Source organism: Passer domesticus, chromosome 21, assembly GCF_036417665.1.
Source record: "Passer domesticus isolate bPasDom1 chromosome 21, bPasDom1.hap1, whole genome shotgun sequence".
In the NCBI taxonomy this organism is placed as follows: domain Eukaryota; kingdom Metazoa; phylum Chordata; class Aves; order Passeriformes; family Passeridae; genus Passer; species Passer domesticus.
The window spans coordinates 8226569-8294990 of NC_087494.1; the positions used below are offsets into that span (position 1 = coordinate 8226569).

General features: G+C 48.0%; 4 protein-coding genes and 4 long non-coding RNA genes across 13 annotated transcripts; 3 read left to right on the plus strand and 5 right to left on the minus strand.

The window, feature by feature from the left end:
* Nucleotides 1-692: 692 nt before the first annotated feature.
* LOC135284736 (uncharacterized) lies at nt 693-5758 on the plus strand. Its single transcript, XM_064396408.1, has 6 exons — nt 693-1844; nt 2349-2426; nt 2538-2630; nt 3282-3407; nt 3768-3918; nt 4059-5758. Exons 1-6 carry the CDS (start codon nt 1754-1756, stop codon nt 4420-4422), a joined length of 903 nt encoding a protein of 300 aa, XP_064252478.1. The 5' UTR covers nt 693-1753; the 3' UTR covers nt 4423-5758.
* Nucleotides 5759-13375: 7617 nt separating this feature from the next.
* Nucleotides 13376-16769, minus strand: LOC135284815 (zinc finger protein 541-like). Its single transcript, XM_064396560.1, has 4 exons — nt 16202-16769; nt 15779-15867; nt 15164-15250; nt 13376-13679 (listed from the first exon to the last, which is right to left on the minus strand). Exons 1-4 carry the CDS (start codon nt 16263-16265, stop codon nt 13671-13673), a joined length of 249 nt encoding a protein of 82 aa, XP_064252630.1. The 5' UTR covers nt 16266-16769; the 3' UTR covers nt 13376-13670.
* Nucleotides 16770-16876: 107 nt separating this feature from the next.
* On the minus strand, nt 16877-19086 carry LOC135284870 (uncharacterized). The gene is made up of 3 exons (XR_010349985.1): nt 18944-19086; nt 17669-17718; nt 16877-17508 (listed from the first exon to the last, which is right to left on the minus strand). It is a non-coding gene; the product is annotated as an uncharacterized LOC135284870 (long non-coding RNA).
* A 2654-nt stretch (nt 19087-21740) lies between these two features.
* On the plus strand, nt 21741-32620 carry LOC135284780 (uncharacterized). Of its 5 annotated transcripts, none has more exons than XR_010349937.1 (4): nt 21741-26385; nt 26747-26924; nt 28179-28266; nt 29671-32620. It is a non-coding gene; the product is annotated as an uncharacterized LOC135284780 (long non-coding RNA). The 5 variants fall into 5 exon arrangements; XR_010349936.1 differs by lacking the exon at nt 28179-28266 and having other exon boundaries at nt 21750-26385; nt 29671-29706; nt 32099-32620; XR_010349935.1 differs by lacking the exon at nt 28179-28266 and having other exon boundaries at nt 21752-25219; nt 26246-26385.
* A 538-nt stretch (nt 32621-33158) lies between these two features.
* On the minus strand, nt 33159-40402 carry LOC135284853 (serine/threonine-protein kinase PAK 3-like). The gene is made up of 7 exons (XM_064396612.1): nt 37568-40402; nt 36306-36418; nt 35667-35784; nt 34929-35028; nt 34231-34427; nt 33506-33643; nt 33159-33357 (listed from the first exon to the last, which is right to left on the minus strand). Exons 1-7 carry the CDS (start codon nt 37595-37597, stop codon nt 33268-33270), a joined length of 786 nt encoding a protein of 261 aa, XP_064252682.1. The 5' UTR covers nt 37598-40402; the 3' UTR covers nt 33159-33267.
* Nucleotides 40403-43316: 2914 nt separating this feature from the next.
* Nucleotides 43317-48085, plus strand: LOC135284845 (uncharacterized). Of its 2 annotated transcripts, none has more exons than XR_010349964.1 (3): nt 43317-43447; nt 44039-44953; nt 47182-48085. It is a non-coding gene; the product is annotated as an uncharacterized LOC135284845 (long non-coding RNA). The 2 variants fall into 2 exon arrangements; XR_010349965.1 differs by having other exon boundaries at nt 43323-43447; nt 44042-44953.
* Nucleotides 48086-48490: 405 nt separating this feature from the next.
* LOC135284846 (uncharacterized) lies at nt 48491-50166 on the minus strand. Its single transcript, XR_010349966.1, has 2 exons — nt 50106-50166; nt 48491-49795 (listed from the first exon to the last, which is right to left on the minus strand). It is a non-coding gene; the product is annotated as an uncharacterized LOC135284846 (long non-coding RNA).
* Nucleotides 50167-50413: 247 nt separating this feature from the next.
* On the minus strand, nt 50414-54535 carry LOC135284539 (maestro heat-like repeat family member 5). Its single transcript, XM_064396093.1, has 12 exons — nt 54470-54535; nt 53727-54050; nt 53394-53542; nt 53004-53151; nt 52601-52788; nt 52381-52518; nt 51988-52102; nt 51679-51816; nt 51302-51478; nt 51019-51174; nt 50759-50860; nt 50414-50527 (listed from the first exon to the last, which is right to left on the minus strand). Exons 1-12 carry the CDS (start codon nt 54533-54535, stop codon nt 50414-50416), a joined length of 1815 nt encoding a protein of 604 aa, XP_064252163.1.
* Nucleotides 54536-68422: the final 13887 nt, after the last annotated feature.

Sequence of the window (68422 nt, forward strand, 5' to 3'; positions counted from 1 at the left end):
CAACACACAAGGAGAAGCCCAGGGGCAGTTTTTGTATGCACTCCAGTAAAGCCCGAGGTGTTTTCCTGCTGCAGTGGTCGCTGCGAGCCAGCAGCAGCAGCTGGGGCTGAGGCCCGGCAAGCGGGGCCGGCACAGCCCCGCAGCCCCGTGCCCGCCCCTCAGGGCCCCGTGCGCAATGGCGGCAGCAGGGGACGAGGAGGCCGCGGGCTGCGGGCAGCGCTGCCGCCCCGCCGGGCCACACGCCGCGGGCGGCTTCAGCAGCAGCACAGGAGCTCTGGGGACACTGGTGCCGCAGCTGGTGACGGGCCGCCGAGCAGCACAATGGCGCGGAGCGCGGTAAGGGAGAGCCTGGGCATGTGGCCCCTTAAGGAACAAAGGAGGGCCGTGTTCATTGGTGCTTCCCCTCGGGCAGGAATGGAGGGCCCGAGATGGCGCTCAGACCCAAGGCCGAGGCAGCTGGGCAGCCTGCCTGGGTCCTACGTAGGAAGGAGATGTCACCAAGACATCCTCCAGCCTGCTCTGGCCCTCTGCTCATTATGGGCTGCGGCCTTCACAGTGGGCAGTGATGTGTGCTTGATTCCAGAGGATGCCATGGGCCGAGTTTCTGCAGCTTGTCAGCTGCATAGGACTCTTACGAGCCTTAGAGAGAGACCTGAGGGGTGGAAATCTGTCAGTGCCTCTTTGCTTGCAGCTGGAAACACCTGGGGCTTAAGTGGTGCTTCAGGGACAACTGTACCAAAGGTGCTCTAGAAGGCTGTCCAAGAGCTCCTGAGCGTAGGTTGCCTGGCACACATAAGTCATGCATATTTATTTGCCAGAAGAGCTGCTCAGCTAAAAGGCCAGCAGTGTTACCAGATATCTGCAGCAACCAAGACATTTGTGTGTGTCCCGTGGCGGTGCCTGATGGTGTCCGAGGACAAGGCAGAGGGAGCTCAGGGGCTCTGGATGACTGCTTGAGGGATCTGGGCCGCATGTGGTATTTTCTTCCGCCACGTGCAGTGAGCCAGACCCAGGAAGGCTCTAGAGGTGAATAGCTGGCAGCCTGGTGTTCCCAGCAACAGTGTGGGAGTTTGACCGTGGGTTACTCTACAGGACAGCAGGCCTGATGGTGGCACATGGGCTACATCTGCCTCAAAGGGAAAAAGGCTCTTGGCTCCAGAGTTAGCAGGGCTCCTTGAGAGAGCTTTAAGTAGCATTGGAAGTGGAAAAGGGAGTAAACCAGTTTGACGGGGAAGATGCGTGAGCACTGCACAGCCATGTTTGCGTGACAGTGGAGGATGGAAGCAGTGCTGCCATCAAAGGTCATGAAACTGTAGCAGAAGTCATGGGAAAAGCAGGTTTTTGCCACAATTCTTTCAGACAAAAATACTACCAAAGAAACACTCTTGAATTTGGGCTTTTTACAGCAGCCTTCATCCAGGTCTTCTTCTAGGGAATTTCTGAGCAATAAGACATGAGTGCCTCTGCATTCCCATGCACAATGCTGCCTCCAAAATACTCCAGCCCTTCTCCATTTGGCTCCTTCCATTCCTGTGCAGAATAAGGAAATTCAGTAGAGGGGAGGTGCAGGAATTCACAGGCAACGTGGCCGTACATTGGGGCCTTCACAGCCATCACTTTGTTATGAGGTCACAGAGCTCTGTTTGATGTCACGTTCCAGAGCCCCACTGTGCTCTTCAGTGCTTGCTCTGGGCAACACTGCAGCAGCAGCAGCAGCAGCAGCAGCAGCAGAGTGTTGCTAGCAGGGGGGATCATGGTCCTGAGCCGCTACCTCCTGCTGCTCTTTCTCGTGGCCCTGCCAGCCCAGAATGCCCAGAGTGCTCCAGCAGCTGGGCAGGGAGCAGGTAGGCAGGCAGGGGCCAGCACACAGCCCTGGCTGGCAGCAGCGGGGCCGGGAGCAGGGATGGCTGAGCCAGGAAGGCAGCACGGGGCAGGCAGAGGGGCAGAGGCTCCAGGGGAGGTGTGAGGGGCTGCAGCTGCTTTAGGGTGCAGCATGGAGAGAGCTTCCTAAGGAGCAAGGATGTGGGGAGGGTCGGGTCAGGCCCGGAAGCTCAGCACCAGTTCTCCATCACTCAGCAGTGGCTGTCCGTCCCTCCGCTCTGGTTGTCCAGCCTTCTGGCCCGGCTCCAGGGCTGACCCGCACACAGATTGTGTGGGCACGCCACGGCTTTTCCCTTCATGTGGGAGCTGCCAGCTCAGTGTCCCAAGGGCAGCCAGACCCCCCTGCAGCTGTGAGGATGCAGACCTGCCTGAGCGTGCCCTATCAGTGCCTCCCACATCCAGGCCTTGAGGTGTGCCCATGAGGGCAGTGCACGTGATGGTAACTTCTTGTGGGTGTTTGGTTGTAGTTGTGGACACAGAGAGTGCTCTTTCAGCCCCTGAGCGAGGGGCAGATACCGTGCTGACTCCGAGCTGGTACCTCAAGCGTGAGTAGTCAGTCTGTCCTGCCTTCACAAAAAGGAGCGCCCCTTTTCCCTGTTTTATTCACGAGAAAAATACCGTCATGGGTTAACGTGCTTTTGTAAATCTAACAATAGGGATGAACAATGACAAGGTTCCTGAAGAGTTCCCTGAAGGATTGCCGGATGTTCCAGAGGAGCTCCTGGCAGCCTTGCATGAAGCCCCATCTGGTTAGTATATCCCACTCTGTTAACCCTGGCAGCCGGCAAGCTGAGCTTTTGGTTCCTGTAGGCATGTGCTGTATCCTGGACAGGCAGAAGCACTCAGTCAGAGTCTTGCTGCAGGCCCACTCCATTTCACAGCTCCTGCAGGGAGCCCTAGAGATGGTCCAGCACAGCCTCTGCTCGCAGCTGTGCTTCCAGATGACTGCCAGGGGCTTCTCCAGCTGCTGCTGCAGTTGTAGCATTCCTGGCCAGGGCTGCTCTGTGCAGACATTGGCATCCAGATGTTGGGCAAAGGCCAGTGCTGAATTTGGGTTTGCCACATGCTCAGCACAGCATGGAGGCAGCAATGACATCAGAGCAAGCCTTGGCTGCCCCTTGCAAAGCTCAGGCTCAGGGACGGGTTGAAGCTGGAGTCCAAGGGTGAGGGGGAACCTGAAGGTACTCCTTCTGTGGGTCATTTGGTTGATTAAGTCTTGGCTGGTTTGGGTCTGCACTTCTTGTTGCACTGCAGAAAATCCAGCTGTCGATTCCTCCTGTCTTGGGGGGGACAGCGGCCTCGTCAGCGCCGCTTGCCGGAATGCCCAGGCCATGGTACCGTGCTTGTGCTGAGGGGCAGTGGCTTCTGCTTAATGTGTGCAATGTTTTTTTTTTCTGAAGAGACAGATTCTGAGACTGTACCGGAGACCTTAGCTGTGGAAGAAAGTGACATTGTGCCAGGCTCACATGAAAAAAGAGAACCAATAGAGGACACCAGGACACTTGCTGAGCCTGAGGAATATTCAGGTGAGTGCTTGCTAGATGCTGTCTTGGGCAAAGAGCAGCATTTCTGCTGTATCCCTGCAGTGCTCTCCATGGGTGAATTGCAGGTGCCCAGCACGCAGCCCGGGCCTGCAGCCCGGAGGAGTAGATGGGGCAGTGCTGCTCCCTGGCACACACTGGGCTCTTGTGCATGAGAGCTTGATGGGATCCCTCTTGGTCCCTGATGCTAAGACACCAGAGCCAGAGGAAGCCATCTCTGAAGACATCAGATGTCAGTTCTGATCCACTAGCAGTGCCAGTCCTTGGGCATCTGAAGCACACTGTGGGGTTATGTCTAGTGCAGAGCACAAACGCTGACTCTTGCATTGTCTCTTCTCCTGCCAGGGTCATCCGGTGGGCAAAAAGCCGAGACTGCTGGACACTGTGACCCGAGCAAGTACTACATCCTAGTAGGGACAGTAGCAGCCTCAGCTTTGCTTCTGCTTGGGGCAGTGTCTGGCTATCTAGTCATGCATCAGCTGCTGAGGAGAGACAGGTGAGTTATTAATTGCTGCCATTGGCAAGGAAGTCTTTGCAGCATGCAGGAGCGCCCAGGCTGCTCCTAGCAGGGCTCTGAGGAAACTGTGCTCCAAATTCCTATCTGTGAGGAGTCTTCTTGGAAATCTGTTTCTACAGGAGGAGCCAGGAGGACAAAGAGGCAACAGGACAGGACTGTGACTCTTCCTGGGAAAGCAGTGGTCAGCCTAGAGGTGAAGCAGAGTCAGGAGAAGGAGCGGGAAGCGGCGAGAGAGTCCAAGGCAACGGGTTCAGGGACAGCTGCCGCCTGTTTCCTGAGCTCTTTGCAGCAGAGCTCGCCCAGTTGTACAAGAACATGAGCGCAGACCCGTCACCTCTGCCCACCTGCTCCTTCTGTGCTCTGGCTGACAATGCCTCTTCACAGGACCACTGGATTTCCCTGGAGTCACCTCAGCCCACAGCATCCTCTTGCCCCTCCTACCAATACCAGCAGGACTACTATCTCTTAGAGGATGATGATTAGTGATAGTGATAGATGATTAGTGATAGTGATAGCCATAAATAGTGATAGTGGTAGTGATTCTTTTAGTGATAGTGATAGGGACACTTGATATTAGAGGGTGGTGGTTGTTTTAATGATAGTGATAGTTAATATTAGAGGATAGTGATGGTTTTAATGATAGCGTTAGTTAATATTAGGGGATAGTGATTGTTTCAATGATAGCGTTACTTGATATTAGAGGAGGGTGATTGTATTAGTGATAGTGATAGTCATAAATAGTGATAGTGGTAGTGATTCTTTTAGTGATAGTGATAGGGATACTTGATATTAGAGGGTGGTGGTTGTTTTAATGATAGTGATAGTTAATATTAGAGGATAGTGATTGTTTTAATGATAGCATTATTTGATATTAGAGGACAGTGATTGTATTAGCAATAGTGATAGTTAATATTGGAGGATGGTGATTTTTTTTGGTGATAGTGGTACATTTAGTGATAGTGATACTTGGTATTAGCAGACAATGATTGTTTTCTTGATCTTGATAAATAAATATTTTTCCAAAAGCAGTAAATTCTTGCCTGGTGCGGCTGTTTCTGTTGGGGCAGAATGCACAGAGCTGGGAGCAGGGCTGGGGCTGTGACAGGAGCTCTGAGAAACTTGCACTGCAGTGCAGGAGCTGCTTGTGCCACCTCAGCCTGCTTTCCCAGCAGTGGCCGTTCACAAAGCTTTCCTGCACCAGCACGGGGACACGCTGGCTAGCAGTGACATGCAGAAACTTCTCTGGGAGCTCATTTGGGATGCTGCCCTGAATCAGGAAGGTCTGGGTAGAGAGGGAAAGATGTTCTGCAAGGGATGGCTGTCCAGCAGTCAGCACATCAAGGAGACCTGAGGTGGTGACTTAGGTCGTGGCAGTCCCTCCCCGAAGAGCTTCAAGAGAGGAGCATCAAGGAGCAGAAAGCTGGAGCCGGGCTGTGTGAGAGAGGAAGGAATGTCCTATCAATCACAGGAGCCTTCTTAAAAATTAGATGGATAACAGCGACTATAATTATAATAAAAATTACAGTCTTGTCGCACGCAGTATGGGAAAAAAGCCCAGAGCTGGAATAGAACAGAGAACTTTTGTGGAGGATTTTGTGAACAGCTAGCTAGTTGACAAAGGTCACACTGATATAATACCCTTAATTAAGCAAGAAGGAGATGAGGATAGGAGTCAGCAGTCAGTGTCCAAACCTGGCAAGGGCATTGTGCCCTTGGTGCAACATCAGGATGGGGGAGAGGATGGTTAGTTAGAAATATGAAGAAAATATGTGGACAGCTGCAACATAGTAGCCACAAGAATGCTAAGGTAGGCGTAGTTAGCTGATAAGTAACTAACCAATAATGAGCTCGCCTTTTGCAATATGTTTTGGCCTCATTAGCACCAATATAAATGTATGTGCCTATCAATAAAGTTTTGAGATTTGCTGATCACTCATATTGAGTGCCGCATTTCTTCCGCCGATTACCTGAAATGGTGACCCCGGACGTGAAACCGGGAACGGCAACCACGGTGGATCAGTGAACGAGTTTGGGTCCTATAGCAGCAAGGACAGGGAATAAACAGCACTGAAAAAGCGAAAGGTGCCACGCCCTGAGTGACCTTATAGAAGAGCCTGGCCAATACGTGCTGCCGAGACCTTGAAGGGTTGCAAAAACGTCAACGTTCTCAAAAATGGAAATGGAAATGGAAATGGAAATGGAAATGGAAATGGAAATGGAAATGGAAATGGAAATGGAAATGCAAGCAGCATATGATTTATTTACTTGCTTTTTAAAAAGCATCAGGTTAAGGACATAGACTTGCAGAAAGAGCTCCCACAGTTGTTAGCTTACGGGTACGCACAAGGAGTTTCTCAAAATCCTTATACCGTACATGAATTAACAGAGTGGCATAAGTTCGGGACCAGGAGTGCGACAGGGGCCGCGGGAGAGCCCGGGGCAGACGCGGCGGCGAGAACGCGTGTGGCAGTGGTGGCATGCTCGGTGCCGGCGGCGGGCACGCGCACCGCTGGTCCAGTGACACGCACGGTGACAAAAACTCGCACGGCAGCTGTCCGTGGAGAAAGCGCACAGATCGCGAGGGAAGTGCCAGCCAGGGCCGGGCCAGACAAGGCGAGACGCGGGGGCCGAATACACGGCAGCGACAAGCACAGTGCCAGTGATAGCGGCGGCGGACGCGCACCAGTAACGCGAAACCCGAAAGCTGGAGCTGGGAGGGCTTTTTCACTTTTTGCAAGCGCACAAAAGCACCAGCGGTGTGGGACATGCTCCCGCTGGCTGTGGGTGTTGGCGCAGAGCCAGGGGGAACCAGCCCGAGCGGAGATCCAGGCAGAGCGGAGCCCAAAGGAGACCGGGGCTGCGCGGGTCCGGGAGAGGGCGTTCCTTTCCACACCCCCGAAGTGGCCCAGGCTGAAGCTGTGCCCAAGCAGGCGGAGACGGGCACGGGCAGACATTCCTCAAGGCACCGCCCTGTCACAGCTGCCTGGCAACCACAGCAGCCAGCCCATCGCAGCAATTCAAACAAGTGTCTGAGAAAAAACAGGTCAGGAATTTTCTTCAAGATCGGGATGGAAAACTTCCAAAAATTCACACAGTGCTTTATCCAGCTTTTTATAAAAAAAAAAAAAAAAAAAAAGGGCAACTCCACAGAAAATGCAGCAGATGTTATACGGGGCACTTCACCCAACTGTTCCACAGGCTTTACAGTTAGTTTACCGTTTTGGTTTTTTTTTGTAAATGTGTTTGCTTTTTTAAAAGTGGTAGAGTATTTGGGTTTGATGGCTTAAAGTTTGATGACTTCATTGCCTTTCCCTTACCTGAGGCAGGAACAACCTTTTAAGGGAACAGAATCTAAATAAACTTCCTAGTTTCTGTTTGGACTACATGTGAGAAGATTTAAACTGTAATATTTCTGTATACTATGGTCTTTATGGTCTTTGCTCTCTTCTATTCATTAAGAGATGGCATTAGATAAATGGATGTAAATGTGCTAATTGTTTTTGTACTGTCCTTATTTTAAGTGAAATTATTTGTGTTTGAAATTATCTGTCATCTTTCTCAGTTTTGTTTTAAAATATCTATGCAAACTGTCCAGCTTTACCAGCCTGTTATCCTTCAGTTAATGATTGTTGGCCATCAGTAAGAAATCTCAGTGTAACAAAATGCCACCTGGATTCATCAAAAAACCAAAAAAAACAACAAAAAAACAACAAAACAAAATTAAAAAAAAAAAAAAGGGGAACTGCTTTTATTATAAAAAATTATTCCCTGGGAAACAAAATGTCGTGTAAAGATGAAAGTATTAGTAAAGATTTAATTACTCAAGGTGTCTTGGAAGACAAAGCATTTGGGAAAGGTGAATCAGATCCTTTTGTGGGGTCATCAGTCGATTCCCCAATGATTCAAAGTTTTAAGAATTATTTATATTAAGTTTATAACCTTTGTTATTTTCGGGTTTTGTAAGTAATGCTGATAGATAGTGATTGTTGTTAATACTAGATGAATACTTTGGGAAGGTTGTCTTAACCCCTTCAAGCACTTCTTGTTAGGGAGTTTTCAGATTTTTGTGATGAGAGTTGTTGTTGGTGTGTTGTTGTGGTGTTTGCAGCCGGCTTTCATGTGTTTTTCTATTTTTTTTTTTTGTGTGATCACCTGCAAGACACTTGTCTCTTCAAGATCCTGTCTTTTTATTTCCTAACTATTTAGATGTTTCTGAGGGTTTTTATCCAAATTGCCAGTTTTGTGGTTCTTTTATTATTATTACAGAAATACTCCAGCAGAGAATTCAAGAAGTGTGCTGTGTTTAGAAAATCTCTGTCTTGACAGAAACTTCAGAAGGATTCAATTATTTGCTGGTTTGATTGGTTTGTAACCCTAAGGTTTCTTGTTTATAACAGCTGTTTTTAAAAGTCCTGTTTAAAAAATGTGTTAAGTGATACTCACCAATTAGAGTTCGGGCTCTGGCCAAGTTCTAACTCTATTTGGATAGAGTGACTGACAATCGACCCAGATGTTTTCTGCATCAAATAGTATTCAAGTCCTTTTGACTTGGCGATTTGACCATCTATGATGGCTGAGCCATTTTCAGAGGTGATTTGGAGAACCATGAATCCGGACATGATTTCTCCAATTCTCTGTCATTTTAAGGTTTATCAGCTGTCGCAGACTCTGGGATAAGAGTTCAGTGTTGTAGTGTTTGGTAATTTTCTGATCTTGTATGTGTTGTTGATGGTGTGTATTATCTGAATTTATTCCTAATTACTCTTATCTTAACATTTCTCTATGTAACATTGCAAAATGAAACCAGGACCCATTCTTCACCTCTAGGATTTTGTGAAAATTCTTCAGTCCTGCGGGGACGTGGGATTTGTTTGTGTTTTAACAGGTGCAAAGTCCAGATGGATTTCAATGAAGAATGTGAAACTCTATCAAGAGCAAGAGAAACGTTGACCATTCAACAAGCAAAGAAGACAGACAGATATTGGACTGTGTGACACAGGGCAGTGTCCGGAGACGAGACCTTAACCTCCCTATACAGCTGACAGTTTGGTGTGGAACTAAATACTTACTAGGTGCATTTACTCAGCAAAACAGAAAAACGGGGGAGGCGTGGGCCTTGGAATGGATATCTCCTCCACTTCAACAGCATAAAACCCTCCTTCAAAAAATTGAAATTTTGGCTGATTTCATCAAGAAGGGTCGTGAATGGACACCACAGATCATGGGAAAGGAGCCTGCTCAGACACGGGTACCAATGAAGAAAGATACATTGACCTGGTACCTGATAAACAGTATGGAATTACAAGAGGCACTGTTAGGAGCCGGAAGTGTGATTGCCACTGATGATATCCCCAATATACCGTTGAATTGGGTAGGGCAATGGGGTTGGACTCAATGCCCAAAAAGGTCACAGAAACCCCTGGCGGATGCCATAACAGCCTACACAGATGCAGGAAGAAAATCCAGAATTGCTGCAGTGACCTGGCAGGAAAAGGGACAATGGCACCATCAGATTCTCCAGGCCTCCGAATTGGATACTTTACAAACCATGGAGTTATTGGCTGTTGTTTGGGCCATGATGCATTTTTCTGGGCCCCTCAATATAGTGACAGATTCTTTGTACATTGCTGGAGTATGCGAGCGAATAGAAGATGCCTCTATAAAAGAGGTTCAAAACAGGAGGTTACATGAGCTGTTTATACAGTTACAGAGGGCAATTAAGCTGAGGAAGTATCCTTTCTCTGTCATTCATATCAGAAGTCATAAGTGGGATATTGGTCTAGGAAAGGGTAATTCCTGAGCAGATAAGCTAGTCTCAATCACACATGTGACTCCAATTCCCAGGCAGACTATGGCCAGAGGGGCACACTCCATGTTTCACCAAAATGCAAAAGGCCTCCATAGAGAATTTCAGATATCTATGGAAGAGGCACGGGCAATAGTCAAAGCCTGTCCCATATGTAGTCATCATAATGGAGGCTGCGGGTTAGGTCTAGGAGTTAACCCCAGAGGGCTGAATACAAATGAGACCTGGCAAATGGATGTCACACATGTTGCTGAATTTGGAAGGATAAAGTTTGTGCATGTTACTATAGACACCTATAGTCATTTTATATGGGCCGCAGCACAGACTGGTGAGAAAGCAGAGCATGTAGAGAGGCATCTCAGTAGCTGCTTTGCAGTAATGGGAGTGCCACGGCGTATTAAGACAGACAATGGGCCTGCCTACTGCAGCAAAAGAATAAAGCAATTTGTGCAAATGTGGGGGATAGAACACGTGACAGGCATCCCTAATTCCCCGACAGGACAAGTGATCGTAGAAAGAGCTAATGGTACCATGAAAAGATATCTAGGTAAATACAAAGATATTAGAGAGCCGCAAGAAAGATTGCTAAAGTGTCTATTTGTCTTAAAACACCTGTGTGTTTTTGGGGAAAGCAAAGTTCCTGCTGTAATTCATCATTATGTAACAGAGAAAGATAGTGTGAGGCAGGACGTATGGGTAAAATACAGAGATCCCAAGACAGGACAATGGCAAGGTCCTGCTAAGGTATTATACTGGGGCCGCGGGTATCTTTGTGTTTCTACCCCTACAGGATCCTTGTGGGTAGCTGCTAAATGGACCCCAGCAGCCGTGTTAGATGGAACCAGACCCCAGACAACTGAGCGAAGAGGACGGTCGGCGAGTGGAGGCAAAGCTGCTGATCACCATTCGACTGATACTTCTCAAGCTGAAAGGACACTGTAGCTTTGCCATTGACCGAGCAATTGATCGGTGTCAATCTCTGGACAGTATACTAAGCCTGATTCCGACACTTCATACATTTTATCATAGAAGGCATAAGAGATTAGCTTGTATTAAGTGTCAAAATACTCAGTGTGCTGCATGGATATTGCCTTTTTGCGGGGCTTGTCAGCAAACTAAGTGGGTGCTTCAGTCCCAGTTACCTGAGCTGTGGTGCAGAAGCTGTGCATTTTATTGGCAGTGGGATTCCTGGCAAGTAGAACTCCAGGCCTTTACAGGGTTACCTGGCTGCCAAGGGTTACAGTTGTATGAGTCCCCAGAACAGAAAATTCTCGCATGGTTTAGGTGGGAAACACAGCACTTTGCCAAACACGTTTACAGCAATCTCAAATGTGTATCTTACTGTGTAAGTGTGGTCGGGGTATTCTCCTCTCCCAGTTAGATATAGTAGGTCCGATTCTGGGGGATCAAGATCCCAACCAAGCGTAGGATGGTTGTTTAAGGGCTCTAAAAAGATTAAGTCTGGGCAGCTCGAGAAAGAAAAAGGGGAAAGGAGAGAAGAGACTTTCTTAACAGTTTGTGAGCAACCTGTTAATTTCCCAAATGTCTGGATGGTTCAAAACAGCGCCCGGGAAAATCAGGGTGATGTGGCAGACTTATGCTGCTGTTTTACTCATTTTTACCCTCTTAATAGACAGCCCAGACATTGCCAAAGGAGTGGGAACCCATCAAGCATGGGCTCCACCTCAGCCCAAGACTAATATTTGGATCACCATGGCAAATTTAACTAACCAGGAGGCTATTTGCTTGTCATTATCTTCTCCCAGCAATCCATTTACCACCTGTTTGGTTGGACTACCGGCAGATCCCTGGCCATGCCCATCAAAAATACCCACCTGCAAAACCAATGACGCCAGGGTCAGTGTAGATAACTGGGACCAATGGATTTCTCATTTTCCTATAGCACTGCAGGAACCCCAAGAATTGGAACTATTAGGCTCAGTGATGGCGGATGCATGCCTTAGGTTTAAGCATAAAAGTCAGCTGCCAGCCAAGAACTATTCTACTATTGTAACTTCTAGCATGGCCATTTACCGTAATGCAACAACCTGGTGCAATTATACCACAAAGAGGGTGTCAATCTCATCAAATGACCCTATTCAATTACCAGCAGGTTACTTTTTAATATGTGGGGACTGTGCTTGGCTTGGTGTCCCATCGATGCTGAGAGGGAGGCCATGTACAATTGGACGGTTGTCTCTACTCACACCCAATACGTCCATGATCTTAAATATGAGCCACCGCTATCATAGAATTAAAAGAATGGCCCATGCGTTTACTGCTGACTGCAAAGATGATGTAAAATTTTGGTCCCCAGGGGCCATAGTGGCAGCATCCTTTTTGGCTCCAGGGGTATCAGCAGCAGGTGCCCATGCCATTTTAAACAAGCTGCGATGCTGGCTTGCTAAACAAACTAATGCCACTTCTTTGGCACTTTCTAGCCTTTTGCTTGATGTTGATTCTATTTGCCATGCAACGCTTCAGAATAGAGCTGCAATTGACTTCCTTTTACTGGCACAAGGCCATGGTTGTGAAGAATTTGAGGGCATGCATTGCATGAACCTCTCTGATCATTCCCAGTCCATCCACTCCCAGCTCTCTGAGTTGCGAAGGTTAACTGGTAACTTATAGGTAGAATCGGGCTCCGGTATTGATGAATGGCTCAAATCTTTAGGCTTGGGATCATGGTTGCACTCTATTCTTAGAGTCATCATTATAGTAGGCATTATAGCTTTGTTAGTAGTGTTAGTTTTGCCTTGTTTTTTGCATGTGCTTACACAACATGGTTCAAAGAATGATACTTGCTGCATCTAATCAGACTATGCTTGTGCAACAGAAAAACAGGGGAAGTGTGGAAGATTTTGTGAACAGCTAGCCAGTTGACAAAGGTCACACTGATATAATACCGTTAGTTAAGCAAGAAGGAGATGAGGATAGGAGTCAGCAGTCAGTGTCCAAACCTGGCAAGGGCACTGTGCCCTTGGTGCAACATCAGGATGGGGGAGAGGATGGTTAGTTAGAAATATGAAGAAAATATGTGGACAGCTGCAACATAGTAGCCACAAGAATGCTAAGGTAGGCGTAGTTAGCTGATAAGTAACTAACCAATAATGAGCTCGCCTTTTGCAATATGTTTTGGCCTCATTAGCACCAATATAAATGTATGTGCCTATCAATAAAGTTTTGAGATTTGCTGATCACTCATACTGAGTGCCGCATTTCTTCCACCGATTACCACAGGCCTCAACCCACTACTTTTATCCCAGCAAGTACAGTGAGACAAGAGCACTCCTTTAGATCCAATGCATTGAATTCAGCAAAACCTCCCCAGCCACTCCCAGCTGAGATGTTCAGGAATCAAAGGAGGAAGCTCCACCATGATTTCATTGGCAGTAATGGGGACACGCCTCTGAAAGTGCTGCCAGCTGAGCCAGGGGCTGGGCCTGGGGGGGACTCCTGTGCCCCCATTGCCCTCTCAGGGCAAATGCCGTGCCTGCAACACCAAGGAAATGTAATGAACACTGCCTTGAGGATTTCATAGAGACAGAAAGGCAAAATGGAGCAAACTTTGGTTTAATGATAAAAACAGATTGTGTCTCAACAAAGACAAAATGTGAAAAGTTGAAGCATAGAAGCACCAAACCTGTTACATTTATTGCTAAATCTAACACTACTGATACATCTTGAATAATACTTATATATCTTAGCTAATAAACAGAGAGATTACTATCATGTAAACTAATAGAAGAATAAACAATCCTAAAAACTTGAAAAACAATCTTATTTCTATCTATCCTCTTGACGCCTAACTCTTGCTAGCCTGGGGCAAATGCAGGGCTAATTTGGCCTTTTCTTCTTGGGGAGAGGCTGTGCATCCTTGTGTGGGCAATGTCTTCTTCTGTGCTTGTTCCTCTCCTTGATTGTTTCAAACTCCCTGGAAGACAGGAAACAAACCATCCATTGTTAACTTCATACACACCATTAAGCCAAGCGCCGAGATCTCCCTTTTTGGATGAATTTCCATCTTTTCAGGCTGTGACACCTTTGTAAAGTGATCAGCACCATGAGTCTCATCTTTCTGGTTTCAACTCTTTGAAATGTCTTCCTCCTTTTGCTTCATCATAGGTTTAATTGGATCAGCAGCATCAAAGCAAGCTTTGATGCATGTGTTCCTGCTTCTATGAACTGTGTCTTGTTGGGGCATGGCAAGGTTTCACTGGGAATGCTGGGTTTGAACGAAGCTGTTTGGGTTCCAAGTGGGCTGTAAGCTTGAGCAGGGCTGCCAGGGGCGATCCTGCAAGTGGCCTCAGCTTGCCCTGTGGTGCCTTTGGAAAGGGTCAGCGTGCTTTAGGCCAAAGGGGCAGGTGGGAGCAGAAGGAGGAGGAGCTTGCGCACCGTTGGCACTGCCCGCACGGAAAGGGGCCTCCTGCCGCCTGGGGCGACTGGCGCGGTTGGCAGCAGGGACACTCCGCGCTGCCAGCCCGCTTGCAGCTTCTTTTCCCTGTCTCCCCAGTCTCCTTCCTGGGAGGGCTTTTCCTCCTCTTCCGTTTGCCCGCAGTCTGGGAATCAAAGAATCCTTATCAGTGCTTCCTTCCTCTCAGAAAGCTGGAATTCACAGCATCCACCCCAAAAATCTATCAGCCTAAGCAAATTCTTCCAAACCCCGAAGAGCTGAGAAAAGGGCTGGATATGGCAGTGGGCTGCGGCAGGCTGCCAGCCATGGAGGTTGGAGGAAAATACTCCCCTTCACTACAGCTCTAAGGGGGTGGGATAAACACGTGGCTATCTCTAGTTCTACATGTCTTATTTCTACCTCTCTGCCTAACATCTATTTATCTCTGGTTTTCCTCCCCACATGTCTAGGGCATGGCTTTGACATTCAGTCAAACTAGTGAAGACACATGATTACCTATATTCAGCTACCCAAAATGATCTCTCTCTCTCCCTCTCTCTGTGTCTCTCTGTGAAGAAAATTGCTCTTTGCTGGTAAGGAAAGTATTAAAGGTGCCATGGCACCGGCAGCTCCTTCTTGGGGATACACTGGGGTGCTACAAAAGATCTCTAAAATTTGGCAGCATCTCCATGAAGGCAGCCCAGATGGCTGATGTTAGCAAGCAGTGGGGAATGAAAGGTCTGATTGGAATCTGAGGGTGCCAGCCCTTGAGAAACTGATTTGTAGAGAGTCAAAGCCCATTTTGGTGGTGGTGCTGCTTTGTTGGGTCAAAGTTGTGCTCCAGAATTCCGTATTTTAGGGTAGCAGCACAAGAAAGCCCCGGGCAGCACCTGCTGCGCCTCTCCCAGTGCGTGGGACCAAGGGAGCTTGGCAAAGCGGCGTCTGGCGTGGCTTGCCAGCAGGGCTTGTGCCCTTCTGCCCGTTTCTTGACCCTGCTGGCATGTCTGGATTTTCTTCCCACTCACCTGAGCAAGAGTGCTGCTGGCAAGTTTCTGCTCTTTTTTCCAGCAGTAGTAATACTCCACACACTGTGCCACGGTCTTACTTGGGATCTGTTGTGAAAAGCAAAAGAAGGAGTCTGAAATGGCCATCCTGTAGGGTGCATTGGAGAACAATGAGATTACAGAGTAAAGTAGGAATTAAAGTCACGGAGAAAATTGAGGAGGGTGTAAAATGAAATCAATATGCAGGAGTCAGAGAGGCATTATGCAATGTAATAAACCGAGTATTGTGCTACGTGGTAACGCATGTAATGCACAGATCAACACCAAGTCCCTCTAGCAGAGTTCTTCTTTGCCCCGTTCACTGCAGTTATCCCAGCACAAGGTGTTGTGGAAGCAGCAGCACACCTGGGAGACAGGTTTAACAGAACAGAGCTTTGTCTTCCAAAACAGCCTGGAGAGAAGGGCTGCAGAGGAAGGATCACCATTTTCACACAGGCCTTCCATGTCCTGTTCTGTGACTACTTTAACAGTTCTGGTACTTGAGAAAAGAGGGACATAGGTGCAGTATTTGGTACCACAATAGTCAACTTGTCCTTCTGATGATCTGCCAAGGTGTGGAATGTCCTGTGGCTTTACCTGCTTCTGGATGAGATGGAAATCCTTGCCGTAGGTGTGGAAAGCCTTTTGGAAGGCCTCCTTCTCCTCAGGTGTCCATCTATCAGAGCCTGGCAAGAAAAAGCAGCAGCTGAATTGATCCCTCTAGCCACTTGAAGCAGATCCCACTGGCTGCCGAAAGCAAGCTGGTGCCAGCCGTCATTCACGTGTGTGCATGTCTGCTCCCTCAGAAGGTGATGAAGACAAGAGCAGGCATTCCCCAGGGAAAAAAGCATGGAAAACGAGTCAAGCTGAAGGAGTAGATGCTGGTGCTTTCCCTGCCCCCAGAGAAGGCGAGATTGTGTGCTGGTTTTAAGCACAACTAATTTAAGCAGAAATGCTTGACACAGCCATTAAGGGCACGGCAGCATGTGTCAGTGAAGGAAGAAGCTGGGCTTAGGTTACCTGCGTAATGATAATCAGCCAAGGGATGGCCTTGAGCTGTTGGAGGACCCCCTGAGAGCAACATCTCCAGAGCCTCCTGCAAGATGCAAAGGAAAAAGGCTTGAGCTGCCCCACAACACAAAAAAGGAGCCAAACCCCACCCATGCTGCCCTGCAGCCGCTTTGCGTCTTCAGCTGAGGATTCAGGCCACTGGATCTCATATGGGTCAAAGATTGTGCTTTGCTCCCAGTCCCTCATTTTTGCTGCCCAGCCCTTGGCTCCTGCTCCCAAGGGTAGCATTTTCCTCTCCAACTCCATGATTTTGCTCCTCCTGCACCCTGAATTGCCTCAGCTGACTGCGGCTTCTGGGAATTGCCCCTCAAAATGTCTTAAAGAACACAGATCTCCAGGAGGTTTTCAAGGCAGCAGGCTGCAGGACCCTGCGGCGCTGCCTCCAGGAGAGATCTTGTCCCTGCTGGAGCCATTTGGGCTCAGCCCTGCCGCAGCTGGACGAGACACAGCAGGCAGCGAGTGCTCTGCTGCTTGTGAACTCCCTTCTTCAAGGAGCAGCCAGGAAAGGCTGTCCCGCTGCCCGGACCTTATCAATTCCCTGCCCACTCTTGCCCGCGCCCAAACAGCCGCTTCCTACCGGAACGCTGCCGCGAGCCTGGTGCAGGCAGTGCAGGGCGAGCTCCAGCTGAGCTGCTGCCCCGGGGAGGCCACGGGAGCTGGCCATGTCCAACAGTTCTCTGACTGCAAGCACAACAAAAACCCACCCAAAGTCAGCCTTGAGCCAACAAAGGGGAATGCTTGCCATACAAGGCAGGAGGAAAGCACAAGAGCTAAAGCCTGCAGCTTGGAGAGCACGAAAAGGAGAGCAAAGCAAGGGGAAGCTGAAGCAAGGGCCCACCTAGTGCTGCCTCTCCCTTCCAAGCAGCTTTTGGCATAAGGAGTGGGGGCCAATCTCCCCTCTTCCAGTGGCAGATGCCCCTGACCCATTTGGAGAGCAGCACAGTTGCTCTTTTTCCTGCTCTGCTGCAAAAGCAGAGCATTCTCCTTGCCCCTACCACTTCCACAAGGGAAGATGGGCATGACAAGGAGAGAAGCAGAGCCTGCCAAAAGCTGCCATTTTACCCAAAAACCAGCATTTTACATGCCCGACTATCTCAGGAGTGGAAGGACAGCTACCACTGTCCGGTTTATCCAGGTCAGGGTCGTCTTCCTCCAAGGGCTTCCAGACCAGGGTTGCAGGCTCTTCAGCCTCACTTGGCGGCCCGGTCTGCAGCTCGGGGAGCTCGGCCTGAAAGTCACTGCCAACATTGATGTGTCTAGAGGAAGAAGGAGTAGGACGTAAGAAAGGCAAGTGGTCAAGAGACACCTGGTGTGCAGCCACGGCCTTGGACCAATCCCACCCTGACTCTGAAAGAGCAGTTGTCCTGCTCGCCATTCCTCAAGTTTGCTGTCCTTTAACCCTAGGCCAAAACTCACGGCTCAGTGTGGGCTCTCGCTTTCCTTTTCATTGTGCCTCTCCTTTCCACCTGAAAGAGATCAAAACAACGCTCCAGATAAAACTCATTCTGCCAAGATGTGTCGGTAGCCTGCTTTTCATCCTCATCATCACTGAAAACCCCAAGCTCCTCTGTCCCAGCTCCCCTCCATTAGGTGTCATTGCTGTGTTTTTCACTTGGAATTTCTGAGGCAGGTCCCTCTAGCATTCTGCAGCTTCCTGAAGAAGGAAAGCTGAAAGGCAGGCACTAGAGTGCCGTGAGTCTTGGGGCCAGTGAGAAGAGCCAAGAGGATGCATGGAAGATGCACTACTGCAGGCTTGGGTTGGATGGAAGGAAAAGGTTCTTCAGCCAGAGGGGGCTTGGGCACTGGAACTGCCTCCCCAGGGAAGGGCTCCCAGCACCAAGGCTGAGAGAGCTCCAAAAGTCTTTGGACACTGCTCTTGGGCACAGGCTGGGATTCTTAAGGCTGTCCTGAGCAGACCCAGGTGCTGGGCTCCATGATCTTTGGGAGTCCCTTCCAGCCCAGAAAATGCTGTGATACTGTGATTGTGTTCCTGAGAAGCACCACTCAAGAGGACATTTCACAGCTGCCTCTGACCGTGAGGCAGAGCCAGCCCTACACACATTGAACAACACAGACAAATCTATAGCAATATCTCTCTGGAAAAGAGATGCAAGGCAGGTGGAAAAAAATCAAAAAAGCTATGAAAATAGAATATTGTTCCAGTGTCTGTAAGTGATGTAAGTATGTGAGTACATAAGAATTGCTGCAACCAGATCATTTTGGAGGATGAAAGCCAGTACTGCAGGACAAGCCCAGCAAACTGCTTCCATGCTCTGATGGGCAGGCATCCCAGAGGAGAAGTCCCATCCTTCTGGTTTTTGAAGCTTTGCAGGAGGTGTGACCAGAGTGAGGGTGTAACAGGATTAGTGGACACTGAACCCCTGACCTCCCCCGGAATGACCAAGTGGTTTTGGGGTTACCACAACGTAAATGGGTGCTAAGAACTTCTAATCAGGTGATCAGTGGACGAGAATCTACAAGTGCACCGTGACAGCTCCCTACATCCTCTATGGAAAGGTCTGTATTTCCCCTGGAGGCAGCATTATTCCTGGAGAAGTTGCACCCTGCTTTCATGTGCAACCTCGTCTGGGGAAAGTGACCACACACCATATCTCTGGTGGTTGGTGGCAGAGCCAGCTTGAGCCTCCTGCTGTTCTGTGAGTGCTTTGGGGCCCACGGGTATTTTCTTACCTTGCACAGTGCCAAAGTGCTGTGGGGATGCCTGGCGGCAGACGAGGAGATGAGGATGTCGCTGCAGAGGCCAGCTGTGGCGCTGAGTGCAGAAGGTGGCTACTGAGGGACAGCCAGGAGCAGATGCTGCAGCTGCTGCTCCAGCTGCTCCACCAGTGTTCCACCAACGGCCGCAGGAGCAGCAGACAAGGGCAGTTGCTACGGACACAGCCCAACATTCCATGCAGAACCCCAGGGGAGCCATGGGACAGAAACAGGGATAGGCCACCTTTGCCCCTTCTACTTCTTCTGCTGAGAGTTTGCTCTGAGGAGCTCCCATTGAGGCTTTTCTCCTCAGTCCTCTGGACGGGGAAAAGCAGAGCAGGGACAGCTCTGGCTCTCCTCTGTGCTTCTCTGTAAGGTGCCTGCAGCTGAACAGGCAGAGGAGGCTGGCACTGTCCAAGGGCCCATTCCACATTTCCTGCACTGCAGAACCACAAGGACTCCTGCTGCTGCCTCTCCTCTGGCTCTGAGAGGAGCTGGAGCTTGCAAATCGTTCCATGCAGAACCAAGCGCAGAGCTTTCTCTCCAAGTGGCGGCATTCATCCTGCCCCCTTTCTCAATTGTCTGGTGCCCAATAATGTCACTTGATGTTTTCCCTCCTTTGGCCTGCTGAGCTGGTCTCTCACCTCAACACTCCATCCCTGAAACTTGGAGAAACGGGATGTTTCTCAGGGCAGCTGATGCGGACACACACACTGGGGCAGTGCACCAGCATTGCTGTAGTCAACAGGTCATGCAGAATTTCTAGGTCTCTCTTCCAGCTCCCTTGAAGAAGGGAGAATGTTCATCTCTACTACTCTGGCATTCCTCTAAGGAAGGAACACCAAGAGAATTTCTTTTCCACACTAATGACCTTCAGCTTTGTTTGACTACTTAGGTGCCAGATATGGCAAAACCCAGCCACTTGTACTGCTTCCCTGCCTAAGGTTTAAGCAAAAGCAAATCTTGCTTCCTTCCCAGCCTGCATGTTACACCTACGCCAGCCACCAGCTGGGAAAACACCTGGAACAAGGCCCACTGCAAGGCAGATACTTTGTAGGCTCCAGATCCCACCTGCACTGGCTCCAGCAGGCAAGGGCAAGCTTTGGTCGCTTCCCAGAAGCAGCCTGGCCATTCCCCCCTGCCTCGCCCCCTGCCATCCTCCACAGCCCCTGCTGCCAAAGCCTTGCTAGGCAGAGCCATTTGCTGGGCTCGGTAAAAGAGTGACTTGGATTCTTCTTTGGCGCAAATACCAAAGCTGTGAGAAGTGAGAGGATCAGGTTCACAGCCGCTCTGCTTTAGCTGAGGACATTACTGGAGGCTCAGCGCCTGGTCCTTTAAATAGAAACTGAATCTGAACTCCTGGTGTCTTTGTGGTGCATGTGGATGTTTCTTTTCTAGAATCAGAGAGGTTAGAAAAGTCCTCCAAGGTGCTCAAGTCCATCTGTCCCCCAAAACGAAACAAAGTTATGTTGCTGGGCAACAAAAAGGCCTCAACCCACTACTTTTATCCCAGCAAGTACAGTGAGACAAGAGCACTCCTTTAGATCCAATGCATTGAATTCAGCAAAGCCTCCCCAGCCACTCCCAGCTGAGATGTTCAGGAATCAAAGGAGGAAGCTCCACCATGATTTCATTGGCAGTAATGGGGACACGCCTCTGGAAGTGCTGCCAGCTGAGCCAGGGGCTGGGCCTGGGGGGGACTCCTGTGCCCCCATTGCCCTCTCAGGGCAAATGTCGTGTTTCCAACACCAAGGAAATGTAACGAACACTGCCTCAGGGATTTCATACAGACAAAAAGGCAAAATGGAACAAACTTTGGTTTAATGATAAAGACAGATCATGTCTCAACAAAGACAAAATGAGAAAGGATGGAGCATAGTGAACACGTAACCTCTTACATGTAATGATAAATAACATACTATTAATCTACTAGTAATTTAACACAACTTATCATCTAATAGTACTAATACATCTTTTATATTATTAATGTATCTGAACTAATTAATTGAGAAATTCCTACCACGTAAATTTAATGGACGAATAAAGAATCCTAAAATCTTAAAAAGCTATCTTATTTCTTTCTAATCCTCTTGAGGCCTAACTCTTGCTAGTCCTGGACAAGTGCAGGGCTAATTTGGCCTTTTCTTCTTGGGGAGAGGCTGTGCATCCTTGCGTGGGTGATGTCTTCTCCTATGCTTGTTCCTCTCCTTGATGGTTTCAAACTCCCTGGAAGACAGGAAACAAACCATCCATTGTTAACTTCATACACACCATGAAGCCAGGCGCCGAGATCTCCCTTTTTGGATGAATTTCCATCTTTTCAGGCTGTGACATCTTTGTAAAGTGATCAGCACTGTGAGTCTGATCTTTCTGGTTGCAATTGCTTGAAATGTCTTCCTCCTTTTGCTTCATCATAGGTTTAATTGGATCAGCAGCACCAAAGCAAGCTTTGATGCATGTGTTCCTGCTTGTACAAACTGTGTCTTGTTGGGGCATGGCAAGGTTTCACTGGGAATGCTGGGTTTGAACGAAGCTGTTTGGGTTTCAAGTGGGCTGTAAGCTTGAGCAGGGCTGCCAGGGGCGATCCTGCAAGTGGCCTCAGCTTGCCCTGTGGTGCCTTTGGAAAGGGTCAGCGTGCTCTAGGCCAAAGGGGCAGGTGGGAGCAGAAGGAGGAGGAGCTTGCGCACCGTTGGCACTGCCCGCACGGAAAGGGGCCTCCTGCCGCCTGGGGCGACTGGCGCGGTTGGCAGCAGGGACACTCCGCGCTGCCAGCCCGCTTGCAGCTTCTTTTCCCTGTCTCCCCAGTCTCCTTCCTGGGAGGGCTTTTCCTCCTCTTCCGTTTGCCCGCAGTCTGGGAATCAAAGAATCCTTATCAGTGCTTCCTTCCTCTCAGAAAGCTGGAATTCGCAGTGTCCACCCCAAATGTCTTTTGGCCTAAGCAAATTCTTCCAAACCCCGAAGAGCTGAGAAAAGGGCTGGATATGGCAGGGGGCTGCGGCAGGCTGCCAACGATGGAGGTTGGAGGAAAATACTCCCCTTTACCACAGCTCTAAGGGGTGGGATAAATACGTGGCTATCTCTAGTTCCTCATGTCTTATTTCTACCTCTCTGCCTAACATCTATTTATCTCTGGTTTTCCTCCCCACATGTCTAGGGCATGGCTTTGACATTCAGTCAAACTAGTGAAGACACATGATTACCCATTTTCTGCTACCCAAAATAATCTCTCTCTCTCCCTCTCTCTGTCTCTCTCTGTGAAGAAAATTGCTCTTTGCTGCTAAGGAAAGTATTAAAGGTGCCATGGCACCGGCAGCTCCTTCTTGGGGTACGCTGTGGTGCTGCAAAAGATCTCTAAAATTCGGCAGCATCTCCATGAAGGCAGCCTGGATGGCTGATGTTAGCAAGCAGTGGGGAATGAAAGGTCTGATTGGAATCTGAGGGTGCCAGCCCTTGAGATACTGATTTGTAAAGAGTCAAAGCCCATTTTGGTGGTGGTGCTGCTTTGTTGGGTCAAAGTTGTGCTCCAGAATTCCGTATTTTAGGCTAGCAGCATAACGAAGCCTTGGGCAGCATCTGCTGCACCTTTCCCAGTACATGGGACTGTGATTGGTGTTACCAGTCACAGCTAGAAGATCTGCCTTCTGATTCCCCAGTGGGAGACAAGCCAAACCAACTTGCAGAGCAAGCCAAATAATTGTTGATTAGACACTTCTTTTAGCATGGAGTGTTCTGCCCTTTTAGCTGTCCTGGTAATATAGGCCTAATCAGTTACTAGATTAAAAGGTTGTTGTAATTTTTTAAATGCTCTGACATCAGCAGCCAACTCAGGAATTTGGGGGGTTCCTTCAATGACTTGAACATCCTACTCCCACTTCTGAGTGTTTGGATCCTTCCAAGTGATAACCGATTTGTGTGATTTTCCAGAGCGATCTGTAAAAACTGTGAGGGCTTTAAGAGGAACCTTACCTTTTAGAGAATTTGGGACTAGATGGAATGTTTCTTTTAGTAGCTTGTGTTTTGGATAATGAATAGACACTTGTCCGGGATAGCTGTCTAAATCAAACTGAAGGTATCCATTTGTCTGTAATAGCGATTCTAATTTGTGTAGTTGAAATGCTGGATAAATGTATGTTGGGTCACACGCTGCAGGGGTTCGGAGGTGGTTCCTGTCTTTAATGATTAACTGAGCTAAAAGCTCTTGAGGGATTGTAATAGTTTTTTTGGTGTGGCAAAAATACCCATTCTACAATTAACAATTTTTCTGTAGAAGACGGGTCCCACTGAAAAAGCAGTGCCTGGAAATGTGGGGATTTACCAAGACTAGCAATCTGGGAGGTTAGAGAGCGGTCAACGCGGTGTGCTTTTCGAGATGAGATAGCAGGTGCTACCTTTTGCAGCGCGTCGTGGGCATCTGGAGTTAAGATGAGCTGGGAAGTCAGGTCATGGCTCCCCTTCAGTAGGCTGAACAAAGGGCACAGCTCTTCTCTCGTGAGTCCAAGCAGTGGTCGGATCCAGGTGATGGAGCCACACAACTGTTGTATGTCCCTTAGCATTTGAGCCTTATCTTTGATGGAGATATTTTGGGGAATAATGGCTCACCCGCTGATAAGGAATCCAAGGTACTTCCACAGGGAGGTCTACTGGGTTTTTCAGGAGCAATATCAAAACCTGCATCTTCAACTGCTGTCATAGTCTTTCTGATCACTGGGTTAAGGTAAGTCTTTTCTTGGGAGCAAATTAAAATGTCGTCCATATAATGCCGAAATATAGCTTCAGGGAAGGTTTTCCTGATTGGAGATAGAATCCCAGCCACAAACATTTGACATAAAACAGGGGAAGTTTTCATTCCCTGTGGCAATGTGACCTAATGATATCTTTTAAAGGGTTCTTGACAGTTGATTGGTATCGAAAATGCGAATTTGGGAGTGCGGGACAGAGAGGGATGTTGAATAAACAGTCTTTGATATCAAGGATTGTGAGCTGCCAGTCCCTGGGAAGTACAGAAGGTGAGGGGAGCCCTGGTTGCAAGGAGCCCATGTCTTCTAAAACATCATTTACTTTCCAAAAGTCTTGTAATAACCTCCATCTGTCTTTGCCAGGTTTTTTATAAAAAGACATGGGTCAGGAGCTAGTTGATGGTACAATGTGTCCTTTTAATAATTGTTCCTGTACTGGGGCATGGAGCACTTCTAATTTGCCATTTGGAAGGCCCAATGATCCACCCACACAGGATCATACCCACAGGGAGGGATCATACCTTTTCCCACAGATGGACAACAGCCATATTGAGTGGTTTAGTTTTAATTTCTTTTTAATTCCCAAAGTTTCATTTTTTTCAACATTGTAATACAGCATCTCTATTCAAATCATTATACTCACCTTGGTTAATTAAATATTTATTAATTTATTTTGCCCCCATAATATCAGACAAAAGCATAGGACAAAAGCATAGGAAGAACAACAAGCAATTACAGAAATACAGTATCTTCCCTGAAAATCCCTTGGAAACCATGTTAAAACAATGGGAAGAACATCAACTTACTAAAGATAAAGACCCACAGCTCAAGATTGTGCATTGCATGTTAGAATGGCCAAAGAAGAAATTAAAACAAGGTCTTCGCTGGCTGAAGCATGGGTCTACCAGGATGTGGATTTGCGAAGTACTTTACAATTACGCCCAAAATAAATTAAATGCAGACTGGAATTGCAGTATGTGGAGGTCTGGTTTAAATATTGGAACAGCGAAAAGGAAGTAGAAACAGATAAACCAAATTCTCTCTGTAATGATCAATGATAAAGACACAAGGAGGAAAACCAATCAACCAAGGTGGGACTCATTAAATTTCCTCCCCCCTACTGCACCTCCCAACGAACCAGCTGCAACTGCAGCTGAGTCATTGGAGGCTTCATTGAGTCATGTAACTGAGAGGGCTGAAGAAATTGAAAGTAGCAGTGGGACATCAGAAGAAACATATATTCTATCATTCTCCTCCAGGCAAATTACAAATTCAGCCATGCAGGAAGTTCCATCCAATCAAGAAGGTCCAGCCTTCTTCACTTGAAGGAGAACCCTGGTAGTACAAAAATGTTCCTCCTGCTCCAGCAGTAAAGATAAAACAAAGGTGGCATCCCTCAGAGAGGTCCCAATGGAGGGTGCACAAGGTGGAATAGGATATGTAAATGCACCCCTCACCTCTTCAGAAGTGAGGCATTTTAAAAAGGAAATGGAGATATTATTCAGTGACCCAGTAGGTATGTCAGAAAAAGTTTACCAGTTCTTAGGCCCTAGGATTTACCCTAGGGGAAAATGAAATTCAATAATGCAAACCCTTTTCTCTCCAGAGAAGAGAAAAGTTATTTAGACTGCAGGGATCAATATATTGGACAGAGAACATAATTTAGGAACAACTGGAGAGAAGAAATTACCATTAACAGATCCAGAATGGAACCCTAACTCAGATGAGGGAAGAAAAAGTATAGCAGAATACAGAACCCGAATTGTAAGGGGAATAAAAGAGGCAGTCCCCAGAGTTAATAACATGAAGAAAGCCTTTGGTAGCAAACAATAAAAACATGAGAGCCCAACTGACTGTATAACTCGCTTAAATAATAACATCCAATTATATTTAGAAAGAGATTTAGGTAGTGAAGGAGGGAAGACAATGTTCTAGGTCCACTTTGGGTTACATTCTTGGCCTGACATAAAACAGAAATTAGAGAAATTAGATGGATGGCCAGAAAGAAGTTTAGATGAGTTATTAGCTGAAGCACAGTAAGTTTATGCCAGGTGAAATGAAGAGAAAATGAAGACTAAAGCTAAGATGATGGCTGCTGTCCAAATTCCTAAACCAATTAGGCAGGATGGGGAGAATATTCAATTGAAGAAACCTATTTGCTTTTATTGTAAGAAAGAAGACCATATGCAATCCTGCTGTTTTAAGACATTGAGGGACTTAAGAGATTCTCCAAGTGGAGAATCAACCCTCAGAGAACTGAGGGGGTCAGGGGCTCTTCTTCTTGGGGCACAAAAACCATCTTCAAGAGCCCTTGATAAAATCAAGGATAGGACCCCTAGAACAATTAATGGAATTATTAGTAGACACAGGAGCAGAGACAACTTGTTTAACTGAAAAACCAAATGCATGTGCCATAAGCAAAGACACTTTCAATATTTGTGCTGCTAAAGGGGAATCCTTCCCCATTCCCATCATTAAGAATGTCACTATAAAGGGTAATGGACTAACCAGAAAGGGAGATTTGTTTTTCTACCTCCAACAGGTAACAACTTACTTGGCCAGGATCTCCAGATACCTTTGAAAGTTGGAGTAGTTCCACAAGAAGGAAGGATGAAGGTCATTTTGTTTACTTTATCCACACAAGATGAAAACTGATTAATCCTACAGTGTAAGCCCAACCAGGTAACTGGGATAAAATGAACATTACACCCATTGTAATTAATCTCCTTCCAGATATTAAACCAGCAAAAGTACCCTGGCACCCCCTTACAAAGACCAAATGGTATTGGCTAAAACCCATAATAACTGAACTGTGACATTATAATATACTAGAGCCATGTACTTCCCCATACAACACCCCATTCTTGCTATTAAAAAGCCTGACAATAGCTACAGGCTAGTTCAAGACCTACGTGAAGTACATAAAAGAGTGCAAGCTGTGTGCTCATTAGTACAAAATCCTTACACCTTGTTAAGTTATCACCTATGCACTCTTGGTTCTCAGTAACTGACCTGAAGAATGCATTTTGGTCATGCCCTGTAGATTCTCCTTCTAGACACCTGTTTGCTTCCACCTGGGAAGATCCAGACACTGGAAGGAAACAGCAGCTGACCAGGACCTGGTGACTGCAAGGGTACATGGAGTCTCCCACACTCTTCGGTCAAGCCTTGGAGAGCCTGTTCATTTCCTTTTCTCCACCCTCAGGAATACAAGTAACACAGTATGTAGATGACATACTACTCTCCAGAGAGCAAGAATCCACTGTAAAATTAGGCACCATTCAGTTACTGAACCTTCTAGGAGAGAATGGACTAATAGTATCTAAATCCAAATTACAATTTGTTAAACCAAAGTAAAATATTTCGGACATGTAATTGGTCATGGTACCAGAAAATTGAGTACTGAAAGGATAGAAGGGATTTTAAATTTACAACCTCCCCAAACAAAGAGCGAGGTTAGACAATTATTAGGCTTAATGAGGTACTGTAGAATATGGATTGATGAATACACACAAAGTGTCACAATTTTATATGAAAAATTAACTACATCAGAACCTATTAATTGGACCCAAGAGGATAATAAAAACTTAGAAAATTTAAAGCAAAAGATGATTCAGACCCCAGTTCTCTTTCTTCCTTCACTAGAAGAAGATTTTCACCACTATATTAACATAGAGAAAGGAATTCCTTATGAGGTCTTGGCCCAAGAGTGGTCAGGAATCCATAAACCTGTAGCCTACTTGTCCATATTGTTGGTCCCTGTGTCCCAAGGATGGCAAACATGCATCCAACCAATCACTGCAGCAGCCATCCTAGTAACAGCCAGCCAAAAACTTACATTTGAGAGAAATCTGACAGAATACATACCACACTCCACCCAAACCATTCTTAAACAACGAGCAGCCGAATGGCTAACAGACTCTCATATTATACAATATGGGAGCACCCTCATCCATTCCACAACTGTAACCCTGAAAACAACCACCCACACCAATCCTGCACAGTTCCTATGTGGAATTCCCCAAAAACAAGATCTCATGCACAACTGCAGAGTTTTTATAAACCTGCAAACAAAAATTCAAGAAGACCTCCTAGAGAGCCCATTAGATGAAGGAGAAATCCTGTTCATCGACGGATCATCTAGAGTAGTAAATGGAAAGAGGTGCTCTGGATACTCCATCAGAGATGGAATAGAACTGTACAGGTTAGAAAAGGAAAACTACCACCTTCCTGGTCTACCCAGGTATGTGAATTAGATGCTTTGGAAAAAGCATTGCACAGACTAGACAGAGCTATTGGAACCATTTATACGGACTCTAAATATGCATATGGAGTAGTCCACACGTTTGGGAAAAGCTGGGCTGAAAGAGGGTTTCCCACATCTAAGGCCAAAGACATTTTACACAAAGAACTTATATTAAAAATTTTAGAGGCACTTAAGTTACCGAAAGAAATTGCAATGGTACGTGTTCCAGGTCATCAAAAGGGAACTCTGGAGAAACCAGAGGAAACATCCTAGCAGACCATGCTGCAAAGGAGGCTGCTTTTGAGGGGGAATTAAAGGTATACAGATTTTATCCAAGAGACACACCCGAGAGTACACCAGACAACACCCTTCCTATCCCTATTTTTAAAGACAATGAAAAACAGAAACTCATATCACTAGCTGGAAAGGAAGATTCTGAGGGACGGTGGCATCTTCCTGATGGCCATCAAATGTTAAATAAAGAGCTCACTCGAGAAATTTTACAGAACTTCCACCAATCCACGCACTGGGGATCTAAAGCTTTAGCAGATCACTTTCTTCAGAATTTTGGATGTCGGGGAATTGATGAATTAGCTAATCAAATTACCACAGGTTGTATAATTTGCCAAAAAGTCAATAGAAAATTAACGAGGAGAACGAGACCTGGAAGAATTGAAATTGCAATTAGACCCTTCCAAAGTATTCAAATTGATTTCACAGAAATGCCCCATGCCCAAAGATGGAAGTATTTCTTACTGATTGTAGATCACCTTACCAATGGGGTTGAAGCATTTCCACTGTTAATGCCACTGCTCAAACAGTAAGAAAGGTAATCCTAGAAGAGATAGTCGCAAGATATGGAATTATAAATAACATTGATTCAGACCAAGGTACACATTTTACATCATTAGTATTGCAACAGTTGGCTCAACAATTAGGAATAACTTGGAAATTACATACCCCTGGCACCCTCAAAGTTCGGGAGGGGTAGAACGCATGAATCAGACTATTAGAACAACCTGGACCAAACTGATGTTAGAAATGAAGTGGACTTGGATAAAGTGCCTACCCCTTGCCCTTCTCAGAATCCAGAGCTAACCCAGAGCTGACTTAGGTTGTTCCCCATATGAAATGTTATACAGGCTTCCCTATTTAGCCACCCCGCATCAAGTAACTGCCAAAGAGTGAGGAAATATAAATGTGCAAAGGGATATTCAAATGATTGCCCAGAATCTAAAAGACTTAAAGCAGAGAGGTCTTGTACCCCAGAACATTCCTTTAGACTTCTATTTACATAAGATATGCCCCAGAGAGTAGGTACTTATTAAATGCTGGAAGGAACAATCCCTGACTCCATCAGGGGAAGGTCCTTTCCAAGTTCAACTGACCACAGAGACAGCCATCCGAGCACAGGAAAAAGGGTGCACTTCCGTCAGCCGAGTAAAAGGTCCAGTAACACCACCGCAAGATAACGAGAAACCTCCATGAACTACTCTCTACAACAGTCCTCCCCGGTGTTATTCCTGAAATTATTATATCAATTGTTATTCTCTCACTGTTTTACAGTAGAGAATCTAATGGTTCTTGTACTTACTATTTAACAAGTTATTATGAATTTTCAATTTCATTTCTCCACCAGTGAAGAGTATCATTTCCCTGAGAAATGACCCTTCCTCTCCAATAACTATGTCTTTTTTTTTTTTTTTTTTAAATTTCCTTAGGAGAAACAACATGAATAGAACCAAGGCCAGTTCCAGGTAGGACTTGCCTGCATTTAGGTCCCTTCCTGCATCCAGGTACACTCCCATGAAAACCAAGGGGTCTGAACCCAGTAGGAAAACCAGAGAGGTTGAATGGTCTGCACCACCTATCAAAGAGTACCACAGCACTTCAATCTTCCCATTGACCCCTGAGCGAGGGAAGGGAAGGTGCGCCCTACTCCTCATACTCTCCCTCTGGATCCTGTAGATCCCCCTTGTCAGAGCCTGCGTCTGCTGCCACCAATGCTAACATACAGTGTACCTGACCAAAGGAAACTCCTACCTCATAAAACACTCATTCCAGGCACATTCTTATGTAAATCCCTTTTGTTATAATATGATGACACTGAGTAGATACTGACAATCGGACAAAAACCAATGGATTGGTAGAAATATTGGAAATGCAAACCAGAAAAGGAATGGAGAGTGTCCTGATGAAGAGATTTGGCTATATGTCAAATTTAATTATATAACGAAAAAGAAGGATTTGTTAAAAAGGAAAACTTATGATGTTGATTTGATTCGAGAAATTGTAATAACTGAAAGGGGGAAACAAAAGGGGGACAATCCATTAGCTACCGATAAAAACTTATTTATTGTTTTAGCAGAACAAATTAGTAAAAATCAAAATATAACCAATTGTTGGGTTTGTGGAGGCACCTTCAAATCAGAAGCCTGGCCTCAGCAAGGAGTCAGTATTGGACCCCTCAAATGACTTAAACTAAATTATTTCCCCTCCCAAACTCCAAGAGATCAAGACAATTGGCTATTGAGGGACACAGTTCTTGGAGAAGAATGCATCTGGAGAAAAGGAAAAAGATACACTGAGGAAGTTGTAGAAACTACCTGTAAAAGATATTTACTAACTGAGGATCACGTGGATGTATCAGTGGTGGATACTGAACGAACCAGATACCTTTTGGTCAAAGAAGAAAATCAGAAACAAGAACTGCATATTACATCCCAATGAACAACTTTATCAGTGCTGGGACCCTAAAAGTCAGCCTTTATTCAGTATTACCCCAAGTTTCTAAGTATTGGACCTCCACTTTTATCACGCTTTCACATTTTTGGGAGGCCCCCCAAGGTTTATACTGGAATTGTGGGCAAAGAGCATATTCTAAACTCCCTTCGTACTGGTGTGGCAATTGTACCTTAGGAGCAATACGACCTAGCCCCTTTCTACTATCAGAAGCAGCTGGAAACCAGCTCGGAGTTCCCCTAGATGATAAATTAAAGAGACAAAAAAGATGTGAAATAGGGGGAATGTAACAATGGGGTAAGGAAGAGTGGCCACCAGAGAGAATTTTAGAAACTTACGGACCTGCCACTTGGGATCAGGAGGGGAGCTGGGGCTATCAAACTCCCATTTACATGCTAAATCACATTACTGGACTACAAGCCCTGATTCACGTCATATCTAATCAGGCCAAGAGTGCAATTGATTTTTTCAACGCCCAACAGAAGCAAATGAAAACAGCTGTATATCAAAACTCTTTAGCCCTAGATTATTAGCCAAAGAGGGTGGAATATGCAGCAATTTCAACACATCAGACTATTGTCTGCATATTGATGACCATGGTGAAACTATTACTAAAATTACCCAAAACATCAGAAAGCTTACACATGTTCCAGTCCAGTTTTCACCTGATTAGTGGAAAAATATGTTCTCTAGGGAGTGGTAGAAGAAAGCCTTAATTATTTTTCGAGTTTCCTTAGTTAGCCTTCTCTTTCTCCCGTGCTTAATCCCATGTTTCATTCATCTAATTACCTCAGTAGTACAAAGCATGTTCGCTAGTCAAAATCTTCAAACGAGCCAACATTCTATGCCTACTGTCAAGAAAATCATAAATCTCAATCCAATCAAAAGAGATAGGAAAACGGGTAAAAAGGCCCAGCAAGTTTAGATTAATTTTAAACAATTAAACACTATCAACAAAGAACTTTTACATTTATGTAAATGCAAAAGCCAATGACTAACATAAGAGAAAGAGGGAGGAACTGTCATTTATAAAATCCCTTACATGGCTTTTGCATTTGTGACTGGTTTATATTTGTAACTGTTAATTAGCTTTTGCATTTATAACTGTTTAAAGTTACTAGTTTGATCAAATAAAAGTGTTCAAATTAATGAAGTAAATAATATAAAATCATTATCAAGTTATACTAGCTATTCAGTAGATCCCAACTGAATGTTTAACAGTCCTGTTAAAATAGGTAGCAAAATAAGAACTATATTATTTTTATAATCCTTTGTTCTTAACCTAATTACATTATTTGTAAATTTAATTATCTCTTTTTAGTAGCCTTATACTTTCAAAGTTCCCAGTGCAGTTTCCTCTCACCAACAGCATGCAGCATTTTACAGACAATTTCTAGCCCACTCCAGGTTGAACTGGTAACTTGATGCCACAGCAATGGTGCATACTAATGAGAGAGCTTCCCATCAAAAACCTCAGAGATATCATCCCACCCCAGTGACAGCACACTCTGGGAAAGAAGATCTTACCCCATCATCTACTAGCACCAATCACCTGAGACTATGGGGGCAGGACTGCAAGTACAGACTGAGAGGACCGAGAACATCAAAGGGGCAGCCTGGCCTGAAGAGCTGTCTTTGCTGTCTTTTACTGTTCCTGGGACTGTGACTTAGCTACAGCAGGGGACCCCACACTGCAGATTTCAGTCAATATCTCTTTTTAGAGACCTTATTCCAGATTTGAGGGCAGACTAAGTGCATTCACTGCAATGCCCTCGGGTTCTTGCCTTGGGGCCAGACGCCAGTTCAGCTAGAGGTTTCCTCAATCCTTGGGCCTGGGACTTTATGCTTTTTTCTTTCTTTCCTTTCTTCTTTTTCCTTACCTCCCTTTTTGTTTTTCCCCTTTAAATAAACACCCTATTTTTGTTCAAATCGCCAAAGCTGTATCTTTTTACCACATTCAGTAAATTTTCAGACTTCATGCCAGCTCCTCGGAGCAAAGCATGAAGATTACTCCACCAAGGCAAGTATGTGTAGTACTCCCTTGTGTTGGCATCAGTTCCCGTGGCAGAACATGCCTTCCCACTGGACACTCACCTGCACCTGAGCCTGTGGAGAAGCCCGGCTCCCTCCCCCTCTGCCCACAGCAACACAGACTCTCCCAACCTTTCCCAAGAGCTGCAACACAACCACAGGCACAGCAGCATCCCCAGCAGTGACACCACTGCTCTGCTCCATTCTGCCCTGCTCTGCTCCTCTAGTCACAGCTGCAAGCCTGTATCTCCACAAGAGGCTGTGGCCTGGAGGCGAGGAAGGAAAAAGATCTTTGTTCACAAACAAACCATGCCACAAACCCCATCCATGGGTCTTCCCACATAGCAGAAACACCTGACCATTCAGAAGCAAATTTAGAGCTTATTCACAGGGTGAGAACAAAAGGAAGCTTCCAACACAAAGGGTTTATTTATTTATTATAGTATTTATTCTGACTATCACTCATAACAAACTACAAACTACGAGCTATAAACTACAAACTACAAACTTCAAACAACAAACAACAACAAAGGCCTCCTCCAGGGCTAGTATCTCCTGTCGGCCATGAACTCCTGCGTGGCCATGATCAGAGGCGTCAGGGAGGAGGCTGGCTTGGCTGATGTTACAAATGGATGCTGCCCAAAGAGAAAAAGAAGCAATGAGCTTCTACTTTCCCCACAGGCTGAAGCAGGCTTTCTCTGGCTAGCAGAAAGATACAGAAAGGAGGGCATTCTGTGCACCTCTCTCTCCACATCCAGGACCTGCAGCCGCTTTGCCTGTTACCTGCAGAAGTTCCTGGGCAGACCAGCGCCTGTCCTCGTCCCTCTCCAGGCAGCAGTGCAGAAAGTCTCGCAGCCACGCCGACTGCTGCCTGGGCTTCTGCAGCTTCGGGGGGGCCCCGGTGCTTATCAGCTGTTGAACCTAGAGAAGAAGGAAATGCCACACTCTACCTGTCTCCTTCGCACCCCAAACTGCTCACACAGAGCCCATTGGACAAGCTCCACTCTGCAGTGGCACTTTACTCCCTGCCACAGGGTGGCAGATACCTTTCCTACCCCTACTAAAACAACCCAAAGCCAGAGGCAGCCATAGCCAGTCCAGTAGGCAAAGGCTCTTGCCTTGACCACTCATTTCACTGGATGATGGAATCAGCAGCAGCTCCATCAGCTAAAGCACACTTTGCTTCTCTGAGCACTGACACAGCCTCTACAAGTGACATGGAAGAGTGACTTTCATCTCACTCTTCTATTTCCAAGGATTATTCCATAAAATGCAGCTCAGCACTGCTCACTGCTCCCTTAGGCAAAGCTTCTGCCAAGCAAAAGGCATCCTGATTTTTAGGTCCTGTTCATGCACAAAAATGGCAAGGGGATGATCTGGCCAAGAAGCACGAGAGACTGTGCAGCCTGGAACCTATCATTTTCAGGTGTTGGCAAGCTTCCCAGGCAGAAGAATGGGAGCAGATTTTGTTAGGGTGACAGCAGTGTCTGAGAGCAGCTGCAGCGTACCGTGCGGGAGGTTTTCATCAGGTACGGAGGCGCTCCGTCCACCATCTCGATCCCCACGATGCCAAAGGACCAGATGTCCACTTTGGGGCCATAGGGCTTCCTGGTGAAAATTTCTGGCGCCATCCAGTAAGTTGTTCCAACAGCTGATCTCCGTTTGTTCTGCTCGGTGGTGAGCTGAGCAGCAAGGCCATAATCAGCTGAGGAGGAAAAACCACTCTGATCAAGCCAGCGTGAATTAGGAAAGCAAACAAAAGAAATCCCCATTGTACCAATGTCCAAGAAGGCAGTGTGGAACCCAGCTGTAAAGAGGCCATACCTCAGGCCTGCAGCCAAGGAAATACGGAATTGGCCACTTAGCAAAACCCCCCAGTTTCAGGCAGTGGATTTTAGTCCCCTGAAGCTATTAGACTGTAACTGCCTTGCTTGGGAAGGGACACACACAACCCAAAGCCACCCCTGAGCCCTTCTTCCCAGCAACACTTCCCTGCACCTTGTGGCTGTGCTCTGTGCTTGCAGCAGGGCAGCCTGCACAGCCACAGGCACCACTGCAGGGAACTGGAGCCACCCAAAGGCAACCCCACACCGCAGCCCGCCACGGGTGAGCCTGGCCACAGGCACCACTGCAGGGAACTGGCAGCCACCCAAAGGCAGCCCCACACCGCAGCCTGCCACGGCTGAGCCTGGCCAGCAACACCCACCCAACTTGACTGATCCATCCAAGCCCAGGAGAATGTTGTGGCTTTTGATATCTCGGTGGATCACTTGCTTGGAGTGCAGGAAATCCAGGCCTTGCAGGCACTGAGAGAGGAAAAAGAAACACGAGCCTAAGTGGACTTCATCCCACAGGCAGAAAAGTGGCACATCTGCAACACTGACTTCCTGGGGGATGGTGAGCCATGGCAGGACAGGCTGCTGGCAAGGGCAGGAGCCTGCTGCTCCACCACGAGAACAGCAGTGCCTTTCTAAGTGAGGGTATGTTTGCTTCTGAAAGAGAAAGGGCAATTGTTCCTCTGGCCAGTGCCCTGCAAACACAGGCTGAAGGAGCCCTGCTGCAGTGGCTGTGCTCTCTGCAGCCAGACAGCAGTGGATGCTTTTGCAAACACCGCTTTGGGTGCAAGGCTCTCCTTTGAGGCTGAGCTCTGGGAAAGTCCTGTGAGTATCTCTTCGTCTTTGCCCCTTGCTTCACTTTGCACCACCAGCACCTTTGCCCTTACAGGGAAGGAATGCAGCACACACAGGCTCCAGGCAAGTGTTTAGAGAGGCAAAGACAAACACACCAGAAGAAGGGCAGGGACACTGGCAGGCACTTCAGATGCTCTTGCTACTGCCAAGGACATAAGAGAAAGGCTTGGAAGATGAAATCTCTCCTCTCCTTATCACCCATTTGGAAGGACCATCCCAACCAAGCCATGGGAAGCACAAGTGCCATCCCTTACCTCCTGAGAGACAGCTGCTATCTCTCCTTCTGCCATGCGAGTCTCCCTGATGACATCATGTAAAGAACCTCCGTCCATGTATTCCATCACCAGCCAGAGTTCCTCATCCACCAGGTAGCTGAAAGGAGCAAACAGCCTGGAGATGAACGCACGCACTTACACAACCTGATGGATTCTTGTTTCTGTGTCTCTCTCAGAGGAACACAGGAGGAAGTGAGTAGTCATTCCCGACGCTCTGCAGGGCTTGAACTCTGAGCAGTCTAAAAGACAGCTCGGTATCCACACCAATGCAACAGGCCAAGGGAAATACAATAGACAGTGCTTTGTCAGCACTTCAGACACAGGGAAAAAATCAAATCCCAAACCCAACAAAAAAAATGTGGAGAGAGGACAGGAACTTGGAGGCTGTTGGCTCAGTAAGACAGGGCCCAGTCCTGTCTTTGAAAGTGCCCTTCACACTAGGTATGCCAGGAAAGATGAATGCAGGCCCAATGCAATCTCCTCCCAAGACGCTGTAGATCAGCCCAAGAACAGGAATTAACAGCTCCATCCTCTTTTGCCAGCGACCAAAGGAGTGGTTGCACCTCTGGCTTGCAGGATGAGAATGACCTTTCATGGCAGGACAGCAGAACCACTCACCTGTCTACATAGTTCACAAGGTTGGCATTCTTACTGCCACGCATTACCTGGATTTCATTCAGGCACAGCTCACTGCTGCTCTCTTGCAGGAGACTAATTTTCTTGATGGCCACCTAAAACAACATGGAAAGCCATGAACCAAAGAAGTCTGTGGCACAGGAGCACAAAGGGAACATGAAGACAGTGATTATGGGATGACAGTAGCCCCAGCTGGGCTGGGACAAACTGCCTTGTGACTGGACATCAGACCCCATGCTTGGGCACCTCCCAGGACAGAGAGACAGATATCCTTTGCCTTGTAAACCTGGGAGAAACATGGTCTAAGCTCTCCACCTCAAAGCTCTAACAACACTCACTGTGCCCACTGTCTTCCCCAGGACCTTCCTTTATCATCCCCATTGTCATTGACACACCTCTTGCAAGCAGGAATCGATTCTGTGCCAGTAGAAATGGAACAAAACTGCTGGGAAACCTTGGGCACTTCTAGGGGGCTTGATCATTACTCCAGCAACCACTAGCATTCTCCATTGCACAACTACAAAGCAAACTCTTACAGACATGACTGATAAAATGCTGTTTGTCCTAAAATCATCCTCAGGGTTATTCCCCATAAGAAACACAACCCTACATATTTCACGGAAAAAATGCTGTGATGATGAAAACATCATTAAGGACACCTCCAAAAAAGACAATCCAAGCACTTCCTCACTTCAGGAATTTGCATTTCGTTCCACTAAAATACTTTAATTCACACCACTGATATTTGCAATTACTGCCTGACTGTAAAAAGAAATAACCCATGCCTTGATCCTCTAGGGATGCACACCAGGCTCTGAGCAGGACTCAGGCCCTTGAGACACTCCTTGCAGACCTTGCTCTCTCTAAGCACAGATCCCAAGGGCAGCACTGCAGGTGGCTGCAGAACTGCCAGCATGATTTCCATGTATTGGCTAACAGCCAGAAATGAGAATTCAGGAACGCTGCAGCCCCAAAGAGCAGTGCCATGCTCTGAGACACCACCTGGGCACGTAGACCCAGCCCTGTGTCCTCCTCTGAACGATACCGCTTGGCCTCCTTGCATCCCCTGGGGCAGCTGAGAAGGACAAAATCTGTCCCCACTGTATCTGGCAGGCAGACACTGCTCTGCACTCCATTTGCCTTTGCAGCAAAGCTCCACTGGTGAGCCAAAGCTCAGCCACAGCTCACAGCAGAGGGGAGGGCACTCGAGAGCTGCAGAAGCTGCGGCACTGCTTGAGGCTTACCTCTTCTCCTGTGGCAGTCTCCACTGCCATGCACACAGTGCCGAAACCCCTAGAAACAAAACAGCAGCAGAGAAAGAACAAGTCCTTTAGTCCCTGCTAGTGCAAAACACTGCAGTCCAACAGGAACAAAGTCCTGGAGCAAAGAGTAAATGGAACATGACAGATTCTTCTCTGGGTCTTTTCTCCCTTTTCTCTTTCTCTAGCTGTGCATGTGTCGGATTTTTCCAGGAATATGCCCGTTGGGTCTTCTTACACCTCTCCTTGGAGTCTGTCTGCCAAACTCAAGCACTACCACTCAGGCTTTTCTGAGAAGCCTGAAGCCATTAACAGCCATTGGAGGAAAGCCTCTAGACACAGATCCCTTCTCCAGCTTGCAAGGAAAGTAGTGTCCAGCCACAGCCATAGCAGGCAAAGGCTTCCATTGCTGCACACAAATGGAGAAATCCTCAAAACACAGGGTCCTTAGGCAGCTGTGTTCTGGGTCCAGAGCCATTGGCAGCTGCTTCTCTTCGATGCAACAGACACTGGAAGGACTCCACTTTTCTGGCGACTTCTTGTACATTTGGCTTCTGTTCTGGGGTGACGTTATGATGCTTGTTTCCCCAGTCACTTGTTCTGTTTATGCTGGATGTTATATTCTGTGCCTCCAAGACGGGATCAGACAGTAGGGGCCGGGAGAAGAGGGAGCACAGAGTTTTGTTATCAGCTGCACTCTCCCCCGCAGTCTGCTGGAACACAGAACTCCAGTGTTGTGGTCTGGGCACAGATGGGGCCACACACCACACTCCTTTTGCTTTTTAGTTAGTTTAGCTAGCTAAGGTAGTCTGAGTTTCGCCTTTAGTGTTTTTCTTTCCCTTTTCTTGGAGCCATTCGAACCTGCTCAGACTGGGACCCAGCAAAACACTGAGAGCTCACACTTTGTAGCCCACCAGGGCCTACTCTGCAGCCTTTCCCAGCACTGGAGAATGACAACCCCCAGGAGAGACTTTCTGAACTTGCCATCTCTTCAGAGCAGCAAATGAGTTTTGTCATCCGGTATTGTTCATTTTGTGTGCTGGGGAGTGATTTCCCTGTTAAATAAACAATTTCTTTCCACTTCTGTCCGAGGAAATTATTCCCAAACTGGCTGGGGGCAGTGGCCATGTGGGTTTGCTTTTAGGAGGGGCCCTTTCTGGAGGTTTCCTCCAAAATTCGCCCTAAACCAGAACACCTGGTACAGAGAAAATGTTGCAAATCAATCCCATCTACAGTCAGCAGAGCTGGCTTTCAATGGGAATAGCTTGGTGGATTCTTTGCAGCAAACGCCTAAACCCCACAGGATCCACGAGGAGTCTGCCATCAGGCAGATGATGCCTTTTCCTCTAGAGTGCATTGCCACTGGGCATGCCCCTGAAACTTTGCCTTTTGCCACCGCAGCCACAAAAGAGAGCTGCTTCTTTCATTTCTGCTTTTGGCTTCTAGACTAGGTGGTGGTCATCCTGACTACTGAATTTTATTTGCAGCAAAATATTGGAAAGAAATGTTACTGAGAGCTGTTCCCTGACAGCTGTCAGCTGCTAGCTTGACCTTTGAGACAATGAAGTTTCTCCTCCTTTCATTCCCACGTATTCTGTATTCTTTTGAGACACTCAAAAATTATTTCTCCTATGAAAAGCGGCAAACAGGTGCAAACACACTTGAGGGACAGGAGAGCTGCCAGGTGCTGCTCTTTGCCGCAGACAAGACATTGCCAGCATCCAGGTGTCTTGGCTGTGCCTTCACAACACAGCTATAAATGCTGGCCAGCATTGAGAGATCACCTGGCATCATCTTAACGCAGTGTCTGAACAACTTTGGAACTTGCCTGATGTCACTCTGGGGAGATGGGACACGAGCAAAACACACTGCCCCTCTCTTTGAAGAAGGAACTGTGGCTGCACTCACCCTTTGCCAAGAGTTTCCAGTTCTGTGTATTTAGCCTCAGGATCTCCCTCGCTCACCAGCATCTCTGTAAAAATCCCAAGGACAGATGCTCACTTCAAAAGAGATCCCACCCTTCATCAGATCACAAAGGCAGCCCCACTCTTCGGGACACTGGGCCCTCTCAACTCAGTCAGTCGGGAAACAACAACACCACTGCACCAGCACCACCTCAAAAACAGCAGCAGCAAGACAAGCAGCCCTGCAGCACAGATGGCCAGCACTAAACTAAAAGCCTAAAGTAAAATCTAAGCACACAGAGAAACAGTCAGAGGAGACAGGGATCAGAAAACTCTAACCAAGAGAAGTGATTGTTGTCTATAAACATTAAGGGCAGCAGGAAAAACAAAACCTTCCTGTTCTTGGCAATGAACACTCTGCGACATTCAACACAAGCTTTCATCCTTGCAAACATCAAAGGCATCTTGGGTTCTGGAATCAATTTTTGTCATCAGCTGCCCTCTCCAGAACAGGAAGAATATTGCAAAGTGCTTCCAGCAGAGCCCAGATCTCCAGCTTTAAGCAGGACTTTGCCTAAACAATGCCCTTCAGCCTTTCAGGAGCAGCAGCTCATGTTATAAGCTACTGTGATGGCCTTAGGAATGAGGTCCCTCAGCCTTTAGGACAGACTGAGTGCTGAAGATGACCTTGGCCGTGCCCACAGCAGCTGGGCCCCGCAGGAGCTCCTTGAGGCCTACTCATTCGCGAGGTCACGGCCTCCTGCTCAGCCAGAAACAATCTCTGCTTGGCCTTTTGCCTACAGGGAAGCTCAGGCAAAGCCAAACCAGGCCGAGCTGCTCTCAGAGGCAGGAGCAACACCCCGCTGATCCCTCACCACCTCAGAGCACAACAACAGATCCTGTGTGGAGGAGGCCTCAGGACCTGGCACTCAGCTGAGCAGGAGGTGGGACAGCTCATGCCGGCACATGCGCACACAAGGCACTGCTCCGGCACACAAGGATCACAAAGGACCTACTCAGCATGGCCAAGCACTTGTCCTCTGTCCTCTCTCGCTGCTGCTCTCTGCTGCCAGACGAGCTGGTCGTGCTCCAGGTGCACGAGCTGCTCGTGCTTGAGCTTCCAGCCTGGGCACTGGAGCCTTCTCCCGAGCCTTCAGCTGCAGCTCGTGCAGGTGCCAGGACAGAGGAGATGGAGCTCTGGGACAAGAAATGAATTTGGGTCACAAATGAGCCTGGCAGAGATGCCCCCATTCCATTTCAAATGCAAGCCCCTAGGAAGATGCTGCTGGCCACACCCAGGGCTCTTCACCTCTCAGCTTGTGCAGCCCGCTTCAACAGCTCAAGGCACAAAATCCAAAGGCTGCTTTTACATGACGGACAAAATGACACCAAAGACGCTGCTACCCAAAGCGGGCACTTACTGGTGTTGTTTGCTCCGGCCATGGGCTGACCGCAGGGCCAGGTTCATCGGCACCTTCCTCCTCTTCAGCCTCTTCCTCAGGTACAGAGGCAGCTAGAGCAGGTGCTGACGCTGCCCTTGTGCTCTGTGGACAGACAGCAGCATGAGGGATAGGAAAGAACCTGTCATTCACCACCTTACCTATATTCAGCTACAGGCCCTGCTGCAGCTCAGCTCTTCCTTTAGCTACTGACTTTAGCTGCTCTGTGGGGAGGGCCAGGTCCCTGCTGGGGACAGTGCCTCCTCGTATCCTGCAAGCTTGTGAACTGCATCTTTGCACTGCTCTCCTCACAGGGGACAGGGAGCCTGCACAGCCACTGGCCACCAAGGACCTCACTTGTACCCCAGGAGCATCCAAAGACATCCTAATGCTACCTCTTGTCTCTTACTAAGACAAATTCACAGCCCCTTTCAGAACAGTAGGAAGCTGCTGCATAAACAATCCAAGTTCCACTCTGCTTTTCCAAGCTCCACTGACTGGGGGAAGGGCCGGAAAGATTCCAGCCTCCAGCATCTTCAGCCAGGCACAGGAGGTGCTGTCTGATCAGAAACTTGCAGCTATGCTTTGCTCCAGCCACAGCACGACCCAGAGCTGCTACTTACTGATGCTGGATGCTCAGGCCCTGCAGTGGCAGCAGGCGCAGTTTGGGGAGCATCTTCCTCCCCTCTGGCCTCTTCTGCAGGAAGACACGCAGCCAGAGGATCCTCCGAGGTTGGTGTTGGGCTCTGCAGACAGACAGCAGCGTGAGGGACAAGTGACCTTTTCTATGTTCAGCTCTAGACCCAGATGCACTAAGGAGAAATCATCTGCAGAGAAATGGGTTTCTAAGTTGTTCCCACTGAAGTAAAATGGGACAATTAGAGGGGACTGCACTCTCTTGTGCAGGGGAAATTCCGTCATGGCTTAAAGCACCAAGCAACCCCACTTCCAGCTGCTTAAAAGCTCTGAAAAGGAATTGGAGAAAACAGCCTGGGCTCCTCCTGCTGCTGCTGCTCTTGCTGCAAAGGGTCTGGACTGTAGTTTCATTCATCCAACCAGGCTGGCACTGGACTGCAACACACCCAGCTCACAGCTTGCTCCACAATTGTCAAATGCTACCAAGGCCAGAGACTTCTTTCCCACTCACCCAAAGACCGGATTCTCTCCAGGCACGGGTGATGTGACCTGCAACACACAAGGGAAAAACAACCAGATGCTGGAAGAAAACTGCCTGTGCTGGGCAAGCCCACAAAAAGTCAACCCAAAGACAGAGCATTCTGCTTTCACTACATCACTCCAGCTGCAACCCCTGTGTCACACAGCAAGCAAGTCAACAGCACAAAATATTGCCTGGTGTCTACCTTCTATCCTCTGTGGCCACTCAACCCACAGAAACTTGAGACTCAGAAAGGCCCAGTGGTTCTGTAACAATCACTGCTTCTGCCCCACCCCACCCAGCAGGAGCTACAGCTCCTCCCTTTCCTTGTGCTTCAGTTTTCTCAAGAGATTGCATGCAGCAATTGCCATGAGCTCACTGAAAACCTTTCCCCGGAGAAGCTTCACCCAAGTGCCCCTTAGCCAGGGTGGCAATTCTATCGTGACACAGCACAGGAACAGCTCCAGGGTTCGGGAGCATACAAGAACTCCTCTGAAATGTCTATCTCAGAGGCCTTTTCCAAGCTGATTCTGTGACTTCATCACAGAACAAATGGCTCTTTTAGTGTGCAGGAAATGTCAAGGTCCACAGGCACATGCTGGGATGAGGGAATGCAGACAAGAAGACTTGAACTGAGGGACATTCCCTCAGTCCTGGAGAGCAGTGCACAGCTTTTACAAGGACTCCTGACAAGCTCTCCCACTCTTCCTATCTTGGAAGTTGTCTTCCTTGAGCCAGTAAACTGAGGAGACTAAACTCCATATCCACAGGCTGTGCCACAGGAGGAGTGAAGCCCCTGCAGGCCACATTACAAATGCTACCCACTCCCCACTGGCTAGAGACACCCCCTTCTTGGCTGGAGCTGTTGACAGCGGCTTTACCCAACCAAAGGCCTCTTTGTGGCATTTTGGTTTCCATATGCTGCAACATCTACTTACGTGCCAGGTGGGTGAGAAAGTACCCAGAATAAGCCACGGAAAAAGCTGCGCAAACTGCAGCACACACTCCCTCCATGGCTTGAGCAGCGCTGCTCAAGTCTGTACCAGACAACGCCTGTGGGAAAAACCAAAAATATTCCGAGTCCTGCTGGCAGAGACCTCGTCGATCAGCAGGTTCCGCCTGCAGTGAGCGTGCCACAGAGCTGCTCTGCACACTGAGCCCTTCCGGGCCTCAGCACAGCAACTTTGCCTTGACAACGCCGGGATGCGGCCGCTGACATCACAATAGCAGCCGCCCTAGGCTGGATTGTGAATTCATGCATAGAACCAGACCTGCTCTACACCTAATGCCAAAAAAATCCTGCAAAGTTTTCCTCTGCTACGAAGCAACACAAAAAGCCCTCCTAGTCCATCACCTGTTGCTCAAGGCATGTAAGAGTAGAAACACATTTAGCCCCTAGAGCCCACACTGAGAAGCTGAGCACTGAGAAGGGACCAGGATGTGAGGAGCCGCAGCAGTGGTCTTTGACCACTATTTCTGCTGAGCAAAAACCAGAAAGCTTATTCCTTTGTTCTAGAAATCAGAAAACAAGGAGAAGCACTGCTTTAATTACATTTAGAGGTTTTTCCTAGGTACAGAGACATGGTCATGGATCTTTCTGTATATATATATTTTATTTATAGATACACATATATATATATATCTATATATATGTATGTGTATTATATTATTGAATACTATATATTCAAAACATTTTACATCATAGCCATGGGAAATGGCATTCCCACAGCAGGGAAATGCCATGACAGAAAATGCAAGGAGGATCGTTCTGTATGACTCACTCTAGCAGGGAGGCCTTGGGACCAAAGCACCACCACCATTTTTTCCCCCATTTTTCTCCTTCCACAGTATTAGTCAGGAGGCGGGGCTGAGATGGGGGGCACGGAAGTGACAGCTTTGACACACAGCTGAAACCATCAAGGCCAGTGTGGCATGTGGGACTGTTTTTCCACTGCAGCAGAACCAGGCAAGCCAGAGTGGTGACACTGATCCCAAGTGAGTCCAGCCAAGCCAAGTGGAGCCCAGCAGGGTGGTAGGAAGAGGCAGCTAAGTGGCAGATCCCATTCCCACACACATGCCCAGCGTGGCAGACTGATGGCAGCAGCAGTGCCAAACAGAGCTCTGCAGGGACAGAGAGACACCCATCACCATCGCCACTGCCACCATCCCTGCTGCAGAGAGGGAGCAGAAAACTGCCACTGCAGGTGCACAGCTCCTCCAGGCAGCACCAGCAGCCCCCATCTACCATCAGAACCATTCTGTAAGCCGTCGCCATCCTGTCTTTGTTCCAGGGGCCCCATGTGACACTTCACCTTTGTTGCTTAAGCCATTACTCCTTTTGCACTATTTTCTTCTTATTGTTGTGCACTGCTTTTTATTTCCTCACTACATTATAACTCTAATAGTTTTAACCTCTCATTTATTGTTTTCTCCATTGACCCTTTCCATTGTCATGGAGAAGGAGAGAGAGGAGAGGCTTTACAAGGACTACCTCAAGAAGAGGACATAGAATGGAGGGAAGGCCTTAGAAAGAATAAACAACCCTCATGCTGCTGCTTTTGCAAGGAATAAATATCCAAGTTTCTTAATATCCAGCCACAAATCTGTGGAGTCTTGACAGCCAAGAAGTACAGGAACCTGGACACCTTGTTGTGAGAGACTAGAGGAGATTGCTGGCTCAACACTTTTCAGGGGCTTGTATGTGGGGAAGGGGCAGATCAAGCCTTGCTCTGGTGAGGCCATGCCCCACTCAGCACGCCCCACACCCCCAGGCCTGTATCCCAGCCCAGCAGTGGCCACTGATCCCTGGCACACCAGAGGCAATGCTCCACACCTGTGTCTGGGGCCCCTAACCCAGCTCCTAAATGGCCAGGTGAGTGGGAGCCCCATGTGGGGGAAGGCCCCAGGAGAGCCAAAGGCTATTTACCTTGGGATATGTGGCCACCACATGTCTTGACCCTACCTCTTCTTGGAATTTCTATCAGCTGAACACCACTGGAACCTGGAGTGATAGCTGTGTTGGTTCTTTTCTGTCATTCTCTTTTTCTCTTTCTTCTCCCTTTTCCCTCCTCTCAGATTTTTGAAAATAACTTAAAATGTAACAGGTTTAGTAATCTAAATGTAAATTAACTTACTAAGATTATAAGTTGAATGGGCTAAATTAATGCTTCATAGAATGTTTTATGTTGATTGAATCCTGCTCTAAATTATTTTTGGCTTTAAAGTTCTCTTATTTTCAAATGTTGCCAGCGAAGGGTTTTGATGTTGTTCCGAACTCTTGAGAACATCTCGTCAGTATTTCTCCTGCTTTTCTAACTTAGAGTACATGAACAAGTTTAAATCCTTTTAAAGTATCTCATAGAGCAATGTTTTTGGAGGCTTGCATTTTAATTGGCACAGCAAGCAGGGTACTCTTGAGGTGAGATGGGCCTTTTATACAGCATTAACTGTTCATGACATAATAAAGGAGAAATAAATTGTCAGTCAAAGCTGCTCTTTTCTGGCAGAAAAGTAATAGAATCCCACGCAGAAACTGATCTGAACTGCTCTCCACTGACGCACTTGCTAAAAGCTTATATAGAAAGCTTGTCCAGCCCTAAAGAGAGATGGGGATGGAGAGAAACTAGCACCATCCACAGTTACTTGTGGAGAAACATGAAATTTGGTAGAAGAAAATTAAAAATTCCCAGTAAAGGACCATGCCTGGTATGCATATGCATGGAGGTTTGACTCAGAGCTGTATGGTGCCCATCAGCTGGAAAAGGAGCTGCATCAGCTGCAAATTGCTGAGCCTGAAACAATAGCCAGCCTCAGGCCAGAGCAGGAATTGAATGCCAGGATGAAGCCAGCCCCCAAACCATGAGAAACCAGTGAAACACGCTCTTCCAAAGCCAAAGAGCTTTAGAGTTGCAATTCAACACTGCTGGGGAAGGCCCGGAAGCAGTGTTTTCCGTAGTCCAGGAACAGCCAGGCCTTCCTGACTGCAAGGTCAGCCCCACAGCCCTTGGGAGGCCTTTAGTGCCTCAAAGTCCAACCCCGCCCCTCACCCTAAACTCTCCCCACCCCTATAAAATACAGAGGCAGGATGCCCCGAAAATGATGTCACCTTCCTCTGCTCCCTGGAGGAGAGGTTCGGCTCTGCAAAGCCAATCTTCTTCCCTCCTCATCCCAAGCCCTGCTCACTGATAAAGAAGGAATTCACTTACCAGGATGCAGTGTCTGCAGTGATACCTCATTCTGCAACAGAAGTGATTGAACTACACGGGAAAATAAGCAATGATCGCAAAGAAAGGGAAATGGAGAATGTTTTGCGAATTTGGATTTGGGGGAATGAAATAGAACTTTTGGAGAAGGAAGCACATGGTGAAAAGCGCTGGTCTTTTGCTCAGGGAACAACTTGTGGTATGAAAAGTTTGGACCCCTTGCAGAGGGGGGAACCCCATACAATGCATGAGAAACAGCTAATGCCTGTTGACCTTCTTCTGTGTTATTGTAAGTTATTTCAACATTCAAGGATCAAAACTGAGAAAACAAAATCTTGGCACCACCTCCAAAAAGTTATGGTTGTTGATAGAAGGTGGTGGATTGAAATATCCCTAGAGGCTCTCTGGAAAGAAAATGGGGATTAAATGGGGACTCAGTTTCCCCGGATTCTTAATGAAACTTTGCAAACTGCTCCTGCCCTGCCTCCTTCTGGCAGCCCTGGCTATTGAGCCTTGTCTGCCACCAAAGGCTGGAAGCCGAAATGCTGCTGCTAGAGCATAACCCTTAGGAGAAAATGCTTTTATCATCGTGCAAGTTTGTTGTTTTGGTCTCACTAATAAGCCTGAATGTTCAAGAATGTCCTCACTAGTCAGGAGACTGGGTGTACATCCAGACCCGGAAAGGAGAGCCACTTAACCAGAAGTGGAAAGGACTTTTGATCCCATGGCTGTGAGATTTACAGCTGGACACTCCTAAATTATGTGATTAAAGTTAGCTCTGGACACATGGAATTGTATTGGACAGTCCAGTAAATGTAACTCTGCTGCAAATAAAGCTGCAGTGGACATTTCTAAAGTGAGAAAACATTAAATGTTTTCTCTTTTTGCCCATTTCCAGAGCAGTGTCCCTGGTATGGCAGCAAGGCTGTTTGTTCCTGAATTAGTCAACCATCCTAGCAGGACCATGTACCTAATGACTACAATAGCAAGTATGGCTTTGAGTGCCAGAGGGGTAAGAGACCAAGAAAGAAAAGAGAGCCATGTCTGTAGGAGTGTGCACCCTAATGGCAGAGTGGCAAAACTAGCCTTTGTCCCCCAGAAAAGAAAAGAAGGCCAGAAGTTTCTCTCAAGGATTAGGTGAAAAGCCACCTCATGGGACCTCAGGGACTTCACCAAATACTTGAGGACATCTAATTGGATAGAAGCCAAAAAGTCCCGCTTGATCCATCAGGGAGAAAAAGAAGAGAAGAAAAGAACTAAGTGCTTTTGTGAAGTGTTTTTACCAGGAGCAGACTGCTGCACCTGGCTCGAGTTTTTCTCTTTGTTATTATACCTTTTATTAAACCTTTTTGTTTCTAACACTGCAGCAGAAGTCATCCTCCTAATTTTATGCCCCCAGAGTAATAGATAAGCTGTCCTTGGGTGTATTATATTTCTTTTGAGGGCTTATGAGACCTGGCTAAGAAAAAGAAACATAATAGAGCAGAACTGGGCAGCAGCAGGGGGTACTACAGTGCACTCACAGCCACCTGCCAATGCAGCTGGCCAAAACTAAAACAAGCACAACCAAAAACCCAAACACTACAGGTGCTTGGCCTAATAGCCTGGTTACTAATAACATAAGAAAACAACTATTAAAGATGACACCTGGGACACCAGCTGGCCAGAGCCATTTCCCAGCTACCCCAAAACTTGCCTTTCTCTGCGAACACAGAGGTTTCAGTTGCCCACCTTTCAGAGAGAGGAGCCTGCCAGACCAGGCTGAACATTCAGCAATGTCTACTTGAATGATCTCAAGCTTTCAATCCAAGCCCAAGCTTATGAAGTGTGATTCTTCCTTTAATTTCCTAGATTCAAAACTGATTCTTCAGATCTACGCATGAGACAGTTCTCCAGATCTACTGAGGACATGGAATGGTTTGGAAAGCAAACTAAGGAACAAGTCAAAAAACCAAATTTTATAGGGCCAGGGAGAAAATGCTAAGAGGAAAAAGAGCAATTGTGTTTCTATTCCATCCTTATTAGCTATAACTTGCAATTGCTGTGGGGTAGTTAAGAGTTTATTCAGGTTGACAACTTGAGTCAAAAGTTTATTTCATTCCTGAAGCTTCAGACTTGAAATGCTTCAAGTTCTTACATCCCAGGGGAATCCTGTATGCAAAATACTTGAAAACACATTTTTTATCAGAAAGAAAAAGAGATTTAAGCATTGTTGCAAGTGTTTTATATATTCATAGAAATATCAAACTACTAGGTTAATTCCTGAGACTATTTTTATCTTTTGCTCTTGTGCTTATTGTTCTCTTATTCCATATTCTCTTACTACTTGTAACCCACACTAATCCTATCTCACTGCATGCAATAATAAAGCAAAGAATTACCTAAGGGATGAAAAGAAGGCATTCCTCACTATCTTGCATAAGGATGAAAATGGAACATTTCAAAGACTTCAACAACTCATTTCTCTGAATAGGAGCAAAGAAATAAAAGGCAGCAAGCTTTAAACACTCCACAAATTCTAGCAGAAGTAAGCAGCTCACAAAGGGCACTAAGGCAGGGAGACATGTGGACACGTGCACACCATCACCTCATCTGACAAAAATGAACCTGTTTCACAGCACCAGGCAGTTCATAGAGCCAAACTCCTTCCCCAGCCCCATGGGAAAGCAGTGTCAAGGCACAGGAACCGGGAAGTGTCCCAGGGTGCAGAGATAATGCTGGCAGCATTTGAGCCTGCAGCACTGGCTCAGACACACTGAAGTTCAGCTGTTGCTGTGCAGCAGTTTCTTCACACTGGTAAGTTTCATGGGGCTGGCTGTATTTTTCACAACAGCCACTTCAGTACAGGACGGGTGTAGTGAAAAGCACCACAAGCTCCTTTGCCCTCGGTGGATGTTTGCCATGGAAGAGCATACTCAAGCTGGCTCTTCTAAAACCCAGGGTCCTTGTTCCCTTCAGTGTGCTCAGCACGACCTTCAACTCCATGGTGCTGTGCAACTGGAGCAGCAGGACAGGGACCTCTGCAGCTTGAGCTGCCCTTGTTCCTCTCTGCCCGTGCACAGACGACGGCGTGGAAGAGGATGGCAACAGGGCCCTGCATGTCCCTGGGCTCAGGATTTGTGCTGCTTCAGCTCCACAGAGGGAGCCACGAGTCATGTGAAAAAGCCAAAGTGTTTATTAAGGGAAGGCAAAGTGAAGGGGTGAACTGGGAGGGAAAAAAGGGGATGGGCAGGGCTTGGGGGCTAGAGGGAGGGAACTACCAACAGGAAGGGAGGAGCTCCTGAAGGTTGCCACAGGCTCGGCTGTGACCAGCAAGAGCTGCTGGGCCTGCAGCTTCAGCTGGTCCCCTCTGCTCTGCAGTTAGTCCCATCTTCAGTGGGAAGTGGGGGTGGCCAAAGGACACTGGTTCTTCCCATCCTGCAGGCGCAGTTCGGCAGATCTTGCGTCGAATGTCAGCTGGACAAATTGCTTTATAAAGGAGGGGCACTCATATTCCCTCAGGGCTTGAAGGGCTGGAAAAGAAAGGAACAGTGCCACGGTCACAGGCCTGATTGCTGGCATCCAAGCAAAGCCTCCTGCCAGGGCCTTCCCACCCAGCTTTTGCCATGGCCAGGAGTGAGCGGCTGACAAGGGCTTTGGCCAGAAGGCGCTGGCCTCGCATCCCGCACGTGTCTCTGAAAGCTCTCCGGGCTCTGCTCCCGCTGCCCCTGGTCCGCACAGGGAGCAGAGCCCTGGGCAGCCCGGGCAGGGATTGTAGCTCCGGGGCCAGGATGTGCAGCTGCCCCCGGCGGTCCCTGCTGGCACACGGCTGTCCTCACTCACCCTCACTGAGGACCTGGAGCTCCTCCTTCTGTCCCATCAGGAGCACTCCGGCCACCCCTGGCAACACAGAGGCTGTGGGGCCCCAGGTGGCACAGCTGCCCGACACGGGCGCTGCCAGCCCCGGGGCCGCACGCCCTCCTCCCCGGGCAGGGCTCAGCCCAGGCCCTGCCGCACGCTGCCGCCCGAGGGAGGGCACGGCTGCGGGAGGGCGGCGGCAGCGCCGAGGGCGGGCGGGGCTGCAGCGGCCCGGGCGCGGCTCCCGCTGCCGGGGCAGCGGCCGGGCCGGGAGGCGGGGAGGGACGCCGGGCTCATGGCTCACCGATGATCCTGACGGCCGCCTCTCGCAGGGGCCGCTGCGGGCTCTGCAGGCACGGCAGGGCCCAGCGCAGGTGCTCGGCCACTCGGCTCGCGTCCTGCAGCAGCTGCGGGGAGCAAAGGCTCGGCACGGGCTCTGCCCCTCGGCCGGGCGCTCCCTGCGCCCAGCACCGGCCGAGCCAGCCCACACGGCCCAGGGCAGGGAGCGGCGTGCGGGGCGCGGGCTGGCGGCCCCGGGGGCAGCGTTGGGCAGGGACACAGCTGCCAGCCCCGCACACTGAGCACCGGGGCCAGGGGGCTTCTCCAGCCCGCGGCTGGCGCTTCCAGGCTCTCCTTACCGGGTGCTCGGCAAACTTCATCTGCTGCTCCTTCCTCAGCAGCTCCTCCATGTCCCTCCTCCTCAGGAACCGGGCCGCACAAAGCAGTGTTTCCAAAGAGGCCTGGAGAGCAGCACACAGCCAGAGGTGGAACCAGAGCCCAGGGCACAGGACCTGTGTCCCTGTGCCAAGGCCATGCAAGGCTGCAGCCTGCCAACTGCCAGGGCTGGAGGCAGCCGAACCCCTTGCCAGGGATGTGGCAGCATCACACAAAGCCTCACCTTGGCCACACGCCGGTTCTCATTGTGCCAGCAGAAGAAGAGAGGGAGCAGGCTGCGGCTCACAATTCTTGTCAAAGGCTTTTTGCCCTCTTCCACTACCAGCTCCATCACCTTGCTGAAGAGCTGAATGGAGAGCAGCTGCACATGGCTGCTCTCCTGGAACAAAGAAAAAGACCGCAGCACCAACTACTCCAGGCCCAGCAGGGCAGAGGCCTAAAACTGCACAAGATACAAAATTTCTAGGCAGCCTCGAGTGCTCCTGGCTGGGGGCACAGAGCCTTACATTCTCAAAGTGTGGCAGGAGTGGTTCAGCCAGCTTCAGGGCGGTGATGCCGGGTATCTTGAGGTCTTTCTCCTGGAGCATATATGTAAGCACGGAGAGGATCATCCCGACCATCTCTGCATCAGGATCAGCCAGCTGCTCCAGCAGGTGTTGATACAGGCCACGTATTCCTCCACTCTGTGTGCAAGACGAAGCTGTGCTGTGAAGCTGAGGACAGCTGCAGCAGCAGCAGCTGCTTGGGGCACTCGGGCAGCTGAAGCGGGAGGCAGGAGAGCTGGGAGCAGCTGCCTCTGGTGCCAAAGGCCAGCTGAGCCCAAAGGTCTGTGTTCCCCAGCCCCACGCTGCCAGTGTGGCTTCAGCCACTGCCCCCTTCTCACCAGCGAGGGCTCCTTGCTGAGCACCACGAGGCCTCTGAGCTCCAGGCGCAGCCTGTCCCTGCACTCGCTGGGCAGGTGCCTGGATACGACCGACAGGGCACTGTGACCGTGTTTGCTCAAGTCCAGACACTCCAGGAGCTGAAATGCACAGGGCAGTGACAGGGCACCCGGCCAGCAGGAGCCCGGAGCTGCACAGGGCCGGGCCCAGGCAGCAGCAGCGGGCACAGGCAGCGTCCCAGGGGCTGCAGCTACCAGAGGCCAGAGAGCTGGGAGGCAGCTCAGCCAGGCAGCGCTGGCCATTAGGCTCACCTCCACCAAGAACGCCAGGGCAGGCAGATGCCAGCGTGGCTGCTTCCTGATGAGCAGGCTGAGCAGGTGCAAGGCGATGCGGGAACACAAGGGGGCCAAGCCACGGCGCATCTCCCTGGCAGGGGGAAAAAGGCACCAAAGCCCTAAGCCAGGCAGGAAAATCTCTCCCAGGACTGACTCACAGAGGTCTGATCTGTCCCTAGCACTGCCAGGGGACGTGGGTGCTTTGGGAGGCACCTGCTCCCGGGCACCCTCCTCTGCCAGCCTTTTCCAGTCTGCTTGGGTGCCCCTATGTGGCAAGGCACTCTGGCCCAAAACCACAGGGACTGTGTGGGGCACTCCAGGCACAGGGCACAAATGCTGGTGGTGGTGGCGGGGAGAAGGGGCTCTCACCTGGCCAGCAGACCTACTGCATAATGCTGGGTGTCGGCACAGAGCAGGGTGTCCCAGACCTGCTTGCACTCCAGAGCCACCAGCTTGTTCTCAAAGCCCAGTTGGCAGAGCAGAGCCTTCACGGCCTGCACTGCAAACCTGTGTGCTGAGCAAAGGCCAGGTCACACTGGGAGCACTGGCCCTGGCCACAGGGCCATGGGAAGGACAGGGCGACTGGCACCTGTTAGGCTTGGTGGGAAGGCGGTGTTCCTCCTGGCACGCTCTCCAGAAGTCCTCAACCTCTTCTGGTATCTGCTCCGTGGTGGAGAAAACTTGGAAGAGCAGAGCCACAAACAGCTGGGCCGAATGAAGGACTACTGCGTCGTGCCACTGGGGCATGTGAGCAATCTTCCACAGCACCACAGTTGCCTGCAAAGGAGAGAGCAGCCCGAAGCAGCGCTCAGTGCCCAGCTGTGCATGTGGCAGGGCCCAAGGGGAAACGCAGGGCGAGCACCCAGCCTGCTGGCCCTGAGCCTGCCCCTAGCCCAGCTTTCAGCCCAGCAGCTGAGGCAGGGAGCTGCAGGGCAGGGAGAGCATGGAGGGGCAACCCGGAGGGTGAGCAAAGGCCAGTTGCAGAAACTCACAGCCAGGGCAAAGACGGCCTCGTTATCCCCACTGTAGAAAAACATACTGTACAGTGGCCTGTCCTCTATCACAGAGAACAGTGCTGGAAGCACCTTCTGCACTGCGGGTCTTGACGTGCCGATGCTTCTCCACATCAGTACAGCAGCTCTGTGGGAGCAGAGCTGCACGTCAGTACCGTGCCCTGTGCAGCCGCGTGGGGCCGGGTGACAGAGCCCTGGTGCCCTGAGGGGCAGGGGGGGAGCATGGCAGCAGCTCAGGAAACAGAGGGGCCCGAGGGTCCTGGAGCTCTCTGCCTGTCTCTCTGGCAGACCCCTCTGGACAGGCTGTGCAGGGTGAGGGGTCCTATGGGCCGGTGAGCACCGAGCTCTTGAGGCCCTTGTGCCCCGTACCTGTCACAGGATGGGGCACAGCGCAGGAGGCTCATCACCACATTAGCAGGGTGTTCTTCAGCCAGGCTCAGAAAGTCTGTTTCCAGCCCCGTGTCCGCAGTGACACGGGACACGAGTCTCTGGTGAATGTCCCCCACCCTGGCTGCCACCTGGAGGAGGCATGGGGATAGCTTGGAGTGCTGTCTAAGGGAGCAACTTGCCCACCTTCCCCCAGGAAGTGCTTGCCTTCCCACCCCACTGTGCTGGCCTCAATGGCTAAGGGGACCCAGGGGACGTGGCCTAAGGGGCCACACGATCCTGGGAGGCCTGCAGCCCTGGCCCCAGGCTGCTTACCTGCTGCTGAGATGAAAAAATATCCGGAATGGGAGCAGGAATCCCAGTCCAAGTGGCCGTGCTGTTCATCTTTGAGATGGCCCGAGTCCTTGGTGTCCTTCGCTTCCAGCTGTTTGTGCTGGCTGTGCCCTCAGTCGGAGCCATGACAGCCTTCGCCCGGCCCGCAGCTGTTGCCCTGTCCGAGGTTGCCGCATGCTCAGAGGACGCCGCGCTGGCACCAGGCCGTGCCCGCAGCTCGCTGGGCCTGGAGCCGCGCTCGGCCGTGCCCTCGGTGGCGGTGGCACTGGTCTTTCTGCGCCGAACACGCAGGAACCTCCGCAGTGCCTGCAGCAGAAGGAAGGGCGGGAAGAGAGGGACGTTCCAGGGTCTGCTCCAAGCGCGGGGCTGTGCCGAGCAGTGCCAGCAGGCCCAGCCCAGGCCGGGATGGCCGCAGGTACCTGTGCTGCTCTGTGGAAGCGTCCGCTGGTGGGATCCTGTTCTCGTGTCCCATCCTTTCCTGCATCTGGCAAAGAGCAAGTGCAGCCAGAGCTGAGGGGCTGCAGGAAAGGCTGGAGAACACAGCCCAGCCCTGTGATCCCCAGGCAAGGACAGCCCTGGGATGCCCAAGAGACAGAGCACGGCCACCGAGAGGGCAGCCCTGGCCCCTCTTCCATCCTGTCCATGGGCATGTCCAGAGGGGCAGGGGTGGGATGGGGCCAGGTTGGCTGCAGGCACCAGCCCTGCGGCCCAGCCCTGCCACTCACCGTCCTGCAGTGGTTGCAACTGCTCTGGCTCTGCAGGCTGCTGCGCTGGGGCAGCTGCAGCGCCATTCTTTATCTTCCCCCGAAGCATCCTGAACAGGCTGAGCACTCTGCCTGCCATCCCGCTGTCTGACCTCGAGGGCACGTTGGAGACAGATGCCTCGGCAAAGGTCCAAGTCAGCGGGTGCAGCAGTCGCGCCTTCCAGGTGCCTGCGACAGAGAAGTCTCAGGAAGGCCACAGGACAGCAAGTCCTGCACTCTGGTCTCAAGGGCTCCTGTCGCAATGACAGGAGACTCCTTGTGAGGGATGGAGGTCACCAAGTCCCACGGCCAGGCCACGAGGGCACCGGCCGCAGGGATGGGAGATGCCTCAGGAAAGCGCTGAGTCACCAAGTCCTGCAGTCTGGCCGCAGGGCCAGCCACAGGAGTAACGTCTCAGAAAAGCTCCGGGTCAGCAAGGGGTGAGCCAGCTGTGCGGGGTCTCCTCACAGCACCACTCTCTCCTGTCCTGTCCCGTCGTGTGCACCGAGCACTGGGGCCTGCCCGCGTCGCCACCAGCACCTATGTCAGCGTGTGTCACAAAGGGCTGCTGGCACACCCTGTCCAACTCCGTTCCACAGTGACCGTGCTGCAGCGTGTCACAAAGGGCCCTCGGACGCGCTGCCATGTGCCCTGGGGCCTCCCCCACCCCACCCAAAGTGCCTCCAGTTGGAAGGAATGTGTTGCCCCAAGTGTCTAAGGCGGCCCGGGACACATCAAAATCAACCAAGTGCTCAGGGAAGGACTCTCCACAGTGCCTGGCTCACACAGCCCAGCTCAGTGCTGGCCCTGGAGCAGAGCAGCTTCCAGCAAGCAAGATGCGAATGCATCTTGCCAAGAGTTAAAACACAGCAGACAGGGACGTGGCATTAGTGTGTGCATAAAGGCCTTTGAATTCACAGCTCTCCATGAAAGCTTTGGGGCTCTCACGTGGACAGAGACGATCCGTCTCAGACCTGTGCTCAAAGCGGGGGAACACACCCTACCACAGGTGCTTGGCTTGGTCTCCACAAGCCCGGCAGATGTCAAAGCTGCTCTTCACATCCTTCCCCCTTCCCTGCTCCTCTGCCAAGTGCAAGGGGCCTCAAGGACTGAAAGGAGCGCAGGGAGCCAAAGGGAGACAGCTGCACCTACCTCACTGGGGGCTCCTGGGCATGGGCATTGGGGGTGAGAAAGCCAGATTTTCAGGAATAACATGGGAAAGCACCATTGTCTACATTAGGGAAAATTCATTCCTTTCCCATGATTCAAATGCTGATTCAAATGCTGTACTCCTTTCACACCTGTACCCTTTGTATCTTTCATTAGTTATTCCCGTAAAAATTTTTCCCCTCCCCATCCCCCTCAACATGTATCACGCCACCTTTTGCCCTCCCCACGAACTTTCCAATGACCCACGAGTTGGGTCATTTTGTACCTAACCCCTCTTACTTGCTGCTGTGCTTAAAAACAGTAACTTTCCCCAAGGACATTGCACTCCCCTGGTGTCCTTCTAACTGGTTGTTACCCGATCCTGCTGTCCCTCTGACTCACCGTCCGTTCCTCAGTTTATCCTCCATCTTTTCCTATCACTTTTGCACCTTGCAATAACTCAGTTGAAATTATCCAGGACTCGAGCTTCCCTCTTTCCATCTGGTGAAAAGAAACATCTAGCCAGGGTAGAGCAGGTGGGATTCTGACCCTGGGACCTGGGGAAGCAGTTTCCTTGAGAATCAAGCTCCTCTCCTCCAAAGACACTTCCCCAAATGTCTGCATTTCCCAGAGAACACCAACACACACATCAGAAACCCTGGCAAGGCTGAATTCCTTCTGCTCCTTGCAGCACAGGCACTCCAGCTCGAGCTCATCTTCCTTCCCCCAGCTCTGTGTCACTTCCTTCCCCACGCCCACGTGTCGCTTTGGGCGTGCAGCCCCGGGTCCCTACAAACACGAGCTGCCGCTGCCTCTGCACGTGCCTGAACTCCTGCCTGCGCTCACAGCAGCAAAACCAGGCTGTTCCCAGCCAGGGAGCAGAGCCCTGTTCCCGCAGGAGGCTCTGCTCAGCCCCTTGCAGGATGCTCCGCTGTGCACGCAGCACTTCTCCTGCCTGCCCAGAGCACTCCTGGCACAGCAGAGCACAAGCTGGCCGGCTCTGGGCTCAGCACACCCCAAACCCAGGCACAGGAAGACTCAGCCGCTGTTTTGCAGCCATGCCCAAGACAGCTGGGAAGGGTCCCCTGCCTCTGGTCTCACTTGGTTGTCTTTCTGACTGGGCCTGAGGCAGAGGCTGCGATTCCTCACTTGTGGGGAAAGCAGAGCTGCCAGAAGCACACCCAGCCTGCAGGCACTGCCTGACAGCGCTGCAGCCACTGGGACGCTCGCGCCTCTGAGTCACAGCCACTGCACTGCTGCTGCTGCTTCATTTGCTTTGAGGCACACCCAGAGCTCACTGTTAGGCCATCATGGTGTCTGGTTCTGTCCTCTTCCTGTCCCTGTGTATGCATGGAGCATTGCTGTGCTTTCAGCAAGCTCTCGGGGAGAACTTCCAGCATGGCAAGCTCCTCTGCCCTTGGTGGATGTTTGCCATAGAAGAGCATACTCAAGCTGGCTCTTCTAAAACCCAGGGTCCTTGTTCCCTTCAGTGTGCTCAGCACAACCTTTAACTCCGTGGTGCTGTGCAACTGGAGCAGCAGGACAGGGACCTTTGCAGCCTGAGCTGCCCTTGTTCCTCTCTGCCCATGCACAGACGACGGCGTGGAAGAGAACGGCAGCAGGGCCCTGTGTGTCCCCGGGCTCAGGATTTGTGCTGCTTCAGCTCCACAGAGGGAGCCACGGGTCAAGTGAAAAAGCCAAAGTGTTTATTAAGGGAAGGCCAAGCAAAGGGGTGAACTGGGAGGGAAAAACGTGGATGGGCAGGGCCAGGGGGCTGGAGGGAGGGAGCTGCAAACAGGGAGCAAGAAGGCAGGAGCTCCTGGAGCTTGCCACAGGCTCAGCTGTGACCAGCAAGAGCTGGGCTTGGAGCTGCAGCTGGTCCCCTCTGCTCTGCAGGTGCTCCCATCTTCAGTGGGAACTGGGAGTGGCCAAAGGACACTGGATCTTCTGAGCCTGCAGATGAAGTTCGGCAGATCTTGCGTCGAAGGTCAGCTTGACAAACTGGTTTATGAAGGAGGGGCACTCGTATTCGCTCAGGGCTTGAAGGGCTCGAAAAGGGAGGAACAGAGAATAAAAAAGTCTTGACTAGCATTGATTTGTTTGTTGTTTGCTTTTTAAAATTTTCTGGTCTCTTGATAGCTTAAGAGTTTCAGTCTATCTATTTTTTACATTTCTTTGTTTCGGTTATTTGTTTTCTGGTCTATGGAAATCTATAATATTATCTCAGCTTTTTTTTTTTCTTTTTTTTTGTTTTGTTTTGTTTGTTTGTTTGTAATCTACATCATGACTGCCATGGTAAGTTACTTACCAGACAACAAAAACTTTATGCACTTTGTGTTTGCACTGCTGGAACCTGTGTCAGCTGTGTCATGCTCTTTGTGTGCCCGTAAGATGTGGCAAGGAGCAGCTGTAGTGGATGTCAAAGGAGTGCAAGGAGGGGTGGAGGAATCAATTTGCATTCCTTAGAAAGAAGGGAAACAGAAGTACTGAGATGGCTTTACACTACTTCTGTGATGGATTTCTGGCATATTGTAATACAATTATCTACAAGCAGGAAATCAGCAGGCTGCTGAAAGAATTACAGCAGAGGGCTGAATACCCCTAGTGCTGAAGGGCAAGGGATTTAATTTGTTCCTATGTTGGTAGGGATCTCATTCTGTGATAAGGTAAAGAAACAAATTGCAAGTAAAATAAATCTGTGCACATCTGTGTTGAGACACTCTGACTGGCGAGGTGTCTGGATGTTGTGTGCATAAGAATCTCTAACCAAATACCAAATTCTAATTGACTTTCACAAGTGAATTCATACTGGATTTCACAAAGGCAGTTGTCAATGCTCTGCAGTTGAGCAGCTTCTTGAATTAGGAGAAACTTGCTCACTATTCTGAGCAGACTGCATTCTGAAAGTGCAGGTGAAAGAGTTAAAAAATCCCATCAAATATGAATTAGCAGAGAAAGGATTTCTGAAAATTACATTGTAAATAGAAATGTATTTTTCTGATTTTACTTTCATTGTTCTGTAAAATTAGGATGACTTTTATGAATAAAAGAATTTCTGTTTATTGAACATAAGAAATTCTTTTCTTCTTTACAAATGGCTGCATAAATTAAATACTATTTCTATATTTCAGAAAGCTGTGGGAGAGCTGTGGAGAGTTCTGTTTAAATCACCCCAAGTGATTTCTAAATCACTTCTAAATTGTTTAAATCATCTCCAGCCTATAAGATAGGAAACTCTTTTTGTTAGAGAAGAAGCTAACCCATGTCTCTTCATACTTGAAATATCTGATGCTTTGAATAATACATGACATTTGAATGCTGATTTTGCACTTGGGACCAATATCATCTACTAATCTTTAGGGATATTGGGACCTGACATCCATCTCAGCAGCTTGCTTTATGCAGTAACCAGCTGCAAGCAACTTAAAGAACATCAGCTGTGAGAGTCACTTCTAAAACTTCCTGTCTCCAAAGTTAAATTATTTAAACAAATACTATAGGTTTTTAATAAGATGTAAAATGTATAAGGAAGCTTTCAGAATGGCTTAGTGAGATATAAATGGACTGTGATTGACTGGAAATACACCTAGGTGCTGTGATGGTACCTTTTTGCTATGGAAGTGTGAGCCTGTTGTTACTCAGGAATGACAGACTTCATTGTCAGGAAAACAAGAGGTTGCATAGAGCAAGGAGTTTCCAACAGTGCAAACCAGCACCAATCATTTTGCAAGTCAGGACAGCCTTCAATCACATTTCTTTCCAAGTTTCATATTGGATGCTCTCATGACTGTTTTCTGTTCACAGACTCATCTGGAAAATGTGGAGATCCTGAGCTGTTTACACCGACTAATCCCTCAGGCTAGGAAATAGAGCAGAAAACAATGCATGTGACAGACTCCTTAATCCTTTTATGATATCCATCTTTAATAGGCATCCTGATGGCACACAAGAAACCTGACTGCAGAGTGGTGATGCATACAGAGCACATGTCACTAGTTGCTCAAAAGTGGGCCTGTGGGTATTTCAGGCTGAGTGGGTGGGTGTTTTCTATATCACATGCATGTGACAGCTCTCTTCGTGTAGTAGGTGAATGCAGTAACTGATGTTCCACCACTAACATTTGTTTAATGCAATCAAAGAAAAGGGTTTTTTCTTTACATTATTTGTTTCTATATATCCAACTCTGTATCTTAATGGATTCTGAAAGCCATAGTGACTTTTTCATCTGCTGGGTTTTTGTTGTTGGTTTTTTTTTTTTTTGTTTGTTTGTTTGTTTGTTTGTTTGTTTGTTTTTTTAAGAGGTCTAATAGCACAGTTAACACAGTTGAATTATTTATCCATGTAAGAAATTTCACTCCATTTTCTGCTTTCCACATTTATTCAATTTATTTTCATCAGGTGCCAGCTTGCTGTCTGGCAAACCAATCTCATTCTATATTGGTTTGTGATGAGGCCACAGCACAAAACAAAGCAAAAAGAATAGGAAAAAAGTAGCGAAGAAAAGAGAAGCCCTTGACCTCCTTCCTTTATGTGGCAGCCTCATTTGGCTGAAAGATAAGTGTTGTAGTATAGATGAAAGTAATTCCTCTAGTACAAGAAGTATAAATTTATTTCTAGCTCCTCTCAGTGTGGAATTTGTGTGCTAGATTTGGATAGTTAACATTTTGTGACAGGAGTCATGATTCAGCAGAAAATATTTTCTAGTTGAAAAACTCGCGTGACCGCTAGCTGGTGAAAACCCAACACAAGCAGAAAGTTTGTTTGGCCACCCTGTCTTAAGAGCCTCACTGCTGAGTGAAATTGGCAAAATGAAGCCAAGATCTTTTCAAAGGCTCGGGCCTGTTTATTGAAAGTCAAGACAAGTGCAGAGGAGAGCCCAGGGTGAGCCTGGGACCTGGGCGGCAAGTCCGAGTTCCAAGCTAACAATGCTGGGTGCTGTACAGGGTGTTTCCTTGGGCACGGGCTGGGCAGAAGGACCCAGGTGCTCAGCACCCGCGGCTTTTAAAGTCTCTTAAAGCCACAGGAGTGGTGCACTCTCAACCACCTGTTGCTTGCTCCTTTTCTTGGTTGTTGGTTGCTCCATAAAATGGTGCATCTCTGGCCAATCATTCCAGAGTTCTGAGGCTTCATTGGCTGCCTGCTCTTGCAATCATGTTTCATATTAATGTCATCATCTCCTGAGGCAGTTTTCTAGCAAATTCCCTTACCCAGATCTCACCACCCTCCCTCTACTGGGCATGCATTCCTATTTCAGCACATTTAATTCCGTAACTTATTACTCTATAACTTATTACCTAAATTAAGTATAACAATTGATTGCATTAAGTAATAATTCATGTCCCCGCCTACAAAAGCTAACTTATTTATAACCCTACTGCCAAGAACTTGGAGCTCTGCTCCTGCGCCTTTCTTGGCAGGGCTCCTGGGGCAGCTGGTTACTGTGCCAACACTACCTGTTCTTCTGTATCAGATACAGGAGTGATGAGAGAAAAAAAGAAAACACAGTGTAAAGCAGAGCTCCTGAAGAAGGGACAGCCACAGTGTGTCCTTTTGTTGTTCAGAAGCTTCTCACCGTCAGGGAAGGGAGCAAACCACATCAAAACCTACCACTTTAAACCTGAACTGGAAATCCAATCATCCTCTTGTGGTATTCACATATTCTGTGGACAGAAAGAGACTTCATTCTCTGTCAGGATTTTCCTGAAAAGCTGTGAGAAAGCTCAGAGAAAACTAATTCTTCTCTTAATCTCTGCACCTGTTGTTGTGCACATGTGGAATGTGTTCTGGAGGTTGTTTACCAAAAGGTAGTTTCCTAATTGGACTCTAGTGCTGGTGTTGGATTCCTTGACCAATTGGATCCAGTGTGTTGGACTGGCTGGGAATGGAGATGGGTTTTTCCTAGTAGTATAATGTAGTAGTGTAATATAATATAGCATAGCTTAATAAAGCAATTCTTCAGCCTATACTATACTATACTATAATATAGTATAGCTCGATAAAGCAATTGCTCAGCCTTCTGCAATCATGGAGTCAATGCACATTATTCCCCCCATTCGAGGGCCCCCTGCCACACAATAATCCTATAAGGATTGATCAATGGCCTTTAACAGAGAAAAAATTAAATATCCTTAAGAGATTGGTAAAGGAGCAATTAGAGGTCCAAGATCACATCACACCCATGAATAGTCCCGGGAATTCACCAATATTCCTCATCCACAAGAAGACATCGGGTTCCTGGAGGTTGCTTCATGACCTGAGGAAGATGAATGGAATGACTGAAGACATGGGACCTCTTCAGCCTGGACTTCTTTCTTTAAAAATGTCACATTAAAAATGTGACTTTATGGTCTCATTTTTCAATGGGACCTTTCTGAGAGATATCCTTTGTTGAGAATAGAATGGGTTTGTCTTCCCTACAGGTTTCCAAAGACTAGTTTTACAGTGTTAGGGATTATAGCACAAATTGTCATTAAGGCCAGAACAAGATTGTTCAGTTTAGCAAGTCAAGAATTTGCAGTTATCTATTTACCACTGAAAAAAAGATTCTCTTGATTGGGCAATGCAAAATTCTGATGATTTACAATATGCATTATTAAATTTTACAGGTATTTGTTCTGTTCCTTACGTGGCTCACAAATTATTGCAAGCAAAATTGAGTTTTAGAGAGGAACCTATGTTAAGTGAGGAACCTTTAAATGCAATAACTCTCTTCCCTGAGGGATCTGGGAAAAGTCATAAATCAGTTGTAATTTGGTTGAACCAAACATCTAAAACCTGGGAATCAGATTTTCTAATAATAGAAGGATCTCCTCAGATTGTTGAGCTTGCTGCTGTGGTTCAGGCTTTTCAGCTCTTCCCACAACCTTTTAATTTAATCAGAGATTCTGTTGCTAATGTGGTTAAAAGATTAGAAGGATCAGTTCTAAAGGATGTTAGTAATGACACTTTATATTGTTGGCTTCCCTGTCTTTATACATCATTGCAATATAGAACTAATCCATATTTTGTTTCTCACATCAGGGCTCATTCTTCACTTCCTGGATTTCTAGTGGAAGAAAATGCGAGAGCAGACAAACTGGGAATGGTTATTTCAAACACTTTGCAAAACATTTTTGAACAAGCAAAACTGAGTAATGTCCTTTTTCACTGAAATGTGCAAGCACTTGTGCGAATGTTTCAAATTTCTAAAAGTCAGGCTAAAGCTGTCATCAGTACTTGCCCTGACTGCCAGCTTGTGCAGCCTCCTGTTTCTACAGGAGCGGTCAACCCGCGGTGTTTGCAGAGCCTGCAGTTGTGGCAAATGGATATCACTAAATACCTTTCCTTTGGTAAATTTAAAAATACTCATTTTTCAGTAGACACATTCTCTGGTGCAGTTTTTGCTTCTCTTCACACAGGTGAAACAGGTAATCATGCTTGTCAACATTTTTTGCAAGCTTTTGCTTCATTGGGTGTGCCCCAAAAAGTAAAAGTCTGCAATGGTCCCACATATATATCTCAAAAATTGGCCACATTTTTAAAGGATTAGATTGCTCATCACCATTCTCCCACAAGTCAAGCAATTGTTGAGAGGACACATCAGACATTAGAACACATTCTTGATCAAGAATGAGGGGGGGAGTAGAGATCACACCACAGATGAGATTGAACAAAGCTTTATATATTTTTCATTTCTTGAACTGCTCTGTTGCAGAACCTGATCCACCAATTTTTAGGCATTTTTCAAATAGCACACATGCAAAATGAAAAGAAAATCCCCCTGTTTTAATTAGAAACCCTGGGACAGGACAAATTGAAGGTCCTTTCTGATTAACCACTTGGGGCAAAGGGTATGCTTCTGTCTCTACAGGTGCAGGAATTAAGTGGGTCCCAGTGAAAAACATCAAACCATATCACACCCCAGAAGGTGTTGATGAGTCCAAGACTGTAGAAGCAAGTACACAGACGTCAGCTGAACAGAGGGATCACGGGTCACACCTGACGTTCCTTGTTCATTGCTGGGACCTGCAAACTCTGATTTTATGCTGTTTATAAATGTGTCAGTTGTTGGTTTTGTAGAGCTTTTTTGGCAAAAGTGTGGTTTTTGTTTTGTGACATTATAGATCCCCTCTATTGGGTTTTCAAAAGTGAAGTTTTTATTAAAGGTCAAAAGCAAAGTTTTTAAATTGAGGAAGATATGGGAGGTTCTTTTGCCAAAAATTAGCTCACAAAAAGAATGGAGCAAAATTGAATGATACACTGATGTTGGTTGTTTTTAATTGTTTAACAATTTAACAAACTAATGCCAATATCACTGCAATAACACAGTGATATTAAACAGATGTTAACATCTGTTTAATATCACTGTTAAACAGATGTTAAGATTGTTGGGCATGCTACCCTTTGAAATAGAACAGCTGTTGATTTTTTCTTTTTCCTGGCACATGGACATGGTTGTGAGGAATTTGTGGATTGTGTTGCATGAACCTGTCTGATCATTCTGAATCCATCCACAAAAGTATACAAAAGCTGAAAGATTTGACAGCTCCAATTAAAGAAGATGGTGGTTCCTGGTTAGATGATTTGTTCCTAGGATGGAGCTTTGCACCTTGACAAAGGGAACTTTGTAAAATAGGTCTATATGTGTTGGGTGTTTTGGCAGTGATACTGTAGTAATACCTTGCATACCTCAGTGTGTGCCACAAATGACGGACAAAACTATCAAAGAAGTATTTAGCATATAAGAGACATAGGTAGGAAATGGATTCACAGAGAGTTCTCAAAATCTCACAGAGATGGTGGATGAAGGTATTGACATAGAAGAAGGTTTTGAATTAAGACCTTGGAACAGGTGAGACTTCTTCTGACAATGACTTGTAATTGCTATCAGACATGACTTATGCCCTTTGAACTGACTGGACTTTCACAACATTAAAATTGCTGTGTTGTAAAATAGCAAGGCTTAATGTGAGCAAAAAGGATGCTTTAAGCAAGTAAAAAGCCGATATCCTATAGTAAAGCTATGAAACGCAAGGCAGTTAATAAATGACACGGTTATGAAGGGTTTTTTTAGTCAAACCGAGAGGGAGAATTGTGGGAATCCTTAAAATCAGAAGGTTTTGGGAAAGCTGCAAAAGGCAGGGCTCAAAGACATAAGAACTGCAATTAGAGCTAATCAGCAGCGATAAGTCTGCAGCAAAATTACATAAGACGTAAAAAAGTAAGGACAAATGGAACAATGGTCTTTGTAGTAACGCTTGGCTAGAATAACTCCCTAAGCTACAGAAAAGTATATCTAGTGAGATATTAGGAACTTCTGAGCTTAATAATGGAGCTCTGTGCATTGTACTTTAAGGCTTACAATGGGTATTTCATTCCAAATAAGCAAGCATTGTTTGAACAAAAGGTACCTGTGCTTCTAGGGGTTGGATAGAACTATTGTCAATATGCTTTTGCTTTGTGGGATTGGTCAAAAAAGTTTACTTTTTTAAGGTAAGGTAACATTAAGTTCTTTGTGTGCTGCCGGGGACATGAGCTGCTGGCATCTTCCCATTGTCATAACCATGTAATGAGAGTGGAAACCAAACAGCTGGAAAACAAACAGCTCGAGGCGCGTTCCTCAGCATTCCCGTCCCGTTCATGGATTGACACAGACCCCTGGCCAGCAATGCTCTCCTCTCAGGAAATGTGGAGGGACATGGAGTTATTCAGCTTTGTGAAGAACAGGCCCCAGGAAGACTTTAGCTCCACTTCCCAAAACTTCAGGGTGGCTTTGAAGAAAGTGGGAGACAGCTTTTTTAACAGGACCAGTTACAATAGGATGTGGTCTAATATTTTAAGGAATAGATTGTAAACAAATCAAGTTCTTATATGAACTGTCCATGAGGTAGGTAGACTTCAGGATGCTTGTCTGTGGTTTCCACTGAAGTGTATTTTAGGCAGCTGAATATCATAGGGTTATTATACTGTTATATTATTTACTTAAGAGTCAAAGATGCACCTTCACAACAACCCCTTTTTCCCCTTTTTTCTTTGTATAATAAATAAAAATAAGGACAAAACATGGGTTTTGAGCTCTGCCTGAGTCTCTTTTTCACTATGAGAACCTGAGAAAAACCTCTTCTGGATGAGGCTTTTTTCATTTCTCTCAACGGAAAAAGAGAATCTAGGTTTAATAATATATTTTTCTTTACCAGCCAAGTTCATGGCTTGATCAGGATCATGAGCTTGGTTGGGGGAGGTTTTTTGTATTTATACTTTAAAAACAAACTTTTACTAATATCTAGTGCACGAAAACTTTAGACATGAATAACAGTGCAAGTAATCCACCCTTCTCCCCTTGTTAAAAGTTATACATTTTGTTAGTGATTTAATAGATGACTTTTAACTTTTAAAATGTGTCTTGGTTTGAAATGACAGATGTCTGCTGAGGAAGGCAGAAACCTCCACTGAAATGGAAAATGTGAAACCCCTCCTTACAAATTGTTGTAGTTTTGAAATTAAGGGGGCCTCTCAGGCAAAGATGCGGGAGCAGGAATAACAGTTCTTTATTAGGGAAGAAAATAAAAGTCAAATAAACAATGCAGTAATACAAAACAACACTGCCAGAGTCAGAATACAACCTGACACCTGTCAGCGATGGAGAGAGATGGAAGACTGACTCAGTGATAGAATCCAATTTTATTGTGGGATACAAACACTTTTATATTATATACTACTTCAGGGAGACTAGTAATGTGTACTACAATGATTAGGTTAAAATCACATACACAAACTTATGCATATAACAACATCTCCTGCTTGCAGAGTTTAATGGGATTTTCTTTTTCTGGTAAACCTCTTTGATTTAATCTTCTTGCAATCTAAGTCTAACTTTCAAAGTTCCATTTGCTTTTGCCAAGGCATCCTGTTATCAAATCTCTTATGTTAACCAGGTCCAAAGTCCATCATCTGCCTTGTGTCCTCCAACACTCCAAGAGACACCTGTTGGTCAGGGGGTTGGTAGCAGTCCAATTGGAATGATGGCTGCCGTCCTCCTGGAGTGTCAGGTGTAGTTCTGTTGAAGCAGTGATCCTGTAGAAAGGTGTAGTCATCCTCTCAAGATCCAGTGGTGGTGTAGATGGGCCTGGTCTTCCTCTGGGAATCCAGTGGAAAAGGCAGCTGCTCTTCTGGGAATCCAGTGGAAAAGGCTGTCCTGGTGTCCAAAATCTCAGATGATATCCAGTTAGGAATGCTTGGCTCCTCCCTCTGGGCAGAGCTTCTCACAATGTGGGATGATGTAGTTTTATCAGTCATGCTGTGGCACTCAATGGCCCATTAACAGCAGATGTGTCCCCAGAGGGAGGATTGGTCATGGAAGAGATAAAGAAAACTGCCCAATTAAGAGAAGATAACAGAGCCACACCTCTAACAGATGGCAAATAGAATACACACATTACCTTGCAATCTAGGACAAAATGATGACAAGTGGTAGAACTTCAGTGAAAGAACTTTGCAGCAGTAATTTGGTTATGACAAATTGATATTTTTTTTAAAAATTAGTATCTTAGTGGATATCCCTTGGATCTTAACCATCCTTCTTGAAACAAGGCAATAATAATTAGTAGGAGTACTAGGAAAACACATATTAATAGACATACTAAGGCTTCCTTGATGCACAGCAGTTATTGCCTGAAGAAGAAATAGCACATTTTCCCAATTATAGGCCTATTGATTTTGGTCCTAACAATTGCAAACAGTCATAATGAGTATTGTTCTATGAACTCTAAGGCATATTTTACAAACAGTTGTACATTTTTCTAACTTTTGTGTGATAACCCTTCAGTGTGGTTGTTAGAGTTTTTGGAACATGATAGCCTTGATTTGAAAAGCTTTGTAGGGCAATGTTGGCTTTCTGTTGGACTTGGTGAGAAAGTGGCCCTCTCTCAGCTGCTGTGAAATGGCCGTGGCATGTGGCCAGCAGCATCTTTTCAGGACGGCTTGCTTGCTATTGCTGACACGGTCCCACACCCTCGCACGCTTCTTTCCACTATATTTTGTTGGTTGGGCCCCCGCAGGGGCTTTTCCTACACTCTGCTTCTGGCTTTGGTGTCTGCAGCTCTTCTCAGATCCGACCTTGGAGGCAGGCTCGGGGCTCGGGGGCAGGGACACTCCCGATGCAGACACGCTGGGCTCCAGGGAGGGGTGACTTTGGAGCCAGTCCACTCGGTTTCCATGGTGATGGGAATTGCGGCGGCCCCGGTGCGAATGGTGGGGGGCGATCTCAGCGGCACGGTGTAATGGCTGCGGAATTCCCCTGTAACCCGGGAGGGCTCGGAGCGGCTGCATGGCATGGTGTCCCCGGTGGGGAGCAGAAGCGTTCCCCACATGGTCTGCTCCCCCAGGGCAGGGCGGCGTGGTGTGCCCGCCCGGGTCGGCTGCCGGGACTGTGGCGGCCGCCATCTCTCCACGTGTCTGGATTGTGCAATCGGCGCCACCGGCCCTCTGGACGACACCGGTGTCCTTGGCTCCGGCAGCCCCCGGATGGTCTCTGTTTTCCGGGATTCCCCCACTCCCTGGGGCTGTGCTGGTTCCCACAGCCGCTCCACATTGGTCAGCCACAGTCCCAGTAGCAGAGCACGTTTTCACAGCGGCCGGGGCCTGCCGTGTCTCGCGGCAATGCCAGCTCACACACAGGGTGGAACGAAGGGGCGGCTGCTCTGCTGCCCTTCCCCCTTTGCCTTTCATAATCCAGTTCTTTAATAAGTCCAGAACAAGTGTCCATGGTTTTATAATACCGATGGCTGCATCATCGCCAAATGAGACTGC

Coding starts and splice junctions, on each gene's coding strand:
- LOC135284815 (XM_064396560.1), bottom strand. CDS start 16,265: ATGTTGCTCTCAGGGGGTCCTCCAACAGCTCAAGGCCATCCCTTGGCT. Junction 15,868..16,201: donor GGCTGATTATCATTACGCAG/GTAACCTAAGCC, acceptor TTTTCTTGCCAG/GCTCTGATAGATGGACACCT. Junction 15,251..15,778: donor TCCATCTCATCCAGAAGCAG/GTAAAGCCACAG, acceptor TTTTCACAACAG/ATCCCAAGTAAGACCGTGGC.
- LOC135284736 (XM_064396408.1), top strand. CDS start 1,754: ATGGTCCTGAGCCGCTACCTCCTGCTGCTCTTTCTCGTGGCCCTGCCA. Junction 3,408..3,767: donor TGAGCCTGAGGAATATTCAG/GTGAGTGCTTGC, acceptor TTCTCCTGCCAG/GGTCATCCGGTGGGCAAAAA. Junction 3,919..4,058: donor CAGCTGCTGAGGAGAGACAG/GTGAGTTATTAA, acceptor CTGTTTCTACAG/GAGGAGCCAGGAGGACAAAG.
- LOC135284539 (XM_064396093.1), bottom strand. CDS start 54,535: ATGGCGCTGCAGCTGCCCCAGCGCAGCAGCCTGCAGAGCCAGAGCAGT. Junction 53,543..53,726: donor TTTTTTCATCTCAGCAGCAG/GTAAGCAGCCTG, acceptor TGCCTCCTCCAG/GTGGCAGCCAGGGTGGGGGA. Junction 52,519..52,600: donor CTTCCCACCAAGCCTAACAG/GTGCCAGTCGCC, acceptor CTCAGCACACAG/GTTTGCAGTGCAGGCCGTGA.
- LOC135284853 (XM_064396612.1), bottom strand. CDS start 37,597: ATGGCAGTGGAGACTGCCACAGGAGAAGAG. Junction 36,419..37,567: donor AGACTGCCACAGGAGAAGAG/GTAAGCCTCAAG, acceptor ATGTTGTTTTAG/GTGGCCATCAAGAAAATTAG. Junction 33,358..33,505: donor CTGCCCAGGAACTTCTGCAG/GTAACAGGCAAA, acceptor CTCTTTGGGCAG/CATCCATTTGTAACATCAGC.